This window comes from Sus scrofa, chromosome 8 (genome assembly GCF_000003025.6).
Source record: "Sus scrofa isolate TJ Tabasco breed Duroc chromosome 8, Sscrofa11.1, whole genome shotgun sequence".
NCBI lineage: Eukaryota > Metazoa > Chordata > Mammalia > Artiodactyla > Suidae > Sus > Sus scrofa.
The window spans coordinates 55,861,801-55,933,243 of NC_010450.4; the positions used below are offsets into that span (position 1 = coordinate 55,861,801).

Here is a 71,443-nt window from a genome sequence, read left to right on the forward strand (position 1 = left end):
GGTTAATCTCTTGGAATCAAGTTACTGGTCCATGCAGGCAAAGGCAGTCTTAACTGATAGCCACTGCATGTGCTGTGAGAGAGATCAGACACAGCCTGGCTGTGGAGTCCTCTAGGGCAGTGTTGCTCAGGCTTTCGGGTGTGTGCACAGCCCTGGAGAGCTGGCTGAAAATGCAGGTCCTGATTCAGTATGTCTAGGTTGGAGTCTGAGATTCTGCGCTTCTCCCAAGCTGGCAGCTAATGCTGATGACATTGGTCCTGGACCACACTTTGAATAGCAAGGATTTGGAAAATGACAGCTCTTCTGTCAGGCTGCTCCTAGGTTGAGCTATTCTGTTTTTCTCTGATGTGCTTTATTATTCAGTTAAAAAAAACTGCAGCAGACTCAGTATATTTTCAACAAAATGTTAACATTTTATTTAGAATATTATTTTAGAGACAAAAAGCAGTTTATTTTGTTTAGCAAAATAAATTTAACAAATGCGTTTAAATAAGGTAAATTCAAGACTTTTGTAAATTTTTCCCCTTAGTTACTTGACTTTCTGCTGGCTGGAGTTTCGGTCTTCCAGCCCGAGTGTTTTCCAGATTCATGCAGCTCTAATCCAAGGACCTGCTTTATGAATCGGAATGACCCAGCTGTCCCTATATTCCCACTCCATTGCAATGTATTAAATGAAACATAAGGAAAATGACTTAGGGGAGTAGAATTAGAAGGAAATGTTTCTCCCTCTTGGTCATCTTATCTTTTCAAGACAGAGGCCTTGTCTGCTCTAAAATGGCTGGTAAAAGGAAACTGGTACCAGGAGGGTGATGGTAAAAAGAAAACTTCAATGGTTTTCACACCATCTGTCATTCAACAGAAAGGAAATGCAAGCCACACCACTTTCCAGCCAAGCCACTGCTTTACACAGAAGCTGCCCACAGCTTCCTTTGGTTACTTTTCTAGTTATATACATTTTAACAATGCAACATTGTGTTAAACAGCAGAACAGCTAACAGTGGAACATGCAACACTACATTGAAAAAGCCAAAGCACTTGGTGGTGTGGAGGAGAGAGGCAGCAGGTGGTCTTGGTGGAAGGAAGCAGCCAGTGCCTGCCATCCCCTTAGTCTGTGACAGATCTGCACTCTGAGGGAAGGCCTTCTGACCGCCGCCACTGGGCCAGGCGCTGCTTGAACCATTTCTGGGGGAGGAAAAGTGCACAGTGACATGTCACATACTGAAAAACGGAAACGGCCATGCCTTTTCTAAAAGTAGCATCTGTGACCCAGCTGGAAAGGAGGAAAGCAAGAACCAAGTCCATGGGCTGGATCCCCATCCTTATGGGAGAAGAGATAGCTCAAGGGACTCTGGAGGTTACAACCACCTTTCTATACTTGCTTCTGGGATCTGTGTATTTGGTTAACTCTGGGATCTTTGTGAGGGCAGCATGGTTCCCATTTCATTAATGAGGTGGCTCTGGGGGGGGGGGTTTCAAGGCTACAAGGTCTAACGCAACAGAATTTCTAGTTACTAGAGCTGAATAAATGGGAAGAGTTTTAAAGACCAATGAAAACTTGGAGTGGGAAAGGCTCCTTTTCTATCAGGATTCATTTAAGACAAAATGATGGACCTGGTTTTGTTCAGAAGAGCCACCTACATCTTGACACTAGTAATGAAGCAGAATATTAATGTCCAGTTACCGAAAGTATCCTTGGCAATGACCACATCTAGGAATCATGAGTTTGCATCCAAATGCTTAATAAATTGCACCCAAGCACCAGGGGATGGGGAGGGGTTCAAGAAAAAGCTCAACTGTTTTCTGAAGGTAAATATTTTAAGTCAAGGATGTGTATAAGATTTTAGCAAACCAGTTGCTCTCAAAAAACCACTGCGCACCTTGCCTGCTTTTTCCCTCTGCAGGTGAATCTCACAGCTCACTCGCCTCAATACTAATTTTCCACTGGCTTTTTCTCCTCCTCTTATTTGTTCCATTCACCCCCTGGGAAAGAATCCCTCCCTCGCTGGCTCATAAATGGACACCATCATTAGCCTCGCCCATTGTCAGAGGTTTATTTTATTTACTCCAAGTGAAGAGATGATAATCAGACACTGTGATGGGGAAGACCATTGTTCCTTTTCTCTAGTAACTAACATTTCATTCATGGTAGGAGGAGGCCTTTAGAAGGTTTTATAAAACATCCAACCACTAAAACCAGAGTTCTGGGACGGGTCCTAGGGCATCCAGGGAAGATAAAAATCCTGGAAACCAGTCTAAGAACCAATGCCAACTACACTGGGATTGAAGCAGTGGTAACAGATCAGCCCGCCTCCTGAGGGGCCAACGGGAACTTTCCCCACACCCCTTCTCATGCAGACTGCAGACAACAAACACACAGGGTCTGGGGCTGTAGAGCCTACCTAATTTAGATATAGGACAGGAGTTTCCTGCTGGCACAGCAGGTTAAGGATCTGGCATTGTCACTGCAGTGGCACGGGTTCGATCCCTGGCCAGGGGAATTCCATATGCTGTAGGCCAATAAATAAATAAATAGAGGACATATCAAAGTACTGTCATGAGATAAAAACCCATTTGAGCATCCCAGCAAAGGCAGCTTAAGAGGTTATTTCCATTAGGGAGCCCATCACCTCACTCTGGGTTCCTGGAGGCCCCTCCAGCACAGAGCAGAGAACAGAGTTTTATAGTGGGCTGGTCAGAAAGAGGTCAAAGCATCCCCCATCCCCCTGTCAGAGGATGTTCCAACCTTTTAGCCCCCCTGCCCCTGGCAGAGCACCAGCTCTGGTCAAGCATCTGTGCTTGCTTTACTTCTCCTAGCATTGCTTATTTTAGGAACACCAATATGAACACCATTCTGGAAGTGTTTGGTCTTGGGGATGAGGAACCAGGCATATGAGATGATTATTATTTTGGCTTTGATGACCTTTTCTCATGGTAAAGGGCAGTGCTAACATGAGACAGGGATGTGCTGCCACCAGTCCCTACTTGCACATCGGATCCAGCACACCCTGGTCTTCAGGAGTTATTTACAGGGTCCCTATGGGGAGACCCCTTTCATCCACCAGCACCAGCGCACTTGGGGGTGTGAGGGTTGAGAAGGGGGTGCAGGGAAGGGACGGATGTTGGAAGGTGAGAGCCAGCCTCCTAAGGGATGACAGAGGGTTGCCTAAGACACATTGTTCCCTGCCCTTGCTAAGTGTGGCCTCTTTCTGAGCTCTGAGGTCTCAGCGGCTTCCTGGTCCATGCCAATGCAAACTTGAGGGGCAGGTGGAGCTGGGCCACCTCAGGGAGGAAGAAGGTGTGGGCCTCACCGCAGGAAAGGATGTGAAGAGCCCTCCTATGAGGCCGACTCACCCCAAAACACCCACTCTGGGGCTGAGTCTACCATTTACTCTGTGAGGTTGGTTGGGGAGGTAGGAGCGGGATGCCCAGGGGCAGAGGAACCTGCAATGCAGGGGTCAGAACTGGCCGACTTCACAGGTCCTCTCTCCCTGCCCTGAACCTGACCTCAGTTCAGTTCTCTCATATAAAGTGAATCTCAAGGAGAGATGGACGATAGCCTGGAATGAAGGTGTTTTGGTTTGTTTGTTTTTTCCGGAAGAAATAGAACATAAATTGAATTCTTAGCCTTTCCCTCCCACCCACCCAGTTGTTTCCATTTCTTTTCCTGTGGGGACAAAATGCCATGGTGGTTAAGCCTCTGGGCCAGGGAGCCAGGCTGTCAGGTTCAATTCCCAGCTCGGCTACTTCACAGTTGTGATCTCAGGCAAGATATTCTGTACCTCAGTTTGCTTGTCTGTACAATGGGGCAATAATACCTACCTCACAGCACTGTTGTGGGAAAGAAATGATTTAATACTTGGAGACCACCTGGAACAACAGGTGGCAAGTATCATCTGTTAGAAAGGTCAACAGAATTATTCTGATTTACAGCTAAGAGAATGACAGTAATGTTCCAAGGGAGAACCAGGGCTGCCACTGAACCCACAGCAAATCTACAGCCTTCTTTTTAGAAAGTGGAGTTTACGGTCTCTGTAGTGACGCTTATAAGTTTAGTGTGTAATTTTAAATGACAAAAGCACAACAGGCTGCCTCCTGGGTGGGGGACGAGGGGTTCCAGAAACAGAAGCTGTTAGACTTGGGTTACAGTAAATCACCTTCCATGAGGTTCTGGTTCTGGTTAGCCAGGCAGCTTGTTCCTTTGCTAAAAAACAGATATGCTTGACTTTCTATTTGACCCAGGAATGGGAAGATTTTCTATGGGCAAGTTCTCCAAAGGTTTAATTAGTAAAAATCATTTTAGACTTGGGATCCAAAATAGATCTTTGGGTCTTGGCTCCAGCATCCACTGGAGCTACAAGCTCTGAACCCTCAACTAAGGGTGAATCTCCGCGAGGAGAGGGCAGGATGACCAATGTTCTTGTCTATAGAATAGGAACAATAAGAACTTCTCTGCTTTGGATCCAGAGGTGTGAAGGGCTTTGGACTCTCTGGGGAGGGGGGCTAGGGGAGTTCCAAGTAGTGTTATCGTACATAACTAGTTGTTTTTCCATGACCAAAGGGGACACAGAAGTCAGAGTTTAGACAGGTTGGAAAAAAAAAAAAAGTCCGTTTCAGGAGCCACTACTGCACCTGCTGTTTAAAAATTATGGGGAGTGTCGTCTGCTCTAAACAATTTTCAGGGTAATATAGGAGCTTAAAAAATAGATAAATCTATGCACATACAGTGACATTTGCTTCCACTTCCTTCAGCTGTCATATCAGATGTCTACCTCCTCAGAAAACTTCAGGAAAAGACCCTACACCTTCAAGCTATGGAATCTTTAAAAATCGGAACCCAGTCTTCCCTGGCCCCGTGCAGTTTTAGCTCTGCAGCTAAGCGGAGGCCACAGCGTGACTGTCATGGACAGAGCATGCCTAACGCCCGGCGCCATCCCAGCCTCTCTCCCTCTGAACCTTGCGTTCCGGGTTTACCAAACGCGAGGACCGAATTTAGAGCTGATCGCTAATCCCTTCCAGTTCCGACGTTCCCGCCTTGAGAAGAGGTTTGAGGGCGCAGGGATCCGGGGCGCAGGCGGCACCTCTCCTGAGGTTTCACCCACAGCCCAGAGGAGAAACCAACCCGGGAGAGCAAGCCAGACATCCGCACGGGGACCGAGCTCCCGACCCGGAGGGAGGAGACGCATTTATCCGGGCGGAAGCGGGGAGGCAAAGAGCCAGGAGGAGGGAGGATGGGCCTGAGGTCTCCGAGCGGCCTCCGTGGCATTGCCGTGCCGGGTGCAGGGGAGACCCGCGCCCGAGGACGGGGAAGCCGGGATGCTGCGGGAGATGGATGCTGGACCTGGCTCCCGGGCGGGGCGTGGGGCGCGGGCAGGAGCGCTGGTGGACCCGGCAAGGGTCCCCACCTCTGGGACGTGGCCCGGGCGGGCGGGTCGCAACCCGCGGGGGCTCACCTGGGTCTCCTCCTCGGACAGGCCAGCCTCGGCCGCGATCAGGCAGAGCGTGGTGGGGTCCGGATGCCGGTTGACCTTGTTGAAGTTGTACTCCAGGATCTCCACCTGGTCCTCGGTGGGGCCGTTCGCGGGCTCAGCGGACATGGTCCCGGCGCGGCTGCGGAGCGGGAAGAAGCGGCCGTGAGTCGTGCCCTGCGCCTGGAGGTACCCCCTCCTGCCCCGAACTTTGATGATTTTCCCCGGGAGGCCCCAGACCCGAGGTGGGAGGAAGGTGACTCCGCGGCCTCCGGGCCGGAGGAATTGCGGCGGCGAGTCTGAAAAACCGCCTTCAAGGCTTCGTCCCTGGGGACGGTCCTCCAGACACGGGCCGGGTACCGCCAGCCCGCGCCAGGCCGCCTCCGAGATGGTTTGATCCTGGGCAGCCCTGGCCGGGAGGACACTCACCCACACCTCCTGCCAAGCAGTGGCCCCTCAAGGCGGGGACATGGGGGCGGCGCTCTTCGTGTCTCCCTCTTACAGAGCCGGTGACAGGTCCTCAGTGATTTACCCCTGCAGCTCCAGAGGCGGGAGCCTGAGGGCCGGCGTGAGTCACTCCGCAGGCCGCCACCTCCTCCTCCCTCCACCCCCTGTCTTTCTAAAGCCTGGATTCGGAGGCCTACGCCAGCTAGCTGCTGGCGGCCCAGCCTGGCCCGGCCATTGTCCCACCGGCGCAGCAGAGCCTGCTCACCCTGTGCCTCCCTAGGTGGGGACTTCCAGGATGGAGCCAACCCCCAGCCGAGGAGGACTGCCTTGTCAACCAGACGTCCCTTGTGGTTTGCGTTAACTGTAAAGTCAGGAGATTGGGTCCGTTTACCAGCTTTAGAGTCTCTAGTATGTCCTCACTTTAGAGCCAAGCATCCCGCTAGCAGATTTGGGAGAACATCACTCCTGGCTGCATCTCTCATGCTTAAGTAGCCTCTGAAATGCAGCCAAAAAAGGCAGATGTGCACCCCTCCCTCTCATTTGCAGGTGCGGCGGGAGGCAGGAAGTTAGAGCCTTGGAGTTCTTGGCTGAGGATTTGGTACAGCCAGGTCAGCACTTGCCTTCGCTGACAGGAAAAGACAGGCGCAAATGTGGGAATCACGCTGCCGTGTTGTTTTCAGAAACAATTGCCCAATCATCCAGTACAACCCTGATGTGGTTTGTGCCTGGGGATGAACCACACAACACTGGTCTGTTGGCATCACAGCGCTGATGCTCTTATAAGCTTTCCTCCTATGACCTGCGCCCTGTGCTCCCTAAATAAGTGTCTTTCCCTCTCCACTTGGTCACTGGCTCACCTTCAGGTCAGACCAGGAGCCATTCTACTGTGAGAGATTCTTGGGATCTAGCCAAGTGTCAGGTCATAGTGAAAGCTCCTTGTGTTTTTAGGGAATCCTATGCTCCCCCACTTAAAAGTCTGTCCCAGAGATTCCTGTCACAGTGTTGAGGCAGGATGGGGTCCAGCCAGGTGGTCAGTGCCTCCTCTCCTGGTGGCCCCAGTCTCCTCCTTTGACACAGAACTTCAGAGCTGGAAAGAACCTGAGTGAGTAACACCCTAAAATGGAAAACCTCAGCTTCAGTTTCAGTCCTATGCTCTTCTAGGCTCTCAGCAGCCCATTCTGTCTTTAGTTTAGCAGCAAACAGTCAGGAGGGCAACAGTCAAAATGCAGGTAGGGCTTGTTGCTGTCTGACTGACTGCCCTTGTGGGTTACCAGTTCCAGCCAAACCTGCCACCAGGACTACCCACCACTGCTCCTTGTGCCTGACAAAACACAGGAGAAGGGAGACTGTTGCCTCTGATTTTATGCCTTGCCCTGGAAAGTTTTGCCTAATTCCAGTGACACAGTTCTGCTGGCTCTTCCAGGAAAATTTTGCTGCTACTTTGTAGAATCCACAGTCCTTCAGAAATATTCACCAAATAAATGTACAGATTTCTAAACTGGACTATTTAAGGACTCTTCTACATGGCCTTCTCTCCCTCTTTGTTTTTTGAATTGCTATTATATAATTCAAGGGGGACTCATGTTCTTCCAGTTAGGCAGGTGCATTTTCTCTTACATTTCTGTGGTTTCCTGTTGAAGACTCTGGATGAGGTTTCATGGATAGGTTCCACTTGACTTTGAAGTACTCCTTGGGTTAGTTGGTGAAGGGCCATTGGCCATGGTTGGCTGTAAGGAGGTTTCTGGAAGGACCACTGGGAAGTACCAACTTCTTCTCCAAGATACTCCAGACGGACAAACCTAATTTCTAGAAATGAGGGCAGGAGACCTTACCACGATGGAGCGACCTGTTATTCTCCACAAACTGCCCTGTTATTTCAGCCCTCTTTGGTTGACAAGTGTTTGTGGCTCCATTTCTTCTCTCCCTCTTTTTTTCAAAGGAAACTTACAAATCAAATCATCCTAGTAACCTTGGCCTTAAAAACTTCTCAGGTCTTTCCAGTGAGGAAACTGGTGAAAAAAGTATGTTTGAAGGTAGTCTAAACAATGTCAGATGAAAAGAACAAAAATATGCTAAAGCTTCTTGAACTTTAATCTGAATACAAGTTCTGTGTGGCTGTGGTTATTAATATCTTATGAAACATTCAAAGAATGATTCATCCTGTGGTTGTGTTTCCTTTTGTGGTTGAGGAAAGATGGCGCATAAAACATTTCAAGAGGTTAAATGAAAACTGCTGGCTTCTTTCTAAATTCCAATGCCTGGGTTGACAGTCATGCCAACCTGACAGCTTTACTGTTTTCCCCTAATCCTACAGTCATTTAATTAATTAATTAATTTTTGCTTTTAAGGGCCACACCTGAGGCATATGGAAGTTCCTGGGGTAGGGGTTGAATCAGAGCTACAGCCACTGGCCTCCACCATAGCCACAGCAACGCTGGATCCTTAAGCCACTGAGTGAGGCCAGGGGTCAAACCCAAATCCTCATGGATGCTAGGTGGGTTTGTTACCGCTGTGCCACAGCAGGAACTCCTATAGTCATTTATCTTAAAAGTGTCTGCCCACATGAACCCGCTCGTGGAGAGTGCCACGAACTGGACCCTGCAGAAACCTCGCTGGATTCAGGTCTACCGTCTTCTCCCCCCTCCCAGCCCCTCTGACCTCTGTTAAATATGCCTCAGATGCCAGCCATGAGGACAAGGCTATCAAGGCAGAGACTCTTCATCACCGTCCCATGTGAGCTGGCCCATGGCAGAGAAAGTGGGTGGCTCCTTTAGGGCCATCCCCTTTAGCCTGAGTTTCCTTTATGTTCACTGCGAACTTTCTAGAAGGAATGGAATCGTGAAGCATTCTGTATTGTCTTGAGAAAAATAATGTCCTGCCATTTCCCCAAGAAAAGGGGTGGGTCTTTGGATGGGGATAGAGTTTCCTCCATTACTGACCTCCTTTTGGGTGGGGGTGCAAGGGGGACCAACTCAAGCCGTCAGCATCTCTATGAAACTGACAAATAGGAGCAGAGTATTGATCTGCTTCCCCAGGTTAACTAACACAAGGCTCGTTTTAAAAGAAAGGATTTTTTTGGTTTTCACTTGTTAGTTAACCAAGAACCTGGTAGTCAATGTCATTAATCTTAGACCAGTAATTCTCATGCCTGGCTGGGCCTCAGAATCACCTGTAGAAATGCCCAGGCCCACTGCAGACTACCTGAACCAAAACCATGTTGTAAGGAACCCAGCATGGGAGAAACACAAAAAATATCTCAGCTCTCACAAGACTTTCACCTTAATCAACTATAAATGTTCAAACTTATAAATGTTTCATGCTTTGTACTATAAAGAAACTAAAATATCTTCTCACTCTGATGTTTTTATCATCTTAACACTTGAGTAGACAGTAGGTTGAAGTCGGTTTAGAGAATAAGCTTTAATATACATACATTGCAGGAGTTCCTGCTCTGGCGCAGTGTGTTAAGGATCCAATGTTGCTACAGAGGTGTAGGTTGCAGCTGCGGCTGGAATTCAATCCCTGGCCTGGGACTTCCAAAGGCCCAGGTGTGGCCAAGAAAAAAACAACATTGGAGAGGAAATTTAGACATTATGCTAATCTTTTGTATATACAATCAGGAATGTGGAAATTGTCTTCAAAATTATAAATTGTTAAGAGAAATTTCCCCATGCTTTCAAAAATTCAGAAATAATATAAAACCCTTTAAAATAATAATAATAATAAACACATTCTTGGAGTTCCCATGGTGATACAGAGGTAACAAACCCGACTAGCATCCACGAGGATTCGGGTTTGGTCCCTGGCCTCACTCAGTGGGTTAAGGATCCGTCGTTGCCATGAGCTGTGGTGTAGGTTGCAGATGTGGCTTGGATCTGGCATTGCCGTGAGCTGAGGTATAGGCCGGCAGCTATAGCTCCGATTCCACCCCTAGCCTGGGAACTTCCATGTGCCCTGGGTATGACCCTAAAAACCAAGACAAAAAAAAACAAAAAAAAACAAAAAAACCCCACATTCTTGTGTTGAGATCAGAATTTAAGAAAGCAAATCGTCAAAACAAAAATCCCTTCCACTTTATCACACAACTTGCATAACTGATTTAGAAGCCAGAGGTTACAGTGGAAGAGATTTGTCGACCTTGACAAATGGTTGTCCCTCTCTAAATTCTTAAACTTTCCAGTGAGAAAAATGCTGAAGTTTAAGTTATCATTTACACAGACAACTTACATAATACAGCTTAAAACTGAACATTAGATTATGAATACACCATATAGTGGTGTAGCTGTCTTCAGAGGAAAAAGATTCCAAATCTAAATAGGAAAAGATATTTTTTAATGCTATATTGATTCCAATTTTACATATAAAAAATCAGAGGAAAACACAACATAATGTTAACAATATCTAGACTATGGGAGTAGAGATGACCTAAACTTTTCTTCTTGATATTTTTCTGTTTTTTTCATATTACCTGAAATTAGAAATTTTACTTTTTTTTTTCTTAAAGGTGATTTCTTTGCTTTTTAAATTAGTTCTCTTAGTTCCATGTATGGATCCCTAAAACAAATTTTTTTAGTTTTTATATTTTTGAGATATAAAAATAATAACATTCTATGTATAATTCTGTGAACAGCTTTGTTCATCAACATGTTTACATGATTCATCCGTATCTCTACACGCAGAGATATCCACGCCTATTCAGCGCTGCTGCATTTAGTGAATACACTGCAGTGGATGGGTGTCTTTTCCTGTTGGTGTATATTTGGGTTGTTTCCAGTGTTTTGCTATTGTGAGCACTGCCTCTCTAAACATTTTTTTTTTTTTTTTTTGTCTTTTTAGGGCCACACCTGCAGCATATGGAAGTTCCCAGGCTAGGGGTCAGATTGGAGCTGTAGCCACCCGCCTACACCACAGCCACAGCAATGCAGGATACGAGCCGTGTCTGCGACCTACACCATAGCTCACGGCAACGCTGGATCCTTAACCCACTGAGCGAGGCTAGGAATCAAACACACGTCCTTATGGATCCTGGTTGGGTTCATTACCACTGAGCCACAGCAGGAACACCCTAAACCTTTTGGTATATGCCCTCTGGAAGCACAGTCCAAGAGTGGAACTGGTTGTAAGTCTGTGAGCTTTACAGCAACAACCTCTTTCCAAAGCTGTTGGGCACCGCTATACCCCGACTAGCAGGGTATAGCATTTCCTTTGCTCTGCATTCCTATCTGCTCTTGTATTCTCAAACTTCTTCATTTGTTTCCAAAATTGTTACATATCCTTTTTGTCCATGAATAGTATTTAAACCTTTTTGAAGCTATTTGCATTTCCAGTCTGCTGAACTTTTTGAGGCTAAAAGGTTCCACATGTTTACTATTTACTGTGTGAAAGTATTTCCTGTTCCAGTCCAAGAGATTTGAGGCACCAGGGAAGAGTTAAGACTCTGTCTTCAGGCTAGCTCATTATTTCCTCTGAGCCCCAAGAACGATATGGAAGATGCATGGACCCCGAAGCTTAGCCGACCTTGGTCTATACAGTGCAGAGAAGGTTACTATCTTCACTAATCCTGAGCTCCCGGGAGCTAGGACTTGACCCTGCACTTTAAAAATGTGTTAACTATCCCAATTTATTGCCCCTTCACCCTTAAAGTGAATACCCAAGTCTCCAAATGAAAACCAGAGCTGGATTTAAGATGATGGGACACTGTGCAGCAGAAATTAGCACGACATTGTTAATCAACCAAACTAATAAAAATTCTTTTAAAAATTAAAAAAAATTCAAATGACAGAATAGGGAAGAGGAAAGGACATAGGGATAGATAGGAAGTGTAAAAGAGAGACTCTTGGCTGTGGGCTTAAAATAGGATAGAAACACGTGACGTCAGATAACGTGCTCCGTGTTGCACCTGTGCCGCCGCGATCATCGAGCTGAGTTCCGATGCAAAAGCAGGTTGGTGTTAGTTCTTTTCGTTTCCCTCACAACCCTGTCTCAGAAATCAGAAAGGAGTCTGTCCTGTTTTGTGACCAAGGAAGGTTAACGAGCTTGACTGCAGCGGCAGAGGAAGGCTCAGACTTCTTGCTTTTACTCTGGCCTCGGCAGTAAGGGCAGTCCGCGGGGCCAGGGTCAGGAAGGTGGGGCCCCCTCCAAAGTGCATTCTCACCCCCTAGGTTGTCAGGAATTCTGAGAGATCCCCGAATCACCTGGTTGCATCTCTGAGCTCTAATTTCGTCATGGGCTGTCCCTTTAGGGGGGCGCTGGGCTGGGGCAGCCAGGTCACTGCTGAGCGACTATGGTCTCTGCGCCTGCCGCAGCCCAGCCCTCTCGCCTCTCCTGGGCACCGCCTCCTGTAGGGTGTTGTCTGGGTGGCAGTCGGTAAGAAGCGTTTGTAAGTTTCACGCTTTCTGGGTTTCAATCTCCGTTTTTTAACCTTTCGGTAATAATAAAGCACAATGGTCGAAATCTTAACCTTCTTTAAAAAAAATATTAAACACTGTATATGTTGCTTCGTAGTAAGGTGTATCCTGGATGGAGCTTCTGGAAGCTAACAAAGTGGGGGTGGGCAGCTTTTTGCACTAGCACTTCTGTCTGTTGCACGTTGATTTGTAAAGAATTGTTGATATTTTCACTGAAATATTAGTTTCTTTGCTCATTCCCCAACACTACCCCAACTTATACTTTCCCCTCATCAATTAATGGGGAAGCATTACTAGGACAGAAGATGAGAAATTAATAATAAGCAGGAACAAACATTCTAGGAATTGGTGAGTAGATTTTTTGAGGCTGTCTTGGCCTATGAGGATAATAACCAAATTGAAGTTGTTCTGAAATCATTTGTTCATGGGCTTGGCATCCCCGCCAGATGCTATGCTCTCAGATGGTGGATGGATGTGTCATCACTTCTACATTTCTATCTCCCCAGCATTCGTGGGACGTGGCTGATACTTAGTAGATGCTCATTGTATGTCTGTTGAATTGAACATCACCAGTGGCATCTGGCAGGACTTGATTTAGGACATAAGTTAGGAAGACAGTGCTCTGTGGTTTCAACAACCAGGACCTGCCATGTTCCACGACATTGGAAAAGATAACATTCTGGCTTCCTGACGTCTTTGGTCCTCACTGCCCCAAACAACACAGAGTCAATTCCCATTTTTGAATCAGATACAGAAATCTCACCTGTTATAACAAAACATTTTTGATTGATTGCTGTGTGCCAGGCACAGACCCAAATGTCTTAAATGTAGTAACTCATTTAACGGTAAGAGAAATAGTAACACTGTGATGGGCACTCTTATTGTCTCCATTTTATACACTGTAAACTGATAGAGATGGAAACTTATATACCTTCCCCAAGGAGATGTACATAATTCTCCCCAAATCAGGAATGGAGTGAGTGGCAGAGCAGAGACTCAGACCCAGAAAGTCTAGTGTCTGCATCCAGGTTCTTAACCACTATGTCGCATGTCCTCTGTACTGAGTAGCTGTGTAGACAGAAGATCCCTGATGGGTGGTTATGGGAAGAGGGGCAGTTGCATGTGGACAGGTTTGAGGTGGTGCCCTCTGTCTGCTCTGGCTCCTGTGGGCAGGGCCAGTCCAGGAGCAGTGCTCCTCTCCCTGTGACACAGGGTTTCTCAACCTTGGTGACCAGACATGGCTCTGACCCAGTTAAATGGATTAGCTAGTGGTTTCAGTTAATGCCACCAGCACCACCAACCCAGGCTGGCTTTCCTTTCCCACGTGTTCTTCTTTAACTGGTACAGATGGAGTTGGAAGATGGCATATGTTGTGTAACTATTGCCGTCCACAGATGAGGCAGAGCTACACATCTGACAGAGTGGGATAGGGGGCCGGCTTCTACCAGACCAGCAGGGTCTTACTGATGACTGCTGCTATGTAATCCCTTCATGTACAGGGTTTTGTTGACTTGATTAAGGAATCTCCTGAAACAATTGTTGGAACACGTCCCTCAGTGGTGCAGACTTTCTACAGCCAGTTACAGAAAACACCAAGGCATCATGAAAAGCTGTCGGACGTGTGTGTATGTGTGTGTGTGTGTGAATGATTTCCAACAATGAATTAATCCTTAATTGATCATTCTTAACCCTGGACATAAAATGGTTTGCCTGCACACTGAGCTCTTTTCACTGATAGCCCAACTCCTGTTCTGATCCAAAGATTTGTGTGTGGAAACATGGAAAAGTGGTGAAAGCCAATAAAAGCAAAAATCCCTTAGGCTTCTTCTGTGAAATAAGTGGAGTCCACATCCTTAGAACTGCATGGGCACAAGGAGGAGGGTAGCCCGTCCCACAGTCTCCTCAGAGGCGATTTCCATTTCTGCTTTTCCAAAGTATGCTACCTTCACAATGATTGTTAGGACTTCAGAAACATTTTTCTCTAGGAAAAAACACTGACTTGTAGATGGGTCCCAGGCTTACCCACAGGAGGGAGCATCACTGCAATGGTAGCTACTGCTAATTGGAAACAATAGACAATAATCCTGGTGAAAGTTACTAAGAAAGCATTTCTTTATTTTGAAAGCAATGTTTAAGATAAAGCAGTTTTAATTAATATTTGGCTTAGAGAGAGGCTTTGGTGCAGATACCAAAGGGGTTTTCAGGGAACTTTTGAGGCCATTTGAGGCTTTAGCACAGCTGGGATGTGTGACGTGTACCGAATGTGCAGAATAGTTCCTGGTGCACTACTGGGTGTGCAGTGGACACTTACTGAAATGCATGTCGATTGAACTTTGCTTTTACTTTAAGAAGTATGACTTTATCTTGATATAAAGTCATAATATTTAGAGCTGTGCTGATTGGGGTTACAGATGAAATAAGGAGGGCAAAGAGGCAGAAGGAAAGAATGGGAGGGTTAAGAAGTGTGGGCAGGGCCATACTCAAGATACAATCAATAACAGGAATGGTGAACAATAAAGAAGAAACCAGAGGTTACTTTGCATGGGCCTCTGCTCCTCACCCTCCAGCCAAGAGGGACAAGGAAGAAGGGAGAAGGGCACAGGAAGTGTTCAGGCCTCATGTCTCCTGAGCCAGCCCGAAAGCGGCGCTGTCAGACAAGAAGAATTGAGTTGCTGCCAAGAGCTTTGTGGGTGGGAAGGCCAAGAGAAGCAGAAATAAAATTCATTTGAGTATGTAGCATTGGTCACAGAGGGTGAGTTTTAGGTCTTTAATAGCAATATTATATGTAGGGGACACTTTTTTGGCCACACCTGCAGCATATGGAAGTTCCCAGGCCAAGGACTGATCCTGCGCCACAGCAGTGACCCAAGCTGCTGCAGTGACAACACCAGGTCCTTAACCCACTGAGCCACAAGGGAGCTCCAGGGATGAATTTTACATCCTCATTAGTGAGTGAAGGTACTAAACTGATATGGAATAGTGCAAAGAGCTGGACAGGGAGTCAGACCTGGATTTCAGCATTAATTCTTCTACCTAATAGTCACATGACCTTGGCTGAGTTTGGTTTTTTTCAGTCTAACGCTCTCCCACTGAGCTATTTCGGTTGCTGAGTTGGTTTGTGTTTTTTTTGTTTTTGTTTTTGTTTTTTAACTTGAAACTTCTTTCTCTTCTCTGTAAAATGTGACAGAAAACTTCCTTCCTTGCTTATTACTCCAGCTGTGATCCAGTGATATTATTATGCCCATGAAACAACTTAGAAAACTGTAAACTAACCTACACACGTTCAGAAGTGTATGATTATGGTTATTTCTTCAGCCAGAACAGTGAAGCTACTGGGCCAGATGGCCTCTGAGATCATTTCTCTTTTAAAATTCTGATCATCAGAATGGTCTGAGTTTCAGATTGTCATTTGATCCCTCATTAGCAGTTTACTGATGTCACTGACCTGAGAAAGGGCAGTGCAGTAGCCTCTTCTAGACGAGGTCCCGATGTACTGTATACTTTGTGCCTAGTTTCTACTTCAAAGGACAACCGAGGAGCCCATGAAACATTTTGAACCAAGGTTCTTTTTAATATTCAGCCTACCTGTGAAGCTAACATGACCATATCATTTGTCATCACTTAGGTGGTGACACTTAAGTGTAGAAGGGGCGCTATGAATAATGACACCAGAAAAACAGGCACATCAGACATGTCCCAGGCAAACCTGGACGTCTTGTTCCTGTCTTACATGTGAAATGCTAACTTTCTCACTTAGGTGTGGGATAGTAAAAATGAGTTGAACTTTGGCATCTGAGCTGCTGTGATGGATTAGCAAGATGCAGTTCTATTAGGATCTTAGAGGACAGAACCACATATACCTACCCAAAGCAATCAACAGGAGACTGCTTTTTGCTCTTAAGAAAGCATATGTTGCAGCTCTGTGGCTAAATGTTAGAGGATATACCATAGCTTCAAATTTCCTGACCTTTCATTTTTACTGCAGTTTGAATACATAAAATAGAAATTAAAAAAAAAAAAAAAAAGGAGTTCCCATTGTAGCTCAGCAGTAATGAACCTGACTATATCCATGAGGACTCGGGTCTGATCCCTGGCTCTGTTCAGTGGGTTAAGGATCTGGTGTTGCCGTGAGCTGCAGTATAGGTCTAGGATGCGGCTCAGATCTGGTGTTGCTGTGGCTGTGGCGTAGGCCTCAGCTGCAGCTCCAGTGTGAGCCCTGGCCTGGGAACCTCCATATGTCGTAGGTGCAGTTCTAAAAAAAAAAAAAAAAAAAAAAAGACATTTATAAGGTAGGGTGAATGAAGCTTGGGCCTCTGCCTGTTTTGGGTGTTGTTGGCATAGCTGCATGACTGCTTGGTAAGTGTGAGTAACCATTGCCTCTCAAACAGGGTTTGGTCTTATGATCAAATATAAACAAAAGAACGAAAATGGTTTATACTAGAGATTTCCCTGGTACATAGCCATGTGCTCAGAGCTTTTCAAACCTGATAATACATGAGGCATGAGACTTGTGAAGTAAATTGAATTTTTAAATCTCCTCTTTGAAAATGCCTGGTGCACTAATACACCAAGAAATTAGACAAATAAAGTTCTGTTATGGGCTGGAGGGTGGGGCTCGAGATTTTTCTTTTTTTTCTTTTTCTTTTTTCATTTTTTGCCTTTTAGTGCTACACCCATGGGACATGGAAGTTCCAGGCCAGGGGTCCAATCGGAACTACAGTTGCAGGCCTATACCACAGCTCATAGCAACACCAGATCCTTAACTCACTGAGTGAGGCCAGAGATCAAGCCCAAATCCTCATGGATACTTGCTGGGTTCTTAACCTGCCGAGCCACAAGGGGAGCTCTGTGTCTCAAGATTTCTAAAGAAAACCATTAAACATAAAGAGAAATTTGCACTACTAAACCTAGAAGCAAGTAACAAAAAAAATCAACTTTATTAAAGGGTTTGTGCAGAGGGAAAATGGCAGGAATAAGTCAAAATGGCAAATAATTTTTTTTTTTTTTTTTTTTTTTTGTCTTTTTGCCATTTCTTAGGCTGCTCCAATGGCATATGGAGACTCCCAGGCTAGGGGTCGAATTGGAGCTGTAGCCACCGGCCTATGCCACAGCCACAGCAACTCGGGATCCGAGCCCGTGTCTGCAACCTACACCACAGCTCATGGCAATGCCGGCTCCTTTACCCACTGAGCAAGGCCAGGGATTGAACCCGCAACCTCATGGTTCCTAGTTGCATTCGTTAAACACTGAGCCACGACAGGAACTCCCAGATAAATATTTTTTATGTTTTGGAGTATATTATTACTTTGGGGGCACCCATTTAGCTTCCTAATTATTTTTTATTTAGGAGAACACTAATTAGAGGGATTCATCAATAGCGAGGCATGTCATGTATGTGTTGCGTGGAAAAGGACAAATGCTTGAAAACTTAAATGCTAATGATGGAAACCAGTCAGCTATTTTAAAAATCTAGTCCCTCTAAGCCACACATAGATTACTGAGAAGCACATAGACAGAACTGTCATATTGCTCTGTGGCCATTCAGTCACTTCCGAAAGTGAAGAAATTTAGTTTCTTCCTGAAAATGTCCTCTTTCCAGTGCCTGACTCTGAAAAGGACTGTCATGTGTAATTCTGGAGATATACCATCATAATTGATAGTTTTTGGAGATGCATTCTGGTCTCTACAGCATTTTGCCCAAGCTCTAATTACCGGGGTAAGGAAGAGTACTGAATGGGCCTGCCTTTGTGGCATTGCACTCTCGTGATCCACAGACGCTGCAGCCTCGCCTTCACAGGCTGTCAAACCCTGCCTGATGGAAGCAGCATAACTTCCTTGGGTTGCTTGTGCATTTGCAGAAGAGACACTTTGACAGAACGGAATTATCTCTTTGCACAAATACACCTGAATCAGTATTATTTTTTTATGGTCCAACTACCATACTTACTCTACGGTTGTACTTTAAGTGATGGGTAAAAGGACACACATCTACTTCTTTGGAGCGCTCTGGATTGTGCCAGAGTCCAGCCATGCATGCTGCCTGTTGCCATGATACGCAGTTATAGGGGCCTTATTTTCCCCCACGGAGTGGTTTTTATGAACAGGTGTTCAGCTAATGGGATAAACAGACGGCGAGCGGCTCTAGTCTTATTACTATCGCAGGATAATTGAGGAGGACAAGACAGATGCATCAGAAAGCCAGCTCTGAACATACAGCAGATAGATTCTCTGAGCGTCAGAGGTAATGATGCAGAAAGAGGCTGGATGGAGCCTCAGAAAACCCTCCCTCCCTCCCAGCAGTAGCACTTAAATCTCCAAGTGACCTCGGATAACTCACTTAATTGCTTTGAACTTCCATTTCTTTACCTGTAATTGAAGCTATAACCCTACCCCGCCTATCTCACATGGTTGTTGTAGGATCAGTGAGACGGATTAAGTCCATGAATAGAAACACCACATAGATACAAGAGGCCATTATTAAGGTTCTAATCCAGCTTCCCCAATGATAAGGTTGGGCAACTGAATGACATCAGGTTTTGCCACCATTAACGAAGCCAAACACCGTAGAAACTTCACTCAACCTGATGCATAATGAGATTTCCTAGAACATTTCATTGGTTCTGTCCAATGATCAGTCACCAACATAGAGAAATAAAATGCTTCGAGCACTGACCAGCCCGAGTTTACGAAAATGACACTGAGAAGGGGAGATTACTGAAGATTACAGTCTTTATGCCCCAGAAAATTATTTCAGACAGTTGCTAAAGTCTTAGTAAAATACTAAGAAACTCAGAGAAGCCTCTAAATGTTTGAAATATGAGACCAGAACTTGTCATGTCGGGTGCCCCTGTCCCTTGCGGACAATTCGATATTCCATTTGCTCAAAGAAAACCTGGGCCATCTAGCCCTGCCCCTCCCCTCCCTGTCTCCCAGCAAGCAGGTCTAAAGGGGGGGTGAGTATTTGTACGAGGATATTCGTTGTGGCATTATCTCTGAGAACTAGAACCAGAAGACTGGCCAGCACTTGAGGAGCAGATGAGCCAAGAGTGTATGTAAGTAGCAGAGTTACTATATATATGGAGTTAGAAATAATGCATTGGGAATATTAGAAATATAATCAGCCACAGAAGTAGATCATAAAAATACGGTGTTAAGTTAAAAGAGAGCAGGAGAGAGGGAGACTGGGAGAGCAGAAGAAACAACGAGACGTAACACCTAAGAAGGGCCTCGAGTACCATGAGTCGGGGAATACATTAACTCCATGTGAGCCTAACAACAAAAGAAACTTTAAAAATTAAAAGACTGTTGGGGTTCCCATCGTGGCTCAGTGGTTAACGAATCCGACTAGGAACCATGAGGTTTTGGGTTCGGTCCCTGGCCTCACTCAGTGGGTTGAGGATTTGGCGTTGCTGTGAGCTGTGGTGTGGGTTGCAGACGTGGCTCGGATCCCACGTTGCTGTGGCTGTGGTGCAGGCCAGCGGCTACAGCTCTGATCCGACTCCTAGCCTGGGAACCTCCATATGCTGCAGGTTTGGCCCTAGTAAAGGCAAAAAGACCAAAAAAAAAAAAAAAATTAAAAGACTGTTGGGCTGCCCCATCTTTCGGAGCTTGTCTGTGTAATTCTTCCCAACATATTTTTTGCATAATGAGGAAGTACTGCCCGGCTCACATAATAACTTTTGTGCTCCAGCCTACACCAGTCCCTGCCTTGGTTTTGTTGCTCAAAGGGCCAGGCGAATAGCCAGTTACCGACCCTCATGATCAAACTCCATCCTTTCCAACGCCATCATCTAATAGCTTTCCAGCCTTTTCTTATCCGATTTAAAGAACATCAGGTCCCTTTGCCACTCCTGATAGAATTGCTTTAAAAAAAATTATTATTATTTAGTCACCTAGGAGCTCTTCTGGGCTAGTTCCAAGGACTCCCCTCCCTTTGAAACTGTGGAACCTGACCTGGGTCCCATGCTTATGACAGGCGACCACCTCCATGCTCCTTCACTCCTGCTTCCTAAGCCTCAGCTCTAGTCATTGCCAAAGGCAGCTCTTCTACTATCCACCAAAGTGTGAAGAACACACACAGTGATGGACACATGCAGACAAAAATCATCAAATTAAAAGATTTTTACAGATTTCGCTCCTGGACCAGCAGAAAAGACACTTGGAAAGGAGGCAGGCAATGAAGGCAGCAGGGAAAAGTGTTTATATAAATTTCCTTGGGGAGAACCACACAGGAAGGAAGTGAAAATACATCAACGTAGACTGGACTCTCTAACAGATCTGGCTGCCCTTAAGAATTCCAGGAAACTTCCACCACGATCCATCCAGATCTAATGGCTGCAGTGACTGCCATTATTTTCCTGCCCAGCACACACTGAGAGATTAGGGCTGATCAGTGTGCACCTTATGTTGTTTATGGTTTCATTTTCGTTTTAACACATAAAGATAGACTAGTCCATTCACGAAAGCTCTGACAAGATTCTCATGTTAGGTCCCATTTTATCAAAACCACTGGATGTAAATCACAAGAAATTACATGTAGACCTATAAAAGTTAATGTCTCTAAGTTTTCAAAGAGCTTCTATCACGACCTAAACGTGGCCATAAGCTAACAAGAGCCTGAAGCACGTATTGGAGTAACTCAACCTTGTGACTGGCATTCATACTGAACTTGTTTCTGGTGAGCCAATGTGAACACGCCAGCTCTCTATCTGGGCAGGACGCAAACCCTGCTTCCCTCAGGGAACAGGACTCACAGGGCACTGAGTGGAGACTTGGCAGAGAGGCCAGAAGGAGGCGTGGGCAGCCCGGGGTCCAGGGTCAGCTCAACCAACAAACCCTGAGATACAGGGCAGCTCACCTGAGTCTCTTCAAATACCAGTGACCACATAGCTTGTTGCTCAAGACCAGGTATTTCTGAGAATGAAAGGATGCACTGCGAATCATCCACGGGGCAACTGATATTTCAGGCTTTCCCCTCCTGCTTTAAAATTCCATCCGAGTTGAATTAGTAGGACAGGGTTCCTGACTATAATCTGCTTCCCAGGCTAGACTATCTACACTGCAGTGTAGACCTGTCTATACTGGAGTTCTGTGGGAGAGTGTTCACCCAATCACCTAAAGATTAATGAAGGTGCTTTCCCAGCAAATAAAAAGGACAGCCTGACCTGTACCTGCTTGGTCAGTTGCTCATACACTCCAAACCCCACCTGTGTTCAAAATCAACAGCACTGGAACCAAATCCACATCAAGGTCACTGAAAGGCAGGGGTGGCCGAGGGAACCAGGACCAGGAAAAGAGTGGATGCAGGTGGCCCCTGTGTCAGGACAGTCCCTTTGATTTGTAGCCTCAAGCCTGTTCTCCACTGGCCCAAGGCCTGTGGACAGGATTGGTGTGGGCCAAGGCCTGCCTCTGGATCCTCCAGGGCTGGTTTTTAATGGGAAGGTTAGTCCTTCATAAAACACTCTGGGCCATGGGCTGCCTTCTAACAATTTCATCACCGCACATCTCTGCTCACCACCCCCTCACCTGAATTGTTTAAAGCTGGAGGAGGCCATCAGCAACATCCAAAAGTTAATCCGAGTTAGGTCATGACACAGCCTTAAAAAAGTCCACGTGAACTAAGCCATTCCACACCGAGAGAATTTGGAGACAAAGACGAGGGGGAAATTTTGAAGAAAAGTCATTCAAAGGAGGCAGAAATTCTGTCACTGTTATACAAACCTATTTCATTAGCCCTACAAACCTGTCACTCATTAAAAAAAATTTTTTTGGTAGAATTCTAAATGGCAAGAAGAAGAAACATTTGGCTTCCAAGCAGTAGCATCCAACCAGTGTTGGGTGCCGCCCTGATGCCAACAGCTTAATCCCTTCCACCCCCAGGGCTCAGACAGTGCTCACCCCTTTCTCGCCGCCGCCGCTGCTCTCACCTGTCAGGACTCCGTGCCTTCTGACTCCAGCAGCGGCAGCAGTGGGCGGACTCGCTTCCCCAGAGGGAGGATGTGCCCGCCGCGGTCACGCCCCCTGATCGTGGCCCTGACCACGCCCCTGTTCAGAGGCGGGACCGACCAGGTGCCACTTGCCAACCAGGGCTGCAGCAGTCCCAGCTCTGGGAGAAACGGCTGTCAAGGGCCTAGAGTCTCAGGAATTAAGGGGCTTTTGGTCCAGGCTGCAGGGCTGGGTCCCCAAGGAAGGAGAACCCTTGTCACTAAGGTTGCTCTGCCGGGGCCATCCTTCTGCTCTGGAGAAGGAAGCTGGTGATATTTAAAAAGCCCTGGAAGCAGAATTTATTGACTTTTAACCTCTACCAAGGTGACCTTGCGGCGACTTTCCATTTCTCAGGAAGATGGATAAAATGTAGTCACCTCTGAGGAGGACGAATGCATTAACAAAGAATAGACAGATTCAGAAAAAGAAATCTTTCAGGGCCCACCACCTAGGAAGTTCCCTGTGGAATGTGACTTGAGAACTTCTACTGAAAATTCCTAATCTTGGTATATTTTCCCCCAGTCAGTTGCTTGGGAGCCTGAGCAGTAGAGATTATCAATTTTATCTAAAACTTTGATTCTGCTGATTACCTCAGATGGTAATTATATTTATATAACATTTCAAAGAGCTCCCAGATATGTTATCTTACAGGACCTATTTAATATTCCAGGGAGGAGCATAGCTCATTAAACAATTATTGTCTATTAACATTATAACTTTAAGTACTTTTCCAGAGCTGGGTAAGCAAAGCCCTAAGGGGACGAGACCCTGAAATTGTGGGGCTTGGTGAAGAGATGGGAGCCACCTGGCACATGGCCAGCTGGCCCGTGGGCAGCCCGGTGCCACCCCTGCTCGGTCACAGGTGCCAAGGTGAGGGGCAGACAGGAAGAGCAGAAGCCACAAAGGCAAACTGCACTCCAGTGTGCCTCTGCCGGGGCGCCCCCGGGACCACAATGAAAAGACCCAGTGGAGCCAGATAGGCTCATCCCGGTGCTGGGAGCTACGGAGGCTCCCAACAGGGCGACCTGGCCGTCCCCCAGCGCAGGGGCCTGGTGCGGCCGCCGCGATCCTTTTCAGTCATTATAATCCTGGGGACTTAGACCGGATATTATGTAGGGAACAAAAGACAGCTTTGGTTTCTAAACTTCCCTTCTCCCACGTTAGCACAATCCTTACAAGAACGCACCTCTGAGGCTCTGATTTCTCTCACCTGCCTCCAGGAGCGCATCTGGGCTCTAAGAATCGGCTCAAAATGTGCCGGGCCCCCTATGCTAGCCAGAGGTGGAAGCAGGGTGTGGAGGACCCAGAAGCGGTGTTCTGGGGTATCCCCGTCCTCTGCGGTCCGGTGGCTGTCCTTCCTGGGCCCTCGGACATGGGGTTGGGCTCGTGTGGTCAAGGGCAGACCCTCTCCTCTCCCTGAGCCTCCCTATTCTCAGGCGTCAGGCCAGGGGCCTGGCTTTGGGTTCCCAGGGAGCTTAGACATCCCGTGCTCAACGAGGGGCTGAGGTCCAGCTGGTGCCGGTGGGGCTCAGACCCTGCTGTTTTTAAAAACAGTTCTCAGGTGTGCACCTGCTGAGTTCAATCATCTCTGGGCCCTCCCCATCCCATGGTCTGGTGCTACACTTTATTTACTGAATTAATTATTTTCCATGTATACTCATTGGTCATTGTCAGTGTGTGCATAGGCTGACTCTTAGACATGCTTTTAATCATTGCAGAAAAAAGAAAGATTGTTAAAGTGTTGCTCTTTATTGAATCTAATTGGCATCTAATACTGCACTTGTTTAAGTTGTACAGTCTGATAAATTTTCACATATGAGATACGGTTATGCAATCACGATACTGAATGGACTCCTCACCCCAAGAACCTCCTGGTCCCCATAACCCCTTGCCCAGCTCCAGCTCCCCTTTCCAGCTGACCTGCTTTCTGTTGCTATCATCATGCACGTTGTCTGTCATGTTACACCTCCAGTACACAGTCCATACTATTTTTTTGCCTGCTTCTTATTACTTATGTCCTTGTATTTTATTTTTGGTCTTTTTTTTTTTTTTTTTCCCATTTCTTGGGCCGTTCCCGCGGCATATGGAGGTTCCCATGCTAGGGGTCGAAGCAGAGCTGTAGCCGCGAGCCTACGCCAGAGCCACAGCAACTTGGGATCCGAGCCGCGTCTGCGACCTACACCACAGCTCACGGCAACGCCAGGTCCTTAACCCACTGAGAAACCTGCAACCTCATGGTTTTTAGTCGGATTGGTTAACCACTGAGCCAGGACGGGAACTCCTGTCCTTGTATTTTAGGTTTCAAGCTCTTTAAGCACAAGAGCCACCTTTCGTTTCTTTTCTCTTCCTCTAGCCCCCAGCTTACCTTTGCTCAGAGAAGCCCCTTAATCATTATTTGCTTGATGGCAATGGGACCTTTACGACCTTACAACTGGGCTTTAGTTTGGGGGCCAAGAAGCACCTGCCATGTTAATGATCCTCACTACTTCCTTGTCCACAGCTTCAGCCCAGTTCAAAAATAATGCATTCGCTTAAACCAGAAATCTTCATTTAAAGTCGTGAACTTCTAGGGGTCCAGAAAATGAGTTTCAAGATACGCACCGGGGGCAGAGGGTGGGGGAACTACCTGGGAAAGTTCCTGGGTTTCCCCAGATTCTGAATCACCAGGTTCTTGATCCAAAGGGAGGAACTATGGAGTTAACATCATGCTTTATTCCTTATCATATTCCCACATGCATTTTATGACTATGACGTCTAATTACAAACTCTCCCCTATCTGCTCCCCACCACCTCCCCTCCGAATTCCCAGCACCTTTGCTTTGGTATCTGAGCTCTGGTTATTCTCAACCCTACTCACTAAATAAATCCACTCCAGGGCCCTGTCCAGCAGCAGTGCTACCCCTAAGAATTTTTTGCATTCCTCTTCTCTTTAAGACCTTCTCACCTAAGCTATGTGGTGTGTTGTGCCTTTTAGTTCAATGATTCTTATTCCATTTTACTTAACAATTTACCTGGATATCAGGTACTCAAATACCACAAACCTACCTTTCCTCAAAACCCCAGAACACAGGATTCCTTTTCCTCTTAAACCAGATCAATGTTTTCATTGTTATCACTGATCAGCATTATGAGAACCAGAAGTAACAACAAACAGCGCTGCAAATTCACAGTAGAGCCACCCTCACTCAATCCAGAGACACTTCCCCTTTTGGGAGTTTTGACTCCTTTTGGGTCAAAAAATATTTTTAAATGATACTATGTCTGATTTTAGACTAAGGTGTAGAATAGCAATATCAGCTTCTAAATAATAGAAATTCATATGCATCCGGCAGAGTCATATAAATGCTGGTTTCAGAGCTAGGAGAGAGCAAGAAAGACATCTCACCTGCTGGCCAAAAGGCAAACACGAACTCCCCACGGGCTCCAAATCCGCCTCGACCCCACCCCCACGCAGGTTCAAGTCTGCAAGCGTCTGGTGTCTCACATCCCTCAGTGTTCTCTGACTCCCTGCTTGGGGCCAGCTCTCCACTTTCTCTATTTCACCTGGACCTTCCCCATCAGAACAGCAAACGTGGTAACGACAGCACTTCACAGTCCCCACACAGATTCACTACTCTCAACGACAGGCAAACCTCCGCAAGTTACTTACGTGGAAGTGGCAAACGCAAGCCCAGGATTTGGAAGCTGAGCTGGCTGATGCCACCCTGCTTAAATAGCTGTGGAGAGCACGTTTATTTACGCCTGTGAGAGCACGCTCAAGCAGAGACCTGAAAAACCTGCAGCGTGGGCAGGAGGAGAACCCTGGGACGTTCCATCTCTCCTGGTTATTCAGGTTTGGTATTCAGGCGGCAACTTCTGAGAGTCTCAGAGAAGTTTCTGGGCACTGCCTTCTTGTCCCTGATCTCCTTCTGAGCCAAGGAAGACTTTCCACCAAGATCTGATGAGAGAGGTGCGGCTGGGAGAAGTAGGAAGAAGGGCAGGACCCTGGACCCTTGCACCAGGCTCCTTATTTTGAATGGGCTTCTAGTTTGACGTTGCCTCATTTCAAAGCATAGATTTGATGAGGTCGGTTTTGCAGCTTTGTGGGCTGGATGCCAAGCTAAGAACCTGGACAACGGCCCAATCATTGAAAAAGTTGCTTTTCTTCAGGCGCAGAATGTACAAGTAACAGATCTGAGGGAGGTTCGGGCTGGGATGATAACAATTCTAGGTCCCCTTGGAAAGTTATTTTCATTTCTCTGCATCTGGACTCTCATCCCGGTTGCCTCCCCCTCCCTTGTTCATGGAATTCCCATTTGAGAGTTGCAGGATCCCCACAAGAGCTCAGATGAAAAGCCGGTGAGTGAGCCAGGCTGTGGGAAGATGCATCCCCAGGGGCTGTGCAGGGGTTTGTGTGACCCTCAGAGGAAATGTTCCCGCAGTGAGGGCATGCGTGTGGGTGTTTATCTGCATTTTACAGCTCAATGCAGTAGTTAGCAGTCAAAGGCAGAACACTAACCACAGTAAATGGGCTCAGTTGGAGAGGATGAAGGGGGAGGTGGAGTTTGGTGAGGTCATTTATGGGAGTATCTGTGTGTGTTTGCTGGGACACAGCGCAGACCGCTGAGTCTCACCCAGATACACACATCCTGTATCTTTCACTTCACTGGACAAAGCAAAGGCTCACTTGATTCTCTTGGGAACAGCGGCTCTGTGTGAAAGAGCAGCAGTCATGCAGAATATTCTTTTCCCTCTTGGGAAAGGGATAATGGCTAGAAAACTTGTGTGGGAGAAAAGTAGAGATGGGGGCCCTCCCCCCAGCCCTGGTAACCAGTGGAATTCCTTTGTTTCTGCCTAATTCATTGCCTAACTCTGGACTGTTCTGTAGCCAACTCTGGATTCTTGCTGCCCAGCTTTCCTGAAGGCACGGTCTCTGTCTTGTTCATCTCTGACCCCCACAGTGCCTGGCACAAATTATTATGACAATGGCAAAGATGATCATCATCTAGAATCTAGTGCCAAGATCCATGTAAAACTTTACAGAGAGTTTGTCTGCTTATTTAATCCACATAACTCTATGAATTTAGTTTTTTATCATTAGATGGGGAAACTGATACTCAGAAAGATGAAATGACTTTCCCCAAGGTCATAGCAAATGGTCAAGTTAGCATCTGAATCCAGATTTACTTGGTTCCAGAGTCTGGGTTTATACTCAGGACTGATTTGAAGCCATATTGTGAAAGTTGCCCAAGAACATTTTCACCTCTTCTTGTTTGTTTATCATCTGTCTTCCATGACCTGAACAACCTTGCTGACTTGTCCACTATTGTAAGCCGAGTACCCAGTGGTGTGGCATGTAGCAGGTGCTTGCTCAATAAATATGTGCTATTTGCTCAGTTTCTAAATTCCTTTGACGGCTGTGCACCCAACAGCCAGACAGTCTGACATCAGCAGAGTGTCAGCTTGCTTCAGACACATTTCTTTGGCTCTTGTATAACACACTAACTTCAAGCTGTTTCTCTTTATCCACATATCATGGAGATGAAACTAAAAGTGGCTGAAACCATAGAGCAGTTTTATATCAATTAAGAACTCTGCAGGTATGTGGTTTCAGGTTGTCCAGTGGTGCAATGAGGTCACCAAGAACCCAGCCTTTTTTTTTAGCTTTCATTTTTTTGCCCTCACAGTGACAGTGTTGCCTCCCTTCATGGTAGATACTGTTGCAGCAGTAGCTCAGTACATCGGGTCCTTAACGAAGAGCATTCAAAGACAGGCAGGAGGGGATGTGAGCTTTCTCCTTCGTGTCTCTCTTTTTTAGGAAAATCTACCCAGAAGCCATTAGCAGACTTCAAGTTATGTCCCCTTGCCGAGAAGTGGATCAAACGACCACCACATTGGCTAAATCCATAATCTGCAAAGAGGAAATGAACCAGACTGATCAAGGTTCATTGCACAGACCCAAGGTAAGGATCCACCTTCCTCAGACCAACTTCCTTGATGTCTCAGCAAAATCAAGATTCAGTTAAGAGTGAGGTAGTGGGAAAGTGCCCCCAACAGAAATCCTTTAAAATATGATAACCTCAGAGTTCCCTTCATGGCTCAGCAGTAATAAACCTGACTCATATCCATGAGGACTCAGGTTCAATCCCTGGTCTCGCTCAGCGGGTTAAGGATCCGGCGTTGCTGTGGCTGTGGTGTAGGCCGGCGGTGGCTACAGCTCCAATTCGACCCCTAGCCTGGGAACTTCCATATGCTGCAGGTGTGGCCCTAAAAAGAATAACAACAACAAAAAGCCCCATAATAACCTAAACTACTTTAGTATTTGGGCACCAGTCCAGGTCACGAAAATTGGGTTTCACAATGTCAGTTTTCAATTTCCGTGTGCTTTTTTTTCTTTAATGTGAAAAGCTTGCTTTGGCTCTCAGCAAGGTTAAAGCTATTTTAACAACCCACAAATAAGGGAAGTAGCTGGTCACAGTGATTTTTTTTTATAGGTTTAGATCCTCGGTGTTCATATGAGCACTGATTTTCTACATATCCAAGGAATAGCACATAGCGTATGGACCTCTCCTTGTCTCCTACATCAAGTGGGATTGATGATGCTGTTGATTTCTTAGAATCATCACGTGCACTTCTGCAACTAAATATAAAAGGATTGCAAAACAGGCTATGGGGGTTCAAGGTTCATTTTCCTGCTCCCCTTCCTGTCTATTATATTTCGGAGGATAACATAATTCCACATGCTTTCATCTGTCTGCCTGAGAGCTCCAGCTACTCCCTGGGATGTGTGAACTAGAACTGTGTGGTTGATAGAGTAACTTCTCACAGAACACCTGCAGGTAGGTAATTATTTTTCTTCTCTTTGCTCTTCTAGCCCTTTTCCTTGCAGTGGCTTGGGGAATTCTCTTCTCCATTGTCACAGATCCAGGGAACTAGGACAAAGGATGGGGTGAGCTAGATGGCACACACTCCACAAGGAAAGAACAATGTCTGGGAGTTGATAAAAATAAGTTTTTGCTGAGTGACTGGAAGAATGGTAGAGAGGGAGGTGTGTGGGCTTCTGAATCCTGCAGACGTGGATTCAAGCCCCACTGCTGCCACTTACCCGCTGTGTGGTCCAGGGAAAGTTAGGTAACTGCTCTCAGACTCAGTTTCCTCAGCTGTAAAGTGGGAATAATGATGCTTCTCTCACAGGTTTGCTGTGAGGACTAGAGGTAGTATAGGGAAATTATCTCAGCATAATGCCTACAATGCAGTATATGATCGATAAATGCAGCTACTGCTAAAACTTAGAGCAGGATGTGAGATTTTCCTTAGTCTTCTTTACAGAGCCCACACGTGGGCACAGAGTAAACCTAAAGCCCCCAAGTGACTCAGCAAAGAGAGGTGTTTGGTGGTGCCACAGAGAAGGCAGTGACAGCTGGGCAGTGGGGCAGCTACTGTCCTCCTGCCCAAAGCTGGATGTCACCGAACTGCAGGGGGACACCTTTGGAATGGTGACCAGGTGGAATCCAGCAATGGTGCAGAGAGAGAAAAGTCATTCCTTGCCAACAGAAAACCACCAAAGGCATTAAAGAAAAATGTGAAGGCTGCAAACTTCCCAAGGGCCCAGGTCTGACTTGTTCAGGAAGCAAATGGGGTCACAGAATAGAGAAGCATCCTTGCTGACAGTTCTGCCCAAGACGTCTCTGCAGAAGGTGTGGAAGTTCCGACTCCCAGAGGGCCCTCCTGGCCCAGCCTGGCTGCAGGGTTAGGGGGAACAGCGTGGAACATAGAAAAGGATCAGCAGACAGCAGAGAACTGGACCAGAAGAGGATGCTGGCGGCCTGGGCTGGAGGTGTTTCTGGCACGCGCATGGCGGAGGCTTCCTGGAGTCCCCTGGCGAAGCAGTACTGGAGGTTCTGACCCAGTCCCACTCCACATTCTTTGTAGTTTGCTCAGGACCCGGAGACGACTGGGTCATCCCGTCGGTGAACTGCGGTGTTTCATTCTAAGTGTGGATTCCATCATCTCACCTAACCTGGCCGCTGTTCTGCTGGAGCCCTGAGTCCGCTGCCAGCTGGGGCGAGGATGCTGCAGCCTTCAAGCCATGCCCCCGCCCCGAGCTGGGTGCCCTTCCTTCCCCTTCCCTTCAGTTTCATCCAGAGGAACAGTGAGGGGAAGGCGTGAGTCCTGTTTTCCTCTGGAATCCCTTCACGGTCAGAGGAGCTCTGGCCCTTGGTGACAGGGAGCATGGAAGGAGGGGGCAGGAGGCGCTAATGCCCTGCTTCACGTTGGCCCCAGGACGTCCTGCTGCCCCAGGAGCTGCAGGAGAGGTGGCAAGGCGACCTTCTCAGGAGGTTGGACGCGGAGCTTCTCCTCGGACAATGGGGAGGACGCAGAGGTTGGGACGTCCCACCAGGTCTAATCCCCTGCCCCGCAGGGCGAGGAAACAGAGTCCCACACCCACACCTGAAATTGCGGGGATGGGTGCTTTTAGAAAGCAGAGGGTGGGAAACTCGAGTTAAACAAAAAATAAAAGCCTTTGCTAAAAGCTTGCTTGACTGGGCATCCAGCCCAGTCAGGGCCCTGACCTCTGCAGGTGCCACACCTCCCGGCCATGGCCCCCAGCCCTGAGCCCGGTGGCCCAGGACGGGGGCTTCGCTGAATGAGTTCCCCTGGGGACAGAGAGGGAGAAGCCAGGAGGACTGAGCTAAGGAACATGAGTGTAAAGACAAAACAAAGCAAATTGCAGGCTTGATACAGTGGGGAAAGAAAGGGCTGAAAATAATTTGGGCTAAAATTGTGGATCAGGAGTTCCCGTTTTGCCTCCGTGGTAACTAACCTGGCTAGCGTCCATGAGAACACAGGTTCAGTCCCTGACCTCGCTTACTGGGTTAAGGATCCAATGTTGCTGTGAGCTGCTGTGTAAGGTCACAGTCGCAGCTGGTATCCTGCATTGCTGTGACTGTGGTGTAGACCGGCAGGCAGCTACAGCTCTGATTCGACCCCAGCCTAGGAACTTCCATATGCCTCCGATGCAGCCCTAAAAAGACCAAAAAAAAAAAAAAAAAATGTGGATCAGCTGAAGGGAGGGATAAGAGGTTTTTTGCTTGGTTGGTTGGTTGGTTCGTTGCTTTTTAGGGCTGCACCAGTGGCATATGGAAGTTCCCAGGCTAGGTGTTGAATTGGAACTGTAGCTGCCGGCCTACACCACAGCCACAGCAACACCAGATCCGAGCCTCATCTGTGATCTACACCTCTGCTCATGGCCATGCCAGATCCTTAACCCACTGAGCGAGGCCAGGGATTGAACCTGTGTCCTCATGGATACTCATCAGGGTTGTTACTGCTTGAGTCACAACAGGAACCCCCAGATGGGGATTTTCGATCACCCTGTCCTCGTTGTCTCACTTCATAGCCGTTTATTGAGCCTCTTTAAACCTTAATTCCCCATATGTGAAAAGAGGATAATGATAATTATAACAACCTTATACGGTCTTTGAGGACTAGGGTTGGTATCCATCCAAGACTGTTCAGGAAGAAAAGAGGATTGGATGACATAAATAATGTCTTTCTGGAGTTCTCTGTGCCACTCTTGTGACCATGGGTTAAGGATCCAGTGTTGTCGCTACAGCAGCTCGAGTCGCTGCTGTGGTGTGGGTTCAATCCCTGGCCTAGGAACTTCCATATGCTGCAGGCTCGCCACTCTCCCCTCCCCCGCAAAATAATAATAGTGTCTTTCTGCCTCTGTTCCAAGAAGTAGCTGTTTCCTTTCTCCACATGTTTTTTTCTTTTCCAAGGGTAGGTGTGAGAACAGCACTCGAAGATGCTGGAGCAGACTCCAGAGAGCCTTGCCAGCCTTGCCAAGGCACAGGGTTGACTGGGCTCCCAGCTCTGTGATGCTCTGGTTAAGTGTGAGTGGCAGAAGCTTATGCCTGCTTGCCGAAGTCACTTTCAATGGCTACCACCTGGGAGTCACAGATAAGGGCTGATAAAGGTTTTCTTTTCCACTCCTTTGCTGCCTTCAGCCAGTGTCTGCAGAGATTCTTAACTCTGTGCCGTGCTCTGAGGGACCGTTTGTTTTCCTGTCAGTATTGTTTCCGTGCTGAAAAAGGAAAAGAAGTCCCTGTTTTCAAAGGACTCCCTTGCAAGGCATTGGCAGCCCAGGATGGACTCACAAGCATCTTCGTCCCTGGCAGTGAAGGCAGGGCTGTCTTGGAGACCAGAAACTTCGAGCAAGAACTCGGGGAACAAAAGAGAGGCGGGGGCACTGCTTATTCAGAGGCCCCGATTGAAGAAGTCCTTGATCAAAGGCACTGCAGAACACAAGCTGCAGGCTGACCGGGAGTATTTGGAACATGAAGGTGACGAAGGGGATCCAGCCTTTTTCTGAACAGAAGGAAATGACCAGGGGAAATGGTCCTCCTTTAACTGACAGAGCTCTGTCAGGGCCGATGACAGGAGGGGGCTGTTGTTGGGAAGCTGCCGAGCGCTGGAGGTTATTCAAAGTGTGACCAGCTTCACAAGGCTACCCTCCCTCCCCCGTCATAAATGAAGGAAGAAGCATTTGAATCAGGGCCAGGTTCTGACTGAAAAGAGAATCTTCAAACGATGGAAACTTCAGCAAGGACTTCAACACGTGAACTTAGGGGACACAATTCAACCCATAATATGGGTTGAAAGGATCTTCTTTTGAAAGAAGGAGCTTCTTTTGATAAAGTTTCTGAGTGTGAATGAAAAAGGGGGCCCAATCTCAGGTAAAACTTTCGAATATTTTTTTTTAATTTTTGTTTATTTTCCTTAATTTTTTTAGGGCCATATGTGCAGCATATGGAAGTTCCCAGTAGGGGTCGAAGTGGAACTGCAGTTGCCAGCCAGCTCCACAGCCACAGCCACAGCAATGCAGGATCCAAGCAGTGTCTGTGACTACACCACAGCTCACGGCAACGCCAGATCCCTAACCCACTGAGCAAGGCCAGGGATCGAACCCATGTCCTCCTGGTTACCAGTCAGGTTCGTTACTGCCGAGCCACAATGGGGACTCCTGAAACTTTCGAGTATTAATCTGCCTTCTCCTTTCCATGGTCCTTTGCCACTCTCTCGTCGCTTCTAAACCCCTTCTTTAAATGTAGTTAAGGGTTGTGATGAAACATGATGGAAGATAATGTGAGAAAAGAAATACATATAGATGTGTGACTGGGTCACTTTGCTGTACAGCAGAAATGGACAGAACATTGTAAATCAGCTATAATGGAAACAATTAAAATCTTTTAAAATAAATAAATTTAGTTACAGGTTTTCATTAAGGCTGTTAATGCCAGTATTTTAGGATGAAATGTCCTTTTTGTTAAAATGTAAAGATCAAATGTTGGTCATGGCTTCATTCCCTCCCAAGTTTTCTTCCCTCCTAAGGTCCCTGGTCATGTGACTTCACAGTCATGGGGTTTTTCAGGACTTCCTCCTCTTCCTAACCTGAGTCTCACCTATGCAGCTACCTCATTCATTTCAGGAGGCTTAAAGAGCCATTTGTGGACTTTGGGGATTCAAGATTGTTCTCTCTCAATGTTACACAGACATTTCACATTTTATTTCCTTTGGATGCTTAAAGTGAAAAGAAAAAAGGCCAGGCACATCCCACCATCTCATTAGGGAAGCCACAAGCCTTTGGCTTTCCTGACCTAGCATTTAGTTGCGCTTGATGTTTTCAAAATTCCATCTAATCATTTTAATGGTTCCCACTATGTCTTGGTAAGATGTGAAAATTCGTGCCAAATTTAGTCAAGGAAATTGAGGCCAAAAGCACCAAGGTGACCTGCACAAGGTGACAGAGCAGACCAGGTGTGGACCCAGGTGTCTGCCAGCCATGGACCAAAACTGTGGCCTGACAGAGTCCCATGACCACGACCCTCTCTTCTTTTCCCAGAAGCCAAACACCCACGTTCCCTTTTTCTCTGCAGCTCCGGGAGGGAAGCAGGAAAGGCAGGAGTTAGCAGATGCCCAGCAGAAAAGGAGGAAGCCTAGCAGGTCCCCCAGGAGCAGGTGCAGTATTAGTGTTGCTGAAACACCCCCTGGCAAGTCCCAGGAATCATACGGGGAACCTTTGGAATGCGAAGCCCCGAGTTAGCAGATGGGCAGCCGATGCAATGTCTTTGGTGCTCACTGGGTGCGGAGATCTGGGAAATTCAGGTCACGTGATAATAATGCAAAAGATATGGACAGAGTTCCTTCTAGTCGAAGAAAACTAATCTTTTTGATCATAGACTCTATGAGAAACAAGCCCCCCAAAACACTTTGGCCTGGTCTTAGGCCGATAAACGGTAATAGAAACCTTTATCCTTAATTCACAGCAGGTGCTGCAGGAAAGAATCCCAGGCATCTCAGAGGCTGCCTTGCCAGCAAGTCTCGCAAGCAATGGAATGCCCTCTAGTATTTGCAAAGTTCTCAGCTATTTCTCTGGTGGGGAAGAAGTACAGGTAATTGGCTGGTCCTATTGTTGAGTGGAAAGAACTCCATGGCCATTATCTTGTTTAAGGTATAATTCAAGGCACCACTCGACCAGCGTGTTCCCCTTAGACACCACTCGGACCAGCGCGTTCCTCTTAGGCAGGTGCCTAAGCAAAAAGCCAACCCAAATCATGTTCTCCTCTCTTAGATACCAACCATATCTTTCCCTTGCTTTTTTCTTTAGTCATTTACTTTAAAGCTGTGACTGGCTTTTTACTGGACACAAGTGTATCTTGCAAGGTTTGCTTTGCTTTTGTTGTATGACACTCACGTGGAAGAGCACAGGATGTGGAATTCTTTATAAGTAGGAACATAAAGTGAGGCTTCTTCTTCTCATAGCGGAACACCATCTTTGTGTCCTGTACACCTAAATTCTAAGCATAGGGATCTAAGCATTTAGTCTGTTTTAATAATCACCACTAGGACATTCATCCTCTTTCTCATTTCACGTGGCTGCTGGGAATCTCAGAGCCAAATTTAGTGCTCAGCTTCTTTATGTATTCATGTAAAAATTTTTTATTGGAGTATGGTTGACTTACAGTATGAGTTAGTTTCAGGTGTGCAGCAAAGTAAATCGGTTTTACGTATTTCCATTCTTTTTCAGATTCTTTTCTCATGTAGGTTATCAAAGCATTGAGCAGATTTCCCTGTGCTGTACAGTAGGTCCTTTCTACGTCTCTCTGTCCTATAGTGTGTGTGTATGTCCATCTCAAACTCCGGATTTATCCGTCCCCTGACACATTTCCCCTTTGGTAACCTAAGTTTGATTTTGAAATCTTTAAGTCTGTTTCTGTTTTGTAAATAAGGTCTTTTTTTTGTCATTTTTTATTAGATTCCTCATGTAAGTGATAGCATATGATATTTGTCTTTCTTATTTTTTTTTTTTTTGTCTCTTTAGGGCCATACCTGCGGCACATGGAGGTTCCCAGCCTAGGGGTCTAATCAGAGCTGTAACCACTGGCCTATGCCACAGCCACAGCAACGTGGGATCTGAGCCATGTCTGCAACCTATACCACAGCTCACGGCAACGCCAGATCCTTAACCCACTGAGTGAGGCCAGGGATCGAACCTGCAACCTCATGGTTCCTAGTTGGATTCGTTTCCGCTGTGCCATGACGGGAGCTCCCCTTGTGATATTTTCGGTGCACACATGCACAAGCATGCAGACATATACACAGAGTTTAATATACTTGAGATAGTCCTGAATATACACTGCTGCTGTTTTGCTGGTGAACCCCTATCTCACTATCTCTCAGTAAGAATTGTTTAAAGCCACTGCCCTGAGCCTCCTGTGGGTCTACCGTAGCCACTTAATTCCTCCCTCCCTGGGACACCCCCTCCTGCACCTGCTCTGGGATCCAGCTCTGAGCTGTGACCTGTGGCCATTCTCCCATGCTCTCTAACCATCTGGTTTTGTATTTTAACATCCCCCTGGCCTCTTTTTAGTGCAAACAGTAGCTCTGCTTATTAATCTAAGGGCAGGGCAGTGATGGGGGTACAGAATCTGAAGCTAGACTGCTTGGGTACAAGCCCTGGTTCAGCCTCACACTGTCACTGTGACCTTGGTGAGTCCTGTGTCTTCTCTGTGCCTTGTTTCTTCATGTCCGAGTTGGAGGCTCTCGGGGCTGTTCTGAGGCATGAGTGAGTGAATGTATGTAAGCAGGGAGAGCAGTGCTGGTGTATACTCAGTGCATCAGCTATTATTATTGAGCATCTACACCGTGTCAGGCACAGGGCTAAGTGCTTCGTGTTACTGAGCCCCCAGATTCCCCATCAGGTAGGTATCATCACCCTCGTGTAAAGGGAATTGAATCTCTGAGAAATGAAGGAACATGTCCATGGTTACGTGCTGGTGCCAACAGACACAGTAGGTTGGAATTCCCATCTTGCTGCCCCTAAATCCATACTGTCCCCTGAGCCCTAGGTCCTTCTGTGGAGGAAGTGGTGCTTTGCAGCAGAGGAGAAAGAGAAGGCCACCAGCTGGTGCAGGTACCTCTGGCGGATGTTGAGCGCACGAAGACGCCCAGTGGATGCAGAGTGTGGAGGAAAACAGAGCGCCCATCTGCTTCCAGGTCAGAGCTCCTGCTTCTCCCAGTGTTCTCCCATCACCCAGGCTTAAACCTGGTGTCAGCCCCAATGCCTCCCATCCCCTGGCTCTCAGCTCCAGTCACCAGGGCCCTCAGCTGTGCTCTAGTGATGCCCTCACACCCATTCCCTTGCATTCATGCCTTATGTTAACACTCCGTCTCAAGTTCTCATGATCTCATGTCCAGATCATTCCAAGAGCCCTTAGCGAGTCTCCCAGGCTCCATGTTTCAAAGTCACCCCTCCCACTACCATCGCCTAATTCCTAAGAAACTTCCATTTCGTGACATCACTGTCCAACCCCCCACCCCAACCCCAACTACAATGACTATCCAGTGTCTGCTGAATACAGTCCAGCTTTCTAGAACCATTCAAGCTTCTTCTCAACCGAATGCCAATCTTCATTCCCAAACGTGTGCCTCAGGGCTCCTCTGTCAGGATCCGACAACTTAGCCTGGATTTGTCCTTGTTATGCCTTAACCACGCTATTCCTCCTCCACCTCCGAGCCCTTATGCACTCCATCCCCAGGCCTGGCACCCTGGCCCTGTCCTCTCACTCTGTGCATCCATCATAAGCCCTTAGCCCTGCAGCTGCTCACTCCCGGGAAGGGCACCTCTTCCTCATCTGATCATGCTGCTTGCCCAGCATTTTGCCCTCTGCAGTACATGAGGAATTGGCTTGTGTTCATTCACACTCTACCTCCCCAGGTACACTGTGACATCTTACAGCCAGAGGGCTGGAGAAGAGGATGGGGGAAGGTGGGGGTACGGCTGGTGGTTAGGCTCTTAGACTCAGAAATCAGACGAGCTGGCTTTGAGTCACAGCTCTGCCCTAACTAAAGAGACAATCCTATTAAGACACTAATCCCCCAGTGTCCCCATCTGTGAAACGAGGATAATGACCGTCCTCTCAGAAATGTTGTGAGGCTTAAACAACAGTACACAAGGGCCCTGACCAGGGCCTGACACACAGGTAAAGCTCGATTGATGTGAGTTGTTGTTACTCTCATCATCACACAAGGGGGTTTATGATGTACTGGGCACTGTACCGATGACTTATTTAATTTGTGTGACAGCCCTGTGAGGTCAGAGGACCATGCCCTGCCACACCCAGCTGTGGAGGCCTCGGGCCACCTGAGCTGCTGGGTCAGGGCTCCTACATGGGAGAGACACGTGCCTCCCCCATGTCTAAGCCACACTGAACTCTTAACAGGCACGGTCCCTGTCACTCTGGTGCTGGATGCAGCAGCACTTCTCTCTGGTGGCCACAAGGAACTTCCTTCTAGTATTTTATGAAAATGGTATTCAGAGGAAATGACCCAATTCGTCTCTACCTCATGGTTCCACTCTCTTAAGTGAGCAGAAAGATCTGAGATTGAAGAATGAAAGAGAGAGAGAAACAGATACAGAGTCTCTGTAGGTGAGAGGAGGCCAGATAGGACTAAAACTGAGGACTCTAGGCTGCCACGGCCCAGGACATGCTGGGGACACTGAGACAGGTAGTTTTACTGCTGGCACAGTCTCTTCAGAGAATCGTGCGGCAGCATTGGAAGTGGGTGTTTCGAACTGCATAGACCTTGAGCCCAGGCTCAGGTCAGAAACCTGCTGGGAGCTGCTGTGGAATCCGTGACGATTTAGCAATCTGCCTGGTCATGACCTTGATTCGTCCTTCGTGCTCTACACCTTAGAGATAAAGAAAAGTGAAACCTAAAAACAGTAAGTAGGTGGTTGAATCAGGGGCACAATGGCCCTCATCCCACCTCCTCTGACTTGCTGGAGCAGCTCATCCTTCAACAGAGCCCTGATTGTAATTACAGCTCAGACCCCGCACAGCACAGGGCACAGATGAGAGACCTGGCTCCGTCCAATCGACCTCCAATATCTGCTGAGGCTCCTACGGGGCACGCCTGCTTCACAGGGTATAAGCCTGTTGACATGTGGGGTCTGGAACTGCTGCAGACATCTTGTTAGTAGGAGGGGGCATGGCTTGGATGCCCAGGAAGGCAGAGCCAAGGGATGGAAACTGTTTGGATCCTTGAAGATGGCATTGATCCTGTCTTTTAAAGTTGGACTGAATACAGACTTATTGCTATGTGAGAGAATAAATGTCCTTATGGTTAATTAGTTGTGGTTAGGTATTCTGTTTCTCGCAGCGAAAGCATCCGTACTGATACAGGGGCCAAAAGCATTTTGACGTTCTCAGCTGTGGTGCTGTATCTTTGTGGTCTAGCCTGGGTCTCACCCATTTTCTGTTGGAGATAGGCTAGGGGCATGTGCCCTACCCACTTAATGGAAGATCCCATAGCTAGGTGGTCTGCATTCAAAACCTGGCTTTACCTGTGTGCCCTTGAGCAAATTACCTACCTCCTCTGTGCCTCCACTTCCTCAGCCATTAAAATGGGGACAACAATTGTCCTGCCTCCTAGATTGTACTGTGGATGAGATGAGCTAACATACACAACTCTCAGAATAGCGCCTGGACCCTGGCAAGTCTCCGGTCAGTCACATGAGCCTTATTTTCACCCCCACCCCCACCTACCCCCCCACCCAGCAGCGCTCCCTTCTGCATGTTTCCAGCGCCTTCTGCCGTCACATTTTCCACCCATATCGTCCCCTGCCAAGCACTACTGAGAAGAGCTGAGATGTAGGACAGGCATGGCCAGCTCCGTCCTTGCTAGAGTGCGTGCCACAGGATCATCAGAGAAGAAGCATCACTAACAGAAAGTAACACAGATTTTGTCCGGACATACCGTAGAGAAGCCTGTTTCCCTCTGCTCCCACGCTCTGCGTGTCCTTCAGCCCTGCACTGAGATGGGCCATCAGGGACACCCAGGGGCCCTTCCCCAGGGCTGCCCTTGGCACAGAGTGTGTCCAGCCATGTCTCAGGCCCTGGACGATAGAGGCAGGAAACCCCACAGGTCCTCAAATCACCAGTGTCTTTTACTTTGCGACCTGCCATTTCTCACCCTCTTGAGCCTTTCCTCTGGGCCAAGAATTCGTCTTTTTTCCCCAGGGAGACTCCCTTTCCCATCCTTGTCTGGCTCATTCCCCACCCCGGGACTTCAGAGGCCATTTCAGCATCATGCCTGCCAATCTAAGTGGGCTTTCAGCCAGGATTTCTGTGGACCTTGTCTGTAGAGCCTGGGCGGCTTCCAAAAGCCTTGGGCTGAAGTGGCCTGATCCTCACAAAAATCTCAGATGGTGCCTGTTTCTGTTCCAAACCAGCCTCCTTGGGCCGTTCTCCCTCCTGTAGAGGTCAAGGGCAGAAGGAGGCAAGGCAAACACCTCACTTCACTCTCTGCAGCGTAGGCCTGAGGCGATAGGGACCTCATCCAGCTTTACCTCGGCAGAGAAGGCAAAGGCCCTGCGGAATCCCCTGAACTTGAGTGCAAGGCTTGTGAAGGAAGAGCAAATGCCTGGATCTGGTGGCTTCTTGCTAAATGGCCATCACAGGTGGAGGCAGCGGGCCCTGGACGCTAGCTGGGTGAGCCAAGTGCCTCCTGGTCTGGACCGTGGGAGCTCAGGAAGCACAGCATGTGGCTGATGCCGCCTGAAGATGCTCTATGGATTGATTTACCCTGAGCCCCTAGAACATTTACATGGGCAGCAACTACGTTAGAAACAGGAGCACCAGGCTGTGCCCAAAGTGGCTGAGTGTGAAGAGCTGGGGTGCAGGTGAGGTTTGCCTGAGCAGGACGGGAGGTCTATGGGCCCCACTTGTGCATTCTGGAAGATAAAAGGGACAGGGCCTCCATGTGTGGGCTGGAACCACACTGCCCTGGCACCTCGGAAAAGCCCCTTTCATTTCTTCTGTTTCACTCAGTGGCCTGGAGAGGGGCCCGGGGCCCAGAGACCGAGCTGATCAGAGCCATACAAGTGACAACCAAATGCTCGCCTTCCTTGTTTCTCTTGTTCATTTCTGGCTCCAGGAAGGTTTTTCAAACAGCAGAAGCAGAAACCCAGGTCCCTTTCTACTTCCAAGCACACCTTGCTCCTTATCGGGGAAGAAGGAGCCGCAGAGCAGCCATTACTCTGAGTCTCTATTCACTCTCTTTGCTTGCTTTTGGCTCAGAGCTCAGCCAGCCCCACAGAAGGTGGACCAGCGGGGGAGGGGGTCACAGCGGGGAGGTGGGCTCATAACAGTGAGAAGACAGCTCCTCTGCTCTGGGTGCAGTGAGTGGCAGGGAGCACTGGCTGGGGGGGCTCTCCCCCTTTTCCACTTGGGCTGGAGTCTGCCCACCTCCTGCCTGGGACTCCCTCCCTTGAAAGGGCTTCTTGGGGTGGGGGGGCAATGGGGCCTCTTCCTTCATGTCACCTGAGTGCACTCCTCGGGTGGCTTTCGTGGTAGAGAAACTCCTACCTTAAAGGAGACGAGTGAGCTGCTTTCTAGCTGCTCAGGGTGAAAGTGTTGGGGTCACCCTTGTGTCCCCTCTCCTCACATCCCACTCCCAGCCTACCAGCCTATCATGTCGGCTCCACATTCAAAACATGTCCAGGATCTGCAGCCACTGAGGTCATGGAAGGTCTTCAGTAACCATGTCTATATGTGGTTCAGTAAGAGAAGCAGAACCAGGAGGAGACTTGGAGCCAGGAGTCAGCTCTGCTGGGGCAGGGCTGCCCAGGGGAGTCTGGAATCTGCGGGCAGGAGCCAAGCCACCGGCCACAGGTGCAGCTCCTTCATTGCGGACTCTCGGTCCTGCACACAGGCTTTCAGCTGGTTGCATCAGGCCCTCCCTGAATCTAGGATGGGCTCCCTTACCAGAGTTTCTGATTAGAGACTTCAACTATGGAGTTAACATCATGCTTTATTCCTTATCATATTCCTACATGCATTTTATAAATATGACATCTAATTACACACTCTCCACTATCTGCTGAACCACATCTGCAGGATATCTTCCCAGCAACACCCAGACTAGTGTTGACTGAATAACTGGGGACTGCAGCCTGACCAAGTTGACCCATAAAACCCACCATCTCTTATCGAAACTCAACTTCCTCCTGCAAGCCCCCCCTCCTCCTCCCCAGCCACCAGCATCCTCCCCCCTACTCCCATTATTGCTTCAGCCTCTTGTCTTGGCCTCCCCGCCCCAATCCCCACCCCCACTACTACTTTCAACAGAGCAGCTAGCAACCACTGCTCACAGCCTCCCTGGGGCCGGGGCATGGTTCCCCAATGATGCCCGAGTCCTAAGCCCTGGAAATTCTGACTGTGTTACCTGCCTCGGCAAAAGGACTTGAGAGGATGGCTTAGGGTGTGGACCTTGGGGTGGGAGGGGCTCCTGGATCCCAGGTGGGCCCAATCTAATCACAGGTGGCCTCCTTAAATGTGGAAGAAGGAGGCAGGAGAGTGGGGCAGAGATTTGCTGTAACAATGGCTTGACCCTGCCCCGCTGGCTTTGAAAATGGAGGAAGGAGCCTCGGTCCTGCACCTGCACAGAACTGAGTTCTGCCAACAAAACGAACGAGCAAGAAAAAGATTCTCCCCTGGAGCTTCCAGTGAAAAATGCTGCTCTGCCCAGGGCTTGACTGTAGCCTGCTGAGACCCATGTCTGACTTCTGAGCAGAGAACTGTAAGGTACATTTTTCTGTTGCTTATCAACGTGTGGTCATTTGTTATGGCAGCAATAGATGATCAATACAGCCTTCCAGTGACTTCCCATCCTCTCAGAGTGAAGCCAAACTCCCGGGAACTTTCTGTCTGACGTCATTTCCTCCTCTCTCCTCTGTCACCCCTCAGCCTTCCGACCACGCCAGGGCCTTAGAGTGAATCTCATGAGACACTAGCCCTGAGATGCCCCAAACTCAGTCATCAAGATAAATAATATTTTAGTTTCACATGAAAATGAATGTAGAAAATCCATGATACATAAAATGTAAAAATTTGGGACAGGATTGGACCCTGTGTTTGTACAACTCGCCTCCCTTACTCCCAGCCCCGGTCCTTAGTGTTCGAAACTTCCAGCCAACGTCCATCAGCAGAGCTTTTCCATTTGCTTCTTCCCCCCAAATCTGCAAAGCTTCCTTCCTTACCTGTTCAGCCTTTGCTCAGATATCAGCTTCATTGCGAGCCTTCTGTGACCCTTTGCTCAGGATTGTGCCGCTGTCACTAGCGCTCCTGAGCCCTCTCTCATTCAGTACCTCTCAAAGCACGCTACACAGCTAACATCCTGTTTTCCTCACTACTGTAAGGAAGGCAAAATTGGCCCCCTGCCCACTTAGGTTTGCACCTGGAACTGTCTTAACAGATTAACAGGAGAAAAGCATAAACATTTTATTATAATAAAACCCCTGAGTGTCCTCATAGGAAAATGAAGACCCAAAGAAATGTCTGGTCTAGTGCTTAAAAGCAACAAAAATATGTGAAGAGAGTAAAGGAATTTAAGAGGTTTTGCTTCTTGTGGGCACCTGTGGCATGTGGAAATTCCTGGGCCAGGGACGGAGCCTGTGGCCTAGTGCTGAGCAGAGCCACCGCAGTGGTGACACCAGACCCTGTGGGACCTCCTCTGGAGTAATATCTGTGTTGCCCTCAGCCTTGGCCCCTGTGTGGTGACACAAATGGCCTTTGCCTTGTGGTACAAGGAGGGCAGCTTTCCCCAGGAACTCCTCCTCCTGTTTTCAGGAAGAGAAGGGGAGGTCACAGGCTCCCTCTTGCACCTGCTTTTCAAGTGCCTTTAGGTAGAAATAACCAGTATGCCAAAGTCTTGAGGTGGCATGTTCTACCCCAAAACTTTGGCTACTTACCATTCCCTGCTGTTTCACGAGGCTTCCCTGTACATGGCACGTGAAACGAGTTGGGTAAATATTTGGGGGGAGGGTGTGGAAAGTATTAACGGGTAACGAGCTGTGTATGCATTCAAGGGAGCACTCGCCCGCTGGTTTTCTGAGGCTGGAAATCCCTGAAGAACTGGGATAAGCTTTAATCTGTCTGTTTAAGGAACCACCAATTTATATGCAGGGTTATTTTTTTTGTCTCCCAAAGGAGAAAACCAAAAAGAGCCAACATGTTCTGTTAGCTTAATTAGCAGATTTGGATTAGCTGTGTACTTTCTTTTCTAGGAAACTTTAGCTGAACTTCTGGGAAATGTTTGAAGCCCATACAGTTTGTCCAAAGTCCTTTGAGACAGAATCTCTGCAACCCTGTGTTTAATAATGCCTAGAGATTTTATTCTCTTCTAGTTCTCCCTCAGTTAAAAATTCAACTGTGATGATCTCCTTCCTATAATTTCATATGAGTGGATTCTGATACTGCTGTTGTCAAACATCAGTGATAATTTGCATCACAGTAAAATGGATTTTTCTACCACAATAACAAAAACTTGTGTATATTTAATACAAATTGCATATATATAAATATACAAGATATATTCCAAGGTTTATTGGGATGGAAAATAGACCCATGTTTTACAACTGTCCATTGGCTAACCCCCATATGACCTGGAAGGTACCAGCTGGGATTGAAGTGGTGTGAACTTGCAGCTGGTGGCATGTGCGCATCTACACGGATCATGAGCCAGGGAGGCCAGTATGAACAAGTAAGCAGGGGAACTAGGTCAGGAGAAGAGAGAGGTGCGGAGGTAAGCGTAGGAGAGAGAGAGAAACTCTGAGACAAACTTGAAAATCTCGTTGGCTCCCAACAGCCCTCCCGGTTCCTGCCTTGATTCTTTGATTCCCAGGGACCTGCTCCTTGGCCTTCCTTAGGCTGCTTTAGGGAGTCTCTGTTCTTTGTACTCAAAAAAGCTGACTACAGGGTATATTCCTAAGGATGGTCATTGAAAAAACAGTTATTTGAGCAGGCTTGGAAAACCTCAGCCAGAATTGTGCAATGTTTTCCAGTGGAATTAAAGAGCGGGTTTTGATGGTTTTAGTGTATTGAAGAAAAATGAGTTTCAACTGAATGTATCTTGGGTTGGATCCTGGGACAGAAAACGCATGAGAAAGCCAGTGAAATCTGAATAAAGTCTGGACTTTGGTTAATAGTAATAGCAATAGTAATTGCTTAATTTTGACAATTGTACCAAGGTTATGAAAGATGTTAACATTAGGGCAGACTGGCGAAGAACATACAGAACCCTCTGGACTGTCTTTGCAACTTTTCCATAGGTCTCAACCTTTTCCAAAATAAAAAAGTATATTTTAAAAATACCCTTCAGCTCCCAGATAGAGAAAGACATAGAATGATGGAGTAGAGATAGCAGCTATAATGGAAGTCAGAAAAACTAGGGTCAAATCTGGAGAACCTCAGGTTCGGGTCCATGCTTGGCGTCTTCCCAGCTCTGCAGCCTTGGCCAGGATACTTCACCCCTCTGATCCTCAGTTTCCTCTCGAATTCAGCACGCTGTTTGGGGAGGCAAACGGGGACACTGACAGTGACAGCCGGCATCATAAGCCAGGATGGTGGTGTCAGAATGAGATGGGGGTGGTCCAGCCTGGGCACCTGAACCGAGTGTGAATGAGTTCAACCCTCGGCTCATGGTTGCACTTTGACAAGTCCCGTCACACAATTACAGCCTCTTCAGAGATGCATGTTACTGTCTATAGAAAACCACAGATCACCGTGCACACATGTTTTGTGGGGGTCACCTTTCAGGCAATATTGTCTCATTGGCATCTTTATTGTTAATAATTGTCCTCATAAAAATGTTAGCTGCAGATACACATGTGTGTATATGTTCACATACATAATGTACTGGTCAGGAGCATGGCTACAGAGTCAGGCTCTGGGTTTGAATCCTGACTCCACCTCTGAGTGATGCCCGGCCTCTCCTGGGCCTCACTTTCCTCGTGGTGGGAAAGAGATAGGACATGCTTCAAAGACAGTGGAGAGCTGATCAAGGTAGCTCCTGCTGGTGACATAGGGGTTCCTCCCCCCAGTTTGGGGTCTATGCATTGGCTTGTCCATCTGTATGGACTCTTCAGATTAAAAATAGTAGTCTTGGAGTTCCTGTCGTGGCACAATGGAAACAAATCCAACTAGGAACCATGAGGACATGGGTTCGATCCCTGGCCTCACTCAGCGGGTTAAGGATCTGGCATTGCCGTGAGCTGTGGTGTAGGTCGAAGATGTGGCTGAGACTCTGTGTTGCTTTTGGCTGTGGTGTAGGCCAACAGCTACAGCTTCTATTCGACCCCTAATCTGGGAACCTCCATATGCCACAGGTGTGGCCCTAAAAAGACAAAAAAATAGTAGTCCTTTTTGTCTTCCTATGTACTGAATATTTTCCCCAATTGTTTTGAGTATTGGCTTGGAGGCTGCATGAGGCTTGAGGACCAGGATTTCACAGCCTATGTGCACTGGACTTCTGCTCGCCCAGGCTGATTTCCTTGAACTATTTGAAGGGGGTGTGGTATGGAGACTCTAGGGAGGTGGCAGTGGTGCTCTCGGTACTGCTGTCCATCGGGGCAGCACCTCTGAGAGGCCGTCATTCCCGTCTGGTTGTCAGCTGTGGGTCCAGGTTTGTCCCAACCCTGAGGCCTCCTCAGGTCCAGCATCTTTGGTGCTGTGTCTGGGACCTGGTGAGCAGCTCAGTGACCGTGTCTTTTTGTGGCCCAAGCTCAGGCCTGTGGGAAATGCTGAGTCTGACGCGGGGCTGCTCAGCTGATGGGAGCTACACCATCATTTCTCTTCTCTCTGGTGCCTTCCCCCACCCACTTTCTCAGCAGGTGGCAGGACCTGCTGGGGCAACATTTTCAGGTGGATGAATGTTTGAGTGCCAGCGGTCAGTGTGGGGGTGCCTTTGGGGAACAGCAGCTGTGCTCAGGCCGAGGGTGACTGCGCTGGGCGAGGTTGCAGCAGAGGCCCGCACCCACCCCTCAGGAGGCTCTGACACTGGGTGGCCCCTCAGAGTTACCCTAAGCTGAGGCAGGAGGCCGGGACCTTTGTCCTTCCTCAGGGGAGAAGCCTTGTCACCGGATATCTCAGGGAAGGGGCATGATCTTAGGCAAGGCTGCTTTTTCCAGCCCCCAGCTCAGGTCTCAGCTGCATGCCTGCCATCCACACCCTGGGGGCTAGGGGATGGAGCCATCTCTACACTGTCCCGTCCTGGCCAAGTGGCCTCACTCATCATTATCCAGCCAGGAGGAGTAGCCTGGCTTTTTTATATTTTTCCTAGTTCACTGTGTTTGCTCTGAGGCCTGGGATTTTGAAGCTCCCAGCCAAAAATCAGCCTCTCCTGTTATCCACATTCTTTTGTGTCACCCCTTCCCAGGGGACACAGAACAGAATGCCTGAAAGGGGTGGGGGACAGGGTCAATCCATGACCCTGCTGTGCTCGGGAAGTGATACACGACATGCACCTATGATTACGTGATGTGAATGCCCCCGTGAGGCATGGTATGGAGGAGCCACAGAGGGTGGAGGGTACCCAGAAGGGACCAGAGCCCACCTTGCTAGGAAAACATTTCAGAAGCTCCAGGACATGAGGTAACAGGGATTGGTGAGATCTTTCTATCTAACCAAAGGGAGCATGGATTTATTTATAAATATGAGAACCTTGCAAAAGAGTGAAATTGTTTTAGAGGCTGGAAAAGGTATGGTCCAGAGAAACAGGCTGGTCCTTGGGGGATGGAGGGAAGCTCTCCATTTCCCTGGAAGGGAAGGTGTGAGCAGGAGGTGTGGGAGGGCAGAAGGGGCCCTCCAGACTTGCCCTCAGGCGTCTTCCTCCCTGACCAGTTGGAAGCAGGGTCATCTGCCTGTGTGATAGAGGAGAGGCTCGTGTGGGATGAATTCTGAGGAGAGACTAGAACTCTGAAGCAGCCCCATGGAGACCAGTAAAAGCCCTTTCCAGGGACCTCCGTTGGCGTGGGTGAGCACACCAGAGGCGCCACATAGGGAGCTTGGCAAGTTCCCCAGCAGCCCCGAACGGCACAGCTGTAGCCCCATTAAGGAACGGTGATGCCTGATGTTTTTTTTTCCTTTTCTTTTTTTTACTTTTAGTTGAAGTATAGCACATACATAGAAGAGGGCACATCTCAGATATAGCTTGAGGAACTCACACAGAGAAGGCACCAGCTGGTATGACCAGCAGCCTGGAACCCCCAGTGCCCATTTCCTAGGGCTGCTGGAACAATCCCCACAAACGTGGCTTAAAACCACAGGAACCGATTCTCTTGGTTTCTCAGGAAGCAAGAAATCTGAAGTCAAGCTATCAGCTGGAGGGAGCATCATTCCTCGCCTCATCCTCACGTCTAGCATCCCAGTGATCACTGGGGCTGTTCGGCTCGCAGATGCACCATGCCGGCTTCTGCCTCCATTCACACGGTCTTCTTCCCCTCTGTGTGTGTCTGCATTTCTGTGTCTCTGTCTTCACATGATCTGCTTATAGAGACACTGCCCTCATGCAGTATGGTCTCTTCTTGGCTCATTACAATGCAAAGACCTATTGTACATGCAAAGACTCTATTTCCAAATGAGAAGAACTTGGAGATGCTGGGTGAGCATGAATGTTGTGAGGACACTATTTAAGCTTGTATACCCACTTCATGTCTCTTTTCCCGTCACTAGATCCAAGTTTGTTTTGTTTTGTTTTGGGGCTTCGCCGCAGGGTGTAATAGAAGGGGATGGAACAAGGGAGCTGAGAGTGTGGACAGAGTTGTCGAGATGATGAAACATGAGCCTCTATGAGGTTGGGAAGGGCGTGGAGCTAAGAGATGAATAGGGAGGGGCAGATGGGAAGAAGCAGAGGGGTCAGGGGCTCAAAGTTTCCCTGATGTTGAAGAAGCAGGTCTACAGCGATAATCAAGGAGGCAGACGGAAGGAGATTGTGCCGAGAAAATGCTCATTGAGTTTGTTTCTTCTTTAGATGATTCCACTGACTGCCTGTTTATTCCAGAATTATTAATATCCTGTCTTAATCACTGTAACTCTAAATAGTTTAACTCTTTAAAATGCTGAGCCCCTTCAGGGTTATCTTTTTCCAGAAATTTTTTGCTATTCTAAAATGTTTACTCTTCCAGATTAATTTTAAAAGAATTGTCAAGTTAACAAAAAATTCTTATTATAATATTGATTGGAAGTGCATTAAGCTTACAAATTTATCTAAGGAGAATTAGTATTTTTATTATTTCTATCTAGGAAAAAATTTTATTTTACCCTTAAGTCTTCACAATTCTCAATAAAGTTTTACAGTTTTCTTTGCCTGTACTTTTGTCATGGAGCAGAAGGCTTCCTTCTGTCATGGAGCCAGGACTGAGGATCCTGCGTTTAGAAGGATGTAGCTACGTGACATCAGGGCAGTGGTTGTGGCCTTTTATCTCATTCTCAAAAAGAGGTATCTTTCAAATGATTGTTCATATTTTAAGACTATAAGGGAAGTATGTTTAAGAAATCACTGTAAAGAGAAGGCCGTAAACATAAAAAGAAATGACCTACATACACATACAACAATATCAGTGAATCTTGAAAATACTTTTTCCAAGTGAAAAGAGCCAGGCAAGAAAGGCCACATGTGGCAGGACTTCACTGATATGAAGTGTCCAGAGCAGGCAAAACCACAGGGAGAAGGCAGTGGTTTCTTGGGATGGGGGAGGAGAAAAGACCGTGACTTCGTAATGGGGATCAGGTTTCCTGTAGGGCTGACAGGAGTATTCTAGGCCTGGACAGTGTGACGGCCACACGACACTGCGAAAGTGCCAGAGGCCACTGACTCGTACACTGTATGGTGGTCGAAGTGGTGAATTTCATGTTTGTGTACTTTAGTGTGTGCATGCACATGCACACTCACCACGCACACACCGCGCACCCACACCACATGCACGTGTGCACACACATGCACGTGCGCACACACATGCACATCACAGACGCACGCGCGCACGACTCAAGGCCATGGGGAGAGCGGGGGACACAGGCTCGGGGGTTCTTTTACTACAGGATTGCTCCCCCACCTCCAGCCGCCCTGGGACACTGCCTGGGCCCACACCCTTGCTGGGCTCCTGCTCTTGACCTTGGACCTGGTTGTACATCTGCAGGAAGTACCTGTGTGTCCTGGTCACAGGTGTGGACAAGATGAACTCTGAAGTTCCTTCTAAACAGGAGATGCTCTGATCTTGTGTTTGCGGGACACCCTTCCCCTCACACTCTCCTACCTGGAGGCATCCAGTCCAACACGCAGAAGAAGGAGCGAGAAGTCGGGAGTTGTCTGGATCTACGTTCTGAGGGGCCAGTGCACTTGCGGCTATCCCAAGGCCTCTGCAGAGCTCCTGGCCTGAACTCGTCATCTCCCACCGGCTTCCCCTGACCTCCCTGTGCCTTCAGTTGATAACAGAGCTGTGCAGGCTGCTCTCTGAGACGGCGGGTGCTCCCAGATTGTCCGTGTGTTCCTGCGTAGTTGACTGAGGAGGGATCACCTAAACGGGTGGGGGTGGGGTGGGGGGTGCTGTCAAGAAGGAGGACATGTTATCCAGATGAGAAAGGGGCCCACTACTCCTAAAAGGCGAGACAATTTCTCCACTAGCCTCTGTCCCTGGGTGGCTGGGAGTTGCCAAGCGGGACATTTCCATCCCTGTACTCCGGGTACTATTACCTGTGGGCTGGGCAGGCTTCCAAGCTGCTGCAAGGGCCCTATAGTGGGTCACAGACAGACCTCCCACTGGAGGGGGGTGCGGTGAGTGAGAACGCAGGACCACAGGCTGCCCTAGCAGTAGCAGAGACCCAAGGTGGCCCAGGAAATGAGCTGTGCACCACCAAACACACTCATTTTAGTGCCTATGCTACAGTGCCCAGCCTCTGGGCAGCCAGCCTGTGCCCCTGTGATGCTCAAGTCTGACCAACCCAGAACCAGATTCTTTCTACTCAGGTCCACTTCACCAGGGACGCCGCACCCACCTGGCAACTGAAGGGCAAACAGAGAAGGGAGCCCTCGCTCAGAGTCAGGGGACAGCTTCAGACTGAGGACCCGGGGGATTTTTCTCTTCTTTTCTTTCCATGGAGGTGATCCAACAGCAGGTCCTTCTGTCCATAGAACCTCTTACCTTCTTGTGTGTGATGTACATATAAGCTGGGGATTTGTTTTAAAGTTCTGAATTTGAATCTCATTGCTTTAATTTGTCTAAAAAATTTTTATTACAGTATAGCTGGTTTACAGTGTGCCAATTTCTGCTGTACAGCAAAGTAACCCAGTCGTACACACACACACATTCCCTTCTCATATTCCATCACATTCTATCTCAAGAGACTGGATATAGCTCCCTGTGCTGTACAATAGGACCCCATGGCATATTCATTCTAAGTGTAGTAGTTTGCATCTACTAAGTCCAAATTCCCCGTCCATCCCATTCCCTTCCCCTCCCCTTTGGCAAGTCTGTTCTCTATGTCTATGAGTCTATTTCTGTTTTGTAGATAGATTCATTTATGCCATATTTTAGATTCCACATGTAAATGATATCATATGGTATTTGTCTTTCTTTCTGACTTCACTTAGTATGAGAGTCTCTAGTTGCATCCATGTTGCTGCAAATGGCATTTGTTTGTTCTTTTTTATGGCCAAGTAGTATTCCATTGTGTGTATATACCACATCTTCTTTATCCATTCCTCTGTCAATGAACATTTAGGTTGTTCCCAAGTCTTGGCTATTGTGAATAGTGCTGCTATGAACATAGTGGTGCACGTATTTTTCTGATTTGTAGTTTTATCCATATAGATGCCCAGCAGTGGGATTGCTGGATCATATGGGAGGTCTATATTTGAGTTTTCCGAGTCACCTCCATATTGTTTTCCATATTGGCTGTACCTCATTGCTTTGATTTAAATCACATGTCCATCCCTGAACCAATTGCTGTGGCCAAGGAGTTAGAAAATTCTGATTCAGAGTTCCTATTGTGGCATAGCAGAAACAAATCTGACTAGGAACCATGAGGATGCAGGTTTGATCCCTGGCCTCGCTCAGTGGGTTAAGGATCTGGCATTGCCGTGAGCTGCAGCGTATGTCGCAGATGCAGCTAGGATCTGGCATTGCTGCAGCTATGTTGTGGGCTGGCAGCTGCAGCTCTGATTCAACCCCTAGCCTGGGAATCTCCATACGTTGTCGGCATGGCCCTTAAAAAAAAAAAAAAGAAAGAAAATTCTGATTGACCAATCCTGGATCATGTAACATATATATGTGCCTTGTCCAGAGCCCTGAAGGTAAAGGCCAGTGGTAAATCAGGGCTAAATTACTGTAAGAAAAGTATAAATAAATGCTGGGTAGCAAAAGCAAGAGCTCTCTACAACATACTCTTTTTTTTTTTTTTTTAACTCTTTATTGAGGTATGTTTTAAAGAGAGAGAAATAGGAGTTCCTGTCATGGCTAGCCACTCAGCGTGGCTGGTGGTTAGCAAACCCATCTGGTATCCATGAGGACCCCAGTTCGATCCCTGGCCTTGTTCAGTGGGTTACGGATCCGACATTGCCATGAGCTGTGGTGTAGGTTGCAGATGCAGCTTGGATCCTGAGTTGCTGTGGCTGTGGTGTAGGCCGGCAACTTCAGCTCCAATTCGATCCCTAGCCTGGGAACCTCCATATGCTGCAGGTGTGGCCCCCCAAAAATAAAAAATAAAGATAGAGACATGTATTAATCTTAAGTGAGGAGCTTGATACCTTCTCACAGGCACCCTTGGGTAATCACCACCCAAATCACTATTTATTTTCGGAAGCTCCAACTCCCCTGGGTCCCTTCCCAGTCATAACTCAGCAAAAGGGGTGTCGACACCACAGAGCATCTGGCCTGTGCTTGGACTTGGTGTCAGTGGAATCATAGAGTGTGTTCTTTTGTGTTAGGCTTCTTCACTCAGTATTGTGTCTGTAAGCGTCATCCATGTTGTTCTGTGGAGCAGTAGTTTATTTTTCCATTGCTCTGTAACTTTCTATTGCATAAGATACTATTCAATCCACTATTGATGGGCATTTGAATTATTTCTGGTTTGGGCAACTATGAGTGAAGCTGGTGTGAACTTGCCCATACATGTTTCTTGGTGGACATAAGCACTTGTTTCTCTTGGGTTTATAGCCAAGAGTGGAGTTTCTGGGTCAAAGTCTCTGTAAATATTTAGCTTTACTAGGTATTGCCACAGAATCTTCACTCCTCCCAGCAGTGTATGAGAATTCAGCTGTTACACATGCTTGCCAACACTGGCTTTTGTCAGTCTTTTTTTTTTTTTTCTTGGCTTTTTAGGGTCGTACCTGCGGCATATGGAGGTTCCCACGCCAGGGGTCTAATTGGAGCTACAGCTGCCAGCCTATGCCACAGCCACAGCCACAGCAACGTGGGATCCAAGCCGCATCTGTAACCTACACCACAGCTCATGGCAATGCCAGATCCCTAACCCACTGAGCAAGGCCAGGGAATCAAACCCACAACCTCATGGTTCCTAGTCAGATTCGTTTCCTCTGTACCATGATGGGAACTCCTGTGAGTCTTTCCAAATACCCCAATTCCCTTTTCCTAGGAGTGAGGCTCTTTGTCAGCACTAAAATCCCCAGAAGGGGACGCTTCCCCAGCCCAGCAGTTAGAGACTGAACCTGAGCGCTTGGTCCTGACCCTAAGGGCAACAGGAACTCAGAGAACAGGAGCACTCGGTGTGGCCGTGGACAGGGCGAGTGTGCAGAGCGGGCTTTGAGTAAAGGAGGAGAAGCGGGGAGACAGCGTGTCACGGTGCACAGCTCCAGCCAGGACAGAGCCTGAGCGGCGATGCAAGAGGAAGCTGACCTCCCCGCACAGAGGGCAGCTCTTGAGAAGAGCAGGGTGTGTTTTGGAGTGGTGATGGGGGGGCAGGCGTAGGCAGGGGCTTTTGAAGTTGAGGAGTCGGCTGGGGCTGGGGTGGCTGCACAGGGAGGGGGTCTTAGCAAGGACACAGCCTTGCAGGAGGAAGGCATCAACTGATCTCTTCAGCTCGGTCCTCCCAACTCCGTGTCCTCACAGTGAGCAGCATCTCTCTAGGTGAGGATAATGCTTATCTGTCTTTCAACATGGCTGGAGTCCCAGCCACCTGCTTCCCCTGGCTCTCACTTCTGGAGGCAGATGTGCTCCTCTGCCCAAGACAGCCCCAATCGCCAAACTGAGCAGTGCCATGTGTGCACGCACTGTATTTAGAGGCAGCTGAAGGGCCCCTCAAGGGGCTAAGCTTGACTTAATGTGATTTATACCTGTGGCTGTCTTCAATCAGAAGGCTTGGGCAGGTGTAACTGAATAAAGAGATGAACATGGGTGGGGTGGGGGTGGGGAGTGCAGACCTTGAGGATGGGCAGGAATAGCGCCATGCCCCTGATCTTCTCCCATTGATGCACTGGTTCATTCAGTCACTTGCTGGACGTGCACTGGAGGCCCTGTAAAAGCCAAGTCCTGACACTGCAGATGACAACACAGGGTTTCTGCTTCAAGGAACTCACAAGCGAGCAGGGAACACTGACTGCAACCATGGTAGGTAAAGAAGATGTGGAGAGAGCGGTGGCAAAGGCCATGCAGAGGACAGCAGGGGACACCAGTTTCACCCTGGGAAGTCAAAATGCTTGAAGTATAAAGTGCTTTTTTTGTCTTTTCAGGGCCGCACCTGTGGCATATAGAGGTTCCCAGGCTAGGCGTCCAAGTGGAGCTGCAGTCACTGGCCTGCAACACAGGATCCGAACTGCGTCTGTGACCTACACCATAGCTCACGGCAATGCCAGATCTTTAACCCACTGAGTGAAGCCAGGGATCGAAACTTTGTCCTCATGGATTCTAGGCAGATTCGTTTCTGCTGAGCCACCCTGGGAACTTCTGAAGCTGAGTCTTGAAGGATGACTTGGGGTTCACCTGGCAGACAGGATTGTGCAGCACCTTCCCAGTAAGAGAACAGCTGCAGCCTGTGTGCCAAGCGAGGAGAATCATGTTCAGAAGGAGCGGGAGATGAGGCTGAGATGTAGCCGAAGTCAGATACCAGAGGGCTACAAACACCAAACCAATGAATTTGGACATATCCTGTGGACCATAGGGAGCCCCGAGGCCATGAGACCACAATCAGAAACACCGCTGGCTGCTGTGAGAGGGCTGAAGCAGAGGGAGTGCTTAGACAGGAAGTCAATGTGAAGGTTACTGCATCAGACATGGTTAAAATATATGTGTGTGTGTGTGTGTGCATGTGCATGCACACGTGTGTGTACACACACAAGCTTAAAATGGGCCCATGACAGAGATGAAAAATGGGAAATGGGTATTTAGGAGGTAAAAGCTCTAAGACTTAGTGAGATTGGAAGAGGAAGAGAGCAGCCGGGAGAAAAGCCTTTGGATGACTCCTGTCTTCTGTTTGGGTGGGTGATGGATGGTGCTGTTATTTGGCGGAGGAAATGTTGGAGAACAGGAAGGTTTGGGCAGGATGCGAGCTGGGAGGGGTAGAGGAAATGAGTTTAGCTGTGGTCATTTTGAGTTTGAAGTGCGACGTGAGCACATACAGTTGATGTAGAATCTGGTGCTCAGCTCTGAGCTAGAGCTGTAGATTTATCATCATCCGTACAAGGTGACAGATGCAGCCTAGAATCATTCAGGGGGACTGGTGAAGTGAGAAGGGACAGGGCCACAGAGAACGCCAAGGGTGTGGGGACACAAGTTGTCCCAGTGAAGCAGAGGAGGAGCAGTTAATAAAACAGGAAAGAAGCAGCAGAACTTATGAACCATGAGGGCTGTTTCTCCTTGTTCATAGCATATCCAGACCACATGGAATGTTCTGCTCACAGCTGTCGCCTGTGTGAGTGAACAAATGCACAGAGTGGCATCATAAAGATAAGGAGGCACTTCCAGTGGGTGACACACTTGCAGGCCGCCCAGAGCGGGAACCATGTGTTCCCAGACTGACCTGCGCTTAAGCAGGAAGCCCCCTCTCAGCCTGCAGGGCCCGCCTGGGTGGCTCTCCTCCCACACAGAGGGTGAGCCTCCCCAGTGACATCAGGATGCTCCTCCTGTCGCAACATTCACTCAAGCCCTCCCCAGCTTCCACCCCCGTCCTAGGACTGAGCCCTGCCCTTCATTTGGTTCCCAGTTCCCGCTTTGATACTTTGCTATATTAGTCATCTCTTGCTATGTATCACATTACTCTAGAATGTGATGGTTTAAAGCAACACACACTGATTTTCTCACAGTTTCTAGGGTTAGGATCCGGACATGGCTTGACTGGCATCTCTGCTCAGGGTCCCTCAAAAGGCTGCCCTCAGTCTGTTTCCAGCTGAGGCGAGATCTATTTCCAGCCAGCTCAGTGTTACTGGCTGTTCCTCACAGGCCGTTGGATTGAGGGCCTCAATTCTTTACAGGCTGTTTGGCCACAGGTTTCCCTCTGATCTTTGCCATGAGGGACCCTCCCAGCAGTAGCAGCATCAAAGCCAGCAAGAGGGACAGTCAGCTGGCAGGACCAAAGTCACGGCCTTTTGTAACCGAAAGGGACATCCACCCAGCATTGCCATATTGTCTGTGAGTGACAGATAAGTCAGCAGGTCTAGCCCACACTCGAGGTGGTGGGGACCTTTGGGAATCCTCCTCTTACAACCGCCAGAACCTCCATGATTCCCCAAAGTTAGGAGCTGGTGTGTTGAGAATAGTTCTCTGACACCTGTCTTTCCCATTTTGGTTGAAGCAGGGCAGAAAAGTTTCATGATCTCAAATTTTCTTGTACTGCTAATAGCTAGGGCCTGTGTAGTGTCAACTACAAGCCAGGCTTTACACAAACTTTATGAATGTAATTTTTTAATCCTCACAGCAGCTCTCTGAAGTAGATACTCTTGTTGACTCATTTTATAGACAAAGCAACTGAATCACAGAGAATTAAGTATCCTGCTAAAGATCATACAGCTATTAAGTGGTAGAAATGGGATTTGCGATCCAAAAGTTTGGTTCCAGAATTCCTGCTGTTAACTGTGGTGCTTCCTATAACCCAAATAGAAGCTGAAATGCCATGTGGTCAGTCTAGGCATAGTATGACATTAAAACACAACATTAAAAACATAAAACCAAGGGTTCTCACTGTGGCTCAGAGAGTAAGGACCCAATGTTGTCTGGATGAGTATGCAAGTTCGATGAGGATGCTGGCTTCACTCATTGGGTTAAGGATCTGGCACTGATACAAGCTGCAGGGTAGGATGTAGATGCAGCTTGGATCCAGCATGGCTATGGCTGTGGCATAGGCCACAGCTACAGCTCCCGGGAACTTCCACATGCCATAGGTGCAGCCATAAAAAACCAAACCAAACTTAAAACACTAAAAACACCAAGCAGCCAAAACCAACATTCCAACATTTAATTAGCATGAAAAGATATTCAATCCATACTGTACAGAAAGGGTTTTTTTGTTTGTTTGTTTGTTGGTTGGTTTGTTTTGGCTTTTTATGCCACACCTGTAGCATATGGAAGTTCCCAGGCTAGAGGTCAAATCGGAGCTGCATCCTTGACCTACACCACAGCCCCAGCAATGCTGGCTCCTTAACCCACTGAGAGAGGCCAGGGATCAAACCCACATCCTCATGGATACTAGTCAGGTTCATGACCGCTGAGCCACAACAGAGACTCCCATAGCAACATATTTTTGATTTCAGAAATTTTCATTTGGCAAGACTCCCCTGTAGGAGTTCCTGTCGTGGCTCAGCGGTTAACAAATCCAACTAAGAACCATGAGGTTGTGGGTGCGATCTCTGACCTTGCTCAGTGGGTTAAGGATCTGGCGTTGCCGTGAGCTGTGGTGTAGGTGGCAGACATGGCTCGGATCCTGTGTTGTTGTGGCTCTGGTGTAGGCCAGTGGCTACAGCTCCAATTCGACCCCTAGCCTGGGAGTAGTCCAAGAAATGATAAAAAGACAAAAAAAAAGACTCCCCTGTAAATGTTCCCCAAAACCCAGTCCAAACTCTTTTTCATTTTCTTTTTTCCCTACTTCTCTCTTAGGTCCTTAGTATATAGGTTGACTTGTTCTTCTGGTTTCATTCCTTAATATCTAGTCGATGTACCCATGACCTAAATTTTATAGAACAAAGGGTAACCTTGGAATGGACCTTGCTCCTTTTCCTAACTGTCCTCTCTGGGTTCTCTCTCCCTACTTCTCCAGCTCAAGGAAAACATAGAATCAGTAGTGCAAACTCCTTAGAGTGGGGAGGAGAAGCTGAGCAATAGAGAGAAAACTCCCCTCTGTGGTTGGTGGAGGATGTGGAGGGAAGAAAGGAGCACAGAGGCAAGTCACCCTTGTCCTTGTCACCTTCCAGGAGACGCACAACTGCTATGCCCTGTCTTCGTTACCCAGGTGGGTTTGCCCAACCTCGCTTTGTGGTGGATGGGGCTGGCCCAGCAGAGCTGAGAACCCGGGAGTGCAAGGAAACTCCCATCTCCCTCTCACTCATCTGGCTCTTCCCTCTGAGGCTGGGGCAGAGCACATGGAGCACCAGGCAGGTGAGAGATGCTTCCAGTTCTGCAAGCCCAGAGGCATGTGGGTCCACACAAGGCTCCCAAGCCTGCAGTCTGTTCACCAGAAGGCGGTGAGCGCTGGTTTGGGAAATGAAGTTCCCAAACTCCCCTTTCCCCCAAAGTAGAGCAGGGGAACTGAACCTTTTTTTTTTTTTTTTTTTTTTTTGTCTTTTTGCTATTTCTTGGGCCGCTCCTGCAGCATATGGAGGTGCCCAGGCTAGGGGTCGAATTGGAGCTGTAGTCACCGGTTTACGCCAGAGCCACAGCAACACGGGATCCGAGCTGCGTCTGCAACCTACACTGTCGGCAACGCCGGATAGTTAACCCACTGAGCAAGGGCAGGGACCGAACCCGCAACCTCATGGTTCCTAGTCGGATTCCTTAACCACTGCGCCACGACGGGAACTCCAGAACTGACCCTTAAATCCCGCAGTAGCTGCCTCAGCAAAGCTTCTCCCGTAGGTCCCTCCCAACACTCCCTTTTGTCATTTCCTCCCAGATCCGCTTCAGCTGCCTGTCTGGCTCCACCTCAGTCCGTTTCACACGACACCACCAGTTTAATTTCCTGATCACACCACTTCCCTGCTCAGAATCTCTCAGTTGCTCTCTTTCCCTGTAAATCTTCGTCTGAACTCAGGACCCTCTTTCTAGACACCCTCTGGCACGTGGTGTATGAGCTGCCAAAAACCAATGACACACTGTGGCTAAGTGGGCTACCCTTTTCTGCTCCCATCATCCCCCACGGTACCAAAATTCAAAGACCATCTGAAAAAGGTCTTGAGAAACATCTCCAAATAATTACAAAGGAATGGAATTTCTCCCTTCTTTTATTTCCCATATCATTCATTTGATCATCTTTTTTTTTTCCCCCTGTCTTTGTGCCCCTTCTTGGGCTGATCTTCTTGGGCACATGGAGGTTCCCAGGCTAGGGGTCAAATTGGAGCTGTAGCCACCAGTCTATACCAGAGCCACAGCAATGCAGGATCCAAGCCTTGTCTGCAAACTACACCACAGCTCACAACAATGCCAGATCCTTAACCCACTGAACAAGGCCAGGGATTGAACCCACAACCTCATGTTTCCTAGTCGGATTCGTTAACCACTGAGCCACAACGGGAACTCCTCGTTTGATCATATTTATGGCATTTTTCTCATACTGACATATCTGTTTGTCACCTATTTATTAGAAAGTACATGCTCTGAGAAATTTTTTCTGCTAAACTTCAAATACCCAAGTGCCCAGAGAGCCTTAAACGTTAAAGGTTAAAATTCAGTAAATAGTGGTTGAATTGAATAAAGTTTCCAGGGCTGATATCTCTCCTGTCCTAATTTATTATCCAGTTTATCATTTTACACCTTTCACTGAAATAAAACACATTCCTTTCAGGAGGGAGGGTGTGAGGAAAAGCACAGTAGAGGCCCTTGACCCAGGTCACGTACATTCCATGGCTTGAATTTCATCAAACTCCATGGGCAGGTAGTCTCTGGGTGTTCCCTAGTGGGCAACACCCTTCCAGCCTAACTTCATGCATTTCCAACCCGTCACCCATCATTGTCAGAGGGAGAATGGCACAAGACACGTCAAACAGGAACAGCATCTATATCAGTAGAGGGCTAGAGGCATCCATTCAACACCTACTATGACTGGCACACTTCAGTGCTGGAGACGGAGGGCTGATGGGGGGTACACAGTGTCGGAACCCCCAAGTATACTTCTGGTGAGAGTAGCTGCTGTAGTGATAGCTTCCTGTGCCAGGCCCTGGACTTGGCTTGTCTCACTCAGTCCTCACAGCAACCCCTGGCATCATCCTCATTTGTAGGTGGGAAAACGGAGGCTTAAAGAGGTGAAGTACTCTGCCCTGGCTTAGCGGGTAGTGGGGCTAAGAAGTAAACCTCGGGTTTATGACTTGGCTCCATTCTTAGAAGCACTCACTCACTCAGCATGATTTTGTTCTGCTCAAAATAGATTCCTCTTCTCTTTATTCTTCGAGTCTTGCAGTGTGGCTTTGGGTGAAGGAATGTATAACATAAACATTCCTGCCTTTCTCCGCATCTGGAGATTCCACATGTTCCTGGAGCGTTAGCCCTCTGAATTTCTCTGGCACTCCTTTGCCTGCAGCGCCCAGACTGGAGGAGTCTGAGGGCGAGGCAGTGTCTGCTCACATATATCTTAAGTTAACCCTCCCACCTTTCTCTGCCCTGAGACTCTTGCTTTTGCTATTGTATGGGTTTTTGCAGATCTCCTCAAATCCTTTGTGGAACAGGTATTGCAAAAGTAAATAAAAGATGCCTTGTGCCTACTGGCTGCTGAATGTGTCACGTGAACATGGACTCGGCTGCCTGACGTGTGAGGGCCTTTGGAGAACACCTCATCCAGCTTTTGTTTTGTGCCACAGAGATGCTTTGGAGGCTGTTGGGCTCCTCACCCCCACTGCTTCTGGAACCCATCACTGTAATGTCTTTTGCATATAGAGCACCTGGAACATGGCCTCTAAAAAATGGATTCTCTGACAAATAAGAGTTTGTTTTGTTTATTGGAATGCTTGTGCATCGCCGATGGGAATGTAAAACAGTACAGTCCACTGTGGGAAACGGCTTGATGGTTCCTCAAGAAATTAAACAGAATTATCTTATGATCCAGAAATTCCACTTCGGGGTATGTGGCCAAAAGAAGAGAAAGCAGGGACTCAAATACTTCAACACCCACGTTCACAGCAGCATTAGTCACAAGAGCCAAAAGGTGGAGCAACCCAATCGATGAATAAATGATTAAACAAAATATGGTGTATACATACAGGGAAATATTGTTCAGACTTTCAAATAAAGAAAATTCAAACACAGGCTATCCCATAGATGAAATCTGAAGACATTGTGCTGAGTGAAATAAGTCAGTCAAAAAGAACAAATAGGAGTTTATGTTGTGGCTCTGTGGTAATGAACCCGACCAAGATCCATGCGGATGTGGGTTCAATCCCTGGCCTTGCTCAATGGGTTAAGGATCTGACATTGCTGTGAGCTGTGGTGTAGGTCACAGACCTGGCTTGGATCCTGCATTGCTGTGGCTATGGTGCAGGCCAGCAGCTGTAACTCCAATTCAACCCCTAGCCTGGGAACCTCCATATGCCATGGGTGCAGTCCTAAAAAGACAAAAAAAATAAAATAAAAAAAGGATATATGGAACATACAGTATAGGAAATATAGCCAGTATTTTGTAATAACTATAAATGGAGTATAATCTTTAAAAATTGTGAAGTCCCATCTTGTACACCTGAAACTTATATAGCATAAATCAAGTATATCTCAATTTAAAAAAAAAAAGTTAAATTTCTCATTTAATAGCAGAGGAACCTGAGTTTCAAGGTGAAGCAGCTTGTCCAAGGTCACCTGGCAAAGGGGACAACCTGGTGGGAAGAGGCCCCAGGGCTGCTGGCTGCCAGGTGGTGCCTCTCCCAGCTGTGACACCCTCCTCCTCCGGGGTGAGGGTCCAAGGAAGCCCACCCCATGAGACCCTGGAGATGGTCACCCACTGGAGGCTACGTGTTCCGTCTCCCTGTCCACAGCCCTGCCATCTTCTCTCCATTTTTCTCTCCCTTTTCTCCCAGAGCTGAGGGCCTCTGATAGTCACAGGGAGGTCCTCATTGGAAAAGCCCTGGACAAGCAAACATGGATGGAGTGGCTCCAGTGGAAAATGCATGCGTGTAGATGGGAATTTTCCTATTTTTCTTGGCTCGTAGCTGTTGGAATTTCTTCCAAGTGGACTTTCCAGCCCCAGGCTGGCTCCTAAGCAGGAGTTAGGTTTTTCTGTGTGAATCTCTCTGGGCCTGCTGTTGTCTCCTTTGGAGGGCCCAGCCGCCCTGCCCGCTGGGCTTGAGCGGCGCCCCATCACTGGAGAAGCAGGTCCTGGCAAGCCTGGAGGCATGGCCGTTCCACCCAAGAAAGGGCCCACCCTGGGGAACCGGTTGATTCACCCGCTGCAGGAACACCTGCTGCCTTAGGGAGCTCAGCGCACCAGGTGAGAGGCCTCGGAGACCCCGGTTGGGGCCACTCGTCCCCAGTGGACCATAAGACTTAGCCAAGGGCAGGAGCCACGAATAAGTGGAGAGTTTAAAGCCACTCTGATAGCTGAGGCACACTGTCCACAAAGAGAGCTGCTGGTGCCCTCGAGGGAACGATTCTTTCAGTCTTCGGTCCACAAATGTGGATGGAGCCCCTGTTGTGGACTGGACACTGTGCTAGGAGTGGGGATACGTGGGAGAGTGATAGTAAGTCTTCTGCCCACACGGAAGTGACAGGCTAGTGGAGGAAGCAAATTAGTAAGGAAACAATGAAATAAGCAAGAACATTATAGACAAAGACCACCAGAGAGGAGAGATGATGATGGTGAGGGTGGCAGAAGGGGCAGTTATGCGGCCACTTCAGGGGAGGTGGTTAGAGAAGGCCACACACTGAGACAGAGACTCTAAGCTGAAACCTGAAACGTAATAGGAAGTCAAATCAATGAAAAGCCAGGAAGCCAACATAGGCAAAGGCTGAAGACAGAAAGGGAGTGGCATGTGTGGGGACTAGAAGGGTCCCTGAGTGGTTGCAGGAGATGGAAGAGGCCAGGATGCTTGGAGCCTTGTTGGCTTTTAGTCTAAAGGAAATAAGGAAGCGTTGGAAGGTTTAAACATAGATGGAAACATCTTCTTGGCCGAGACCTCCCTAATGCTGACCATTTAACTCTCCAAATTCCTGGGCCCCAGTCTTAAATAAGCCCTTCTCATGCTAGAGCGTAGAAATTAGGCAGTCAGAAATTCTAGAGTCCATGAGATTCCTAAAAGGCCTGGGCCACGTTGCATCAACTTTCCTAAGTGCCCCTCGCTTTGTCTGCTGTTAAGGTTGGAATTCAGCCTTAAACCCCCTCCTGTCTGAGGCCTGACAGCACAGAAGAGAAGCACAGAGTCTGTCACTGACGTCACTACATCTGGAATAAAGATCAAGCCAGCTGCTCATCAAATTCAACACTTATATTTCCTTCCCTGCCTCCCCTCACTTAACTAAAGTTAAGCAACAGACATTGAACTGGTGAATGACACATTCTCCAAAAATCTATCCAGATATATTGTCATTATTTGCCAAAGCTGCAATTAACCCTGATTAAGGCTAGCCACTGCCCCACCCCCACCCACAGAGGAAAACCCAACCCACTCCCCACCTGTAACCCAGAAAAATAGAAACTGCTTCATGAGCACAGGTGATCCCAGAGCCCTCTTACAGCATTTGTGTCTTGCTCCCTGTAACACTGGCCTGGCCCCCAGGGTATGGAGAACAAGTTGACATCTGCAGGAAATGTAGGGAAGGGATCTGTCTTGGTTGGAAAGGTGGGATTCTGGCCTGTTTTCCTTCCTACTGAAGGGTCGTCTTTCTCTGGTCATTTCAAGGATTTCTGGCTCCTACTTGACTTCTTTTCTTTCATTTATCCCATGAATATTTATGGAGCAGTTAATATATGTCATGGAAACATGTCTTGTATGAGTCTCTTTCTGGAATGATACAGTAGATGATGGAGCATGAATTCTGAAGTTAAAAGACCTCAGTGTTGAGTCCAGAAGATTTCACTTGCCTGGAGCAAAATATTTTACTCCCCAAAGTGGCTTTGGCCACTTAAAGGCTGCTCTGAGGATCTCATATAATGATGACTATGCAAGGTCTGTAAATTCTAAAGTGCTTCAAAATGATAGCTGGTTTTTGAGGATATTGCCTTTGTTTGGGAAGGGTCTCCTTGTGATCACTCACAACCTGTGGCCAGGTGACATCAAGGGAGGGCAAGGCTCCCTGGAACGTGCCCCACCAAGGCCACTGCAGCAGCCTTAACTATGCATCCAACCATCTCAGGCTCTTATGCAATTTGGGGAGAGAGGCTGTTGGAACAGTGATGGTTTAAGACCGCCACGTCCATCCTCTCTAACTCCCTCACCATCAGCCTCTCCCTGTTGAACAGCGACAAGGGGCAGTGGGCATTTTTGGAATCTGGCTGAAGAGAAGTTGAGTTGAGGATACAGGGCGTTTGGATTGACAGGCAGAGACTTCTGTGATGTGTGGTCACTTCCGTGTTTGGTGATGCCATTCCCAGGCCTCCTGGTGTAGTAGGAACCACCAGGAGGACCCGTAGGGCCTCCCGAGGCAGGCTCTTCCCCCACATCCTCTGCCTGAGCTCCCTCTGAAGTAGCCAGATTACAGTCTCTCATGCATATTTCCTGAGTTTTTCAGATGCTAAAAACCCCCAAGGGGAAGAAATTAACTACTTGATGATCCTGTAGCCTCCACACCTGCTGGCGCCTAAGGCCTGACAAAGTCAACCTCAGCCAATCAGAGATCTGTGCACGAGTTGATCACACACCCTGTGACTGCCCCCTCCCCCCACCCCGAGTTCGAGCTTTGGGGGCGGGAGCTACCTATCTCCCTGCCTGGCCCCACAGTAAACCTTTCTCTGCTCCAAACTCCAAAGTTTCAGTTGCTTTGGCCTCACTGTGCACTGGGCACAGACACTTGTGGTCGCTAACAGAAATGGCTGCTAGGAACACTCCTAACATCCCTTGACGGTGCGCCTGGCGCCAAAAGGTGGAAGGGAAGAGCCAAGGGCAAAGTGGCATGACCCTGTCCCCAGGTACCCAGCACCTGAAATAGATGTGAGTAATGGAGGAGAAAGAAGGTTTGGAAAGCAAGGGACCCAAAGCTAATCTTCAGAAAGTTCTTCCGGTACTCAGATGTGTGCGATTGCAGGTGGAAGGCTCGGTTCTCCTTAAAACCTATTTAAAAGTTTGCTACTTCAGGAATGTGCTTGATGGTACAGTATACACAATTTTTAATACATCACATATTTTTTTCTTTTTTGGTGGGACTCCTGCAAAATAGAATTGACCATAATTCCTAGGTGTACGGTACATATACCTGTGACAGTATTATAAACGGCAGGCACATCTGCGTACAAAGATGCATGTTTTATGCATCAGATCAGATCCCCTCTTTGTCTAATGCTTCTTGTGCTGACAAGATCTGTCAGTTGATAAAAATAAAGACAACGTTACCATGGACACAGCAAAAGGGCCTGAAGAGACAAGCATTCCTGTAGCAAAAGTCCTACACATATTCATTAATAAGTCCATGCAAATAATGCAAAATAATTTGGTTATATAATTTTCTCGATCAATACAGCAAGAAGTAATTTTAAATTGCTCTTCTGTATACCTTAATTTCAGATTAACTTTTTACATTTTTTAGAATTACTGAGATATAAAAATGATCCCAACACTTTATAGAGGCATGTTAGACAATAAATAAAAATATTATTTTTATTTTGTGAGTGATCACAAGGAGACCCTTCCCAAACAAAGGCAATATCCATAAACAAAACAAAAAGACAACCCACAGCATGGGAGAAAATATTTGCAAATGATGCAGCCAACAAGGGATTAATCTCCAAAATATGCCAACAACTCATGTGGCTCAACATCAAAAAATCCACCCAATCAGAAAATGGGCAGCAGAACTAAGTAGACATTTCTCCAAAGAAGACATACAGATGGCAAAAATAAATAAATAAATAAATAAATAAAAAGAAAACATGCTCAACATTGCTAATTATTAGAGAAATCAAAACTATGATGTTGTACCACCTCACATCAGTCAGAATGGCCATCTTCAAAAAGTCTACAAACAGTAGATGCTGGAGGAGGTTTGGAGAATAAGGGAACCCTCCTACACTGTTAGTAAGAATGTAAATTGGTGCAACCACTATGAACAGTATGTAGGTTTCTCAAAACACTAAAAATAGAACAACCATATGATCCAGCAATCCCACTCCTGGGCATCTAACCATAAAAAACCATAATTCGAAAAAATACATGCACCTCAATCTTCATTGCAGCACTATTTACAATAACCAAGACATGGAAACAACCTAAATGTTCATCAACAGAGGAAAGGATAAAGAAGGTGTAGTACATATACAAATGGAATATTACTCAGCCATGAAGAGAATAGAATAATGCCATCTGCAGCATCATGGTTGGACCTGGAGATTACCATACTAACTGAAGTTAGAGAAAGACAAACATCAAATGACATCATTTATATGTAGAATCTTTTTTTTAAAGGATACAAATGAACTTATTTGCAGAACAGAAACAGACTCAGACTTCAAAAACCAATTTATGATTACCAAAGAGAACAGGTGGAGGAAGGGATGGATTAGGGGTTAGGGTTTGGCATATGGACACTATGGTGTCTGGTGTGATTGGCCAATGGGGACCTGCTATGCAGCACAGGGAGTGCCACCCAATATTTTGTGATAATCTATGTGGGAAAAGAATCTGAAAGCGAATGGATGTGTGTATATGCACAACAGAATCGCTTTGTTGTACAGTAGAAATCATCACAACGTATACTATAAAACTATACTATAAAACTTAAAAAAAATTTTTTGGATTTGGAGATGTTTGTAGTGTTTGCCAGGATTTTTACATTTGAAAATTATTATGATTTCTGGAGTTCCCGTGGTGGCACAGCAGAAACGAATCTGACTAGGAACCATGAGGTTGCAGGTTCGATCCCTGGCCTCACTCAGTGGGTTAAGGATCTGGTGTTGCCGCGAGCTGTGGTGTAGGTCACAGAAACAGCTCGGATCTGGTGTTGCTGTGGCTGTGGTGTAGGCCGGTGGCTATAGCTCTGATTCGACCCCTAGCCTGGGAAACTCCATATGCCATGGGCGTGGCCCTAAAAGGACAAAAGACAAAAAAAAAATTATTACGATTTCTGTCTTCATTCTAAATAAATATTCATTTTGCTCCACCACCGCCGCCAACCTGAGCCCAGTGTTGCTTCCCCACTCAGTGCCCCCCTTCACCAAGCGCTCCAAGCCCAGCCGTGCACAGTGCTTCCACCCAGGACAAGAAGCAGAGCACCCCAGAGCCAGCCAAGGAAAAGATTCTTGTTAACAACTTCCTGAAGCGAAGGGTGGGCTGCCAAGCGAGGGTAAGAAAGGAGGAAATCTGCAGGGTTACAAGGCAAATGCCTCTCTGATAAAAGCCACCCAGAGCAGCTCACAGTGAAGACACTAAAATATGGTTTACACATCTCACCCTGCACCTGCTGCTTCATGAACAATAACCATAGGTAGATATGTCTGCACTGGAGCATGCAGCTGTCTGCCAAAACCCATCTCCCCTTCTCCCATAGACATAGATTTGAGGCCAAGCATGTGAACACTTGAGTAGAGATTCCAGTTCAGCCTCCTTCGCAGCTGGCTGTGGCCTTGAGGCCAAATTCACCAGTGGAACATGAGCAGGAGAGATTTGCGTCACTTGTGCCTGGCTTGCTTTTTAAAAAAAAAAAAATTGCTTCCCTGGACTTTCTTCTTTGCCCTCCCTGCCAGCTGGAAAGTGACAGATCTCACCTTGAGACATGTAGATGAGAACAATGTGCTGAGCAAAAAGTTCCCAAACTTTCCAGTTCATACCAACCTTAGTGTCTCAGCATTTTATCACGGTGCTTCTGGGCCAAAAGAAAGAACTGCCAGTTCTGTTTTTTAAGTCATTTTGGCCAAACAACCTATTAAGTACTTGTGTCCAGACCCCTTAATGTCAAGAAGGGTCTGAGATGTTAGCCAATTCATAAACTGACGAGTCAGCCAGCTGCGGTTTCATGGATGTTGGCAGAAGACAAGAGACTCCTGGGTCTGAGACAAAGGATTGTTATCACTTAAGGCAGTAGCAATGGTCAGAGTGTGAGCACAGGTGCTGGTCTCTTGAACCCCACTTTCTTTGGGGCAATGTGACGAGGGCAGAGTGACACCTGCACGTACTGTGTGTTGTGTTACAGGAGAGGGAGCCTGAATCTTTTATAAAGGATCATAAGCCTGCCTGATCTTTGCCCAAGAGGGAGAGGCTATTTCTGTTACACTGGACAGTAAGTAGACCACTCTTTGTTCCAGAGTCCCTGGCTCTGTCTTCCAAGCCTGTTAGTTACAAACATCCTTGAAAAGACAGTCTGTACTAAAGGCATCAGCGCCTCTGCTTACAACATACGCAAAACAATGAGACCCCTGGGAGGCGTTTGCAACAAATGATAAGCATAAATCAGAAGAAAAGAGTTCACTTTTAAACACCTGCTGTCACTAGCTAGGGGAAGAGTCTGCCTCCGGGGCTCTGCACAAACCCTCAAACCTTGGAATCCGATTGGACCCCACTGCCCCATTCCCTGGTCCACACCGATTTCTCATAGTACTTGCTTTTGATCACAGCAGCCGCCAAAAACCCAACTTCACAAAAATCTCCTGTCCTCAGAAGGGAAGAAGTGCTGATGTTGAAACTGTGAACTACGTCAAGCTTGTGGTTAGTGTGGTGTCTGTCAGATGCTGGGGATCACGGTGTTGCCCTCAGGAATTTGACACACCCTGTGGTGCTCCTGTGCGTTCATTGAGGCTCTTTGGGACAACCTGGCACAGAGGTTGGGAATGGTAGCCCTAAGCGGTGGTGGAGGAAGCATGGATTCTGAATGATCTTGCAGAGTGCTGTCTCGACAGCCCAGGCTAGGCGGTGGTTGTATCAGAGAAATAACCATCCTCTTGCAGTCAGATTTGTGGGTGTCTGGTTGTAGTAGCGCAGTCCTTCTCCTGATAAATTGACCATGTGCCCTAATGTGGTATTTGATGACGTGGTCCTACATTACGAAACACAGTCTATTCACTCCGTGTTCCTTCTGTCTTTCCAACCTGTCATCCACTTGGTCAACAGGATTGAGCCCCTGCTATGCCCTGGCACTGGCCTGAGCATCCTTGCAAAATCCAAGTCCACTTCTATGTTCCTCTGTCCCCTCAGCGGCAGGCCAGCTGCTTTTGGCCTCATCTAAGCAAGTCCCCTCCCCATTTAGCAGGTCAGGCTGGATGTCACATTGGTGCCTTATTCCCAGGAGTAGCTGGTGTGCCCTCGTTGTTGGCTGGGCTTCGACTGGAACCCGGTGAGGAGAGCATGGCTGATCTGAACTGAAATGTGTAGATCAGTGCTTTGGGGCCAGTCTGCTTAGGGCTAAGAGACTTCATACCAAAAGCCAATCAGACACATCCAGCCAGACATAGAAGATTTCCAGGAAGTAGCACACAGATAGCAGGAGAGGACCAGCTTTGCTGCCTCGTGCCGAGCTGGCCTGTGCTGCTGCGGGGGTGGAGCACTGCATGTGTCTGTGAAAAGGGAAGCAGGCGAGAGAGCAGACTCGGGCCCATCAGTGAGTAGGGAGAGGAGACCAGGGCGCCAGGCTGGCTCCGGGGAGCCCTGGGACAAGCAGGCCCTAGGTCCTCAGACGATTTTGCAACATTGGTCGTATGAGTGCATGCACATGCACACACCCACACACACAAGCACGCACTCACACACACACACTGAGCAGGCATGAGCCCTGACACCCTCCAGCTCTGTAGCATGGACAGAGACGAGAGCATGAAGTTTCTGTCTTCTCACACCCAAAAGGAGTGACGTTTTATACACATGGATGGCCAGTAAACTTTACAGTAAGAGTCCTAGAACCAGAACAGTCCGTGCCCACTTCCTTCCTGAGCACAGCGAGGGCAGAGGAGAAAGGTGGGGGTGGGGGTGCATCACCTCTTAAGGCTCTGCAATGTCATTTAACTTACAGCAGGAAGAGTGCATTTATCTAAGGCTCTCAGAAGGGGTGAAATAAAGCAAGAGTTTTGGTAAACTTTGAATGAGAAAATTAGTCTTGAGGTTCCCATTGTTGTTCCCATCATTGTGATGAACCTGACTAGTATCCATGAGAATGTGAATTCCATCCCCTCGCTCAGTGGGTTAAGGATCCGGTGTTATCCTGAGCTGTGGTGTACGTCACAGACATGACTTGGATTTCACATGTCTGTGGCTGTGGCTATGATGTAGGCAGCAGCTGCTTCTCAGATTCAACCCCCTAATCTGGGAAGTTTCATATGCCACAGGTGCGGCCCTAAAAAAGCAAAAAAGAAAAAGAAAATTAATCTTGATCTGGTTTCAGAATCCACTGTTATATGTTATTTTTTTTAACTTGTAGATTGGCTTAAATTACTGTTATTGGAAATACCACTATTATTTTATTGAAAGAGTAATGTAAATGCAGAAAAAAGAATCAAAGAGCGCAACTCTTAGGCAGTATGATGGATGAAAAGTGATACTTTGTTTTTACTTGCACTTCTTTAATGATGTATGAACCTGAGCATCTCTTCCAATGTTTAAAAGCATTTTCTGTGAACTGCCTACTCACACCCATCATCCATTCTTTTCTTTTTATGTTGTTAGTATTTTTCTTATTGTTTTGAAAGAGTTTTTGCATATAAAAGAAATTAGCATTTTGTGTGTTATAACTATTTTAAATATTTTTCTGAGATCTTTGACTTTGTTAAAAGTATTTTTTCCATGCAAAAATTTTTGACAATTTAATATTCCTTTTATGAATTCCAGGTTACATGTGTTTTTCCTTTCTGGGATTTTAAATAATTTCTCAAGTGTTTTCTTTTAACGATTTATAAATTACACTTTTTGGGTTTGCACCTTTTCTCCATTTGGAATTTGTTTAAGTGTGCAGAATTAACTGGAGACCTAGCTTTGTTTTTGTACAGATGGCCAGTCAGCTGTCCCAGCACCATTTACTAAAAAATCCTCGTTTCTTCTGATTCAAAGCTCCCCCTTTATCATACTCTAAATATTCTCAGCTTTGCGGTTGATTTCTGAGGCATTGGCTTGACTATTCATGGTCCAGAACCAATCTATTTTAATTAGATAGCAGCTATATTAAATTTAAAATACCCTATTATGTGTTTCCTGTCAGATATATAAAGATAATAATGGCTTACTTTTAAAAATTCAAGTATGGTTGCTGCACAGGATTATACGTTACAGGTGTACAATTTAGTGATTCACAATTTTTAAAGGTTATACTGTAGTTACTGTAAAACACTGGCTCTATTCCCTGTGCTGTACAATATATTCTCATAGCGGATTTTAAACCTAGGAGTTTGTACCTCTTACTCCCCTCCCCCTTCCTTCTCCCCACTGGAACCACTAGTTTGTTCTCTGTATTGGTGGGTCTGCTTCTTTTTTGCTAAATTCACTAGTTTGTTGTATTTTTCAGATTCCACATATAAGTGATATACCATATTTGTCTTCTCTGCCTGACTTATTTCACTTTAA

General features: G+C 47.5%; 1 protein-coding gene across 11 annotated transcripts; it reads right to left on the reverse strand.

Annotated features, from left to right (window-relative positions):
* HOPX (HOP homeobox) lies at nucleotides 391-39,828 on the reverse strand. 11 transcript variants are annotated; one of them, XM_005666686.3, is made up of 4 exons: nucleotides 25,953-26,148; nucleotides 7,530-7,718; nucleotides 5,451-5,607; nucleotides 391-1,182 (listed from the first exon to the last, which is right to left on the reverse strand). In XM_005666686.3, exons 3-4 carry the CDS (start codon nucleotides 5,592-5,594, stop codon nucleotides 1,105-1,107), a joined length of 222 nt encoding a protein of 73 aa, XP_005666743.1. In that variant the 5' UTR covers nucleotides 5,595-5,607; nucleotides 7,530-7,718; nucleotides 25,953-26,148; the 3' UTR covers nucleotides 391-1,104. The 11 variants fall into 11 exon arrangements, with proteins under 11 accessions (XP_005666743.1, XP_020956091.1, XP_020956090.1 ...); XM_021100432.1 differs by lacking the exon at nucleotides 25,953-26,148 and adding an exon at nucleotides 22,246-22,283; XM_021100431.1 differs by lacking the exon at nucleotides 25,953-26,148 and adding an exon at nucleotides 22,217-22,259.

What these genes read in the sequence shown, in the direction of transcription:
- HOPX (XM_021100430.1), bottom strand. Translation starts at nt 39,813, where the DNA reads ATGGCAGGTCGCAAAGTAAAAGACACTGGTGATTTGAGGACCTGTGGG. An exon ending in GGGAAACAGGCTTCTCTACG is followed by an intron (nt 5,608 to 39,604) that starts GTATGTCCGGAC and finishes CCCGCTCCGCAG; the next exon opens with CCGCGCCGGGACCATGTCCG. An exon ending in TGTCCGAGGAGGAGACCCAG is followed by an intron (nt 1,183 to 5,450) that starts GTGAGCCCCCGC and finishes TTCCTCCCCCAG; the next exon opens with AAATGGTTCAAGCAGCGCCT.